The sequence below is a fragment of the Lonchura striata genome, chromosome 2 (assembly GCF_046129695.1).
Source record: "Lonchura striata isolate bLonStr1 chromosome 2, bLonStr1.mat, whole genome shotgun sequence".
Lineage (NCBI taxonomy): Eukaryota > Metazoa > Chordata > Aves > Passeriformes > Estrildidae > Lonchura > Lonchura striata.
Genome location: NC_134604.1, coordinates 9,032,591 through 9,104,679, shown reverse-complemented (window position 1 = coordinate 9,104,679; position 72,089 = coordinate 9,032,591). Strand labels below are relative to the sequence as shown.

The 72,089-nt window shown below is 39.2% G+C and overlaps 2 protein-coding genes across 2 annotated transcripts; both read right to left on the bottom strand.

Moving 5' to 3' along the window:
• Nucleotides 1-35,668: 35,668 nt before the first annotated feature.
• Nucleotides 35,669-50,669, bottom strand: LIPI (lipase I). Its single transcript, XM_021532459.2, has 10 exons — nt 50,470-50,669; nt 46,999-47,375; nt 45,341-45,449; nt 44,594-44,695; nt 43,507-43,596; nt 42,276-42,443; nt 40,878-40,970; nt 40,027-40,138; nt 39,484-39,657; nt 35,669-35,990 (listed from the first exon to the last, which is right to left on the bottom strand). Exons 1-10 carry the CDS (start codon nt 50,516-50,518, stop codon nt 35,903-35,905), a joined length of 1,362 nt encoding a protein of 453 aa, XP_021388134.2. The 5' UTR covers nt 50,519-50,669; the 3' UTR covers nt 35,669-35,902.
• A 10,751-nt stretch (nt 50,670-61,420) lies between these two features.
• Nucleotides 61,421-70,137, bottom strand: HSPA13 (heat shock protein family A (Hsp70) member 13). The gene is made up of 5 exons (XM_021532460.2): nt 70,096-70,137; nt 68,304-68,644; nt 66,469-66,682; nt 65,720-65,887; nt 61,421-64,805 (listed from the first exon to the last, which is right to left on the bottom strand). Exons 1-5 carry the CDS (start codon nt 70,118-70,120, stop codon nt 64,135-64,137), a joined length of 1,419 nt encoding a protein of 472 aa, XP_021388135.1. The 5' UTR covers nt 70,121-70,137; the 3' UTR covers nt 61,421-64,134.
• Nucleotides 70,138-72,089: the final 1,952 nt, after the last annotated feature.

Below are 72,089 nucleotides of genomic sequence, written 5' to 3'. Positions count from 1 at the left end.
GGATGCGCCAAGGGGGCGGATGCTCCGCCGCGCCCACCCCCGCCCCCGGGCGAGCCCGGCCCGGGTCGGGCTGTGCTGGGGACGAACCGCAGGATTCCACCCCCATCCCCTTTTCTAATCTCTCAGCTCCTGCCCTCTCCCCTCTTACCTGGGCGGCGGGAGCCCCGAAACGCGGTCCCGGGAGATGCGGGAGGCGCCCGAAGTTTGCCGGGGGAGGGTGGGGGCAGATCCCGCTGGAATTGAAGCGCCCGGGGTGCGCGGTCCGCAGCGAGCGCAGCCCAGGCGGAGCAAGCTCTCACTTGCTGTCTGCTACAGGGGGTGAAAAAAAAGAAGGGGAGCGGATGGAGAGCGAGAGGAAGGCCCCCGTTCCTACGGGCTCCGCAGCCGAAGGGAGGAGTTAGTTTAATTGGAGCCGCGCTCCCGGGAAACGTGCCCGCACGGCCGGGCGGGGCGAGAAAGTTGCGGCGCTCCGGAGCTCCAGCACCGCGGACAGCGGCACCGGCCGGCCCCGGTACCCGGCAGCCACGCCGAACCGGCGATGGAAAACCCGGCAAGCTGTGGCAATCATAAATTTTTATCACCCTTTGAAGATGGCACGCTATCCCTCCTGGGAACATGCCAAGTGGTTCTTGCCAGCGCTCTCTGAAAATAGGGATCGCGTCATGAGAGCCTGCAGCATCATTGATATTCCAAATACACAAAAATTATACTTTATTGCATGCATTCAGACAGGTTAGTGATCCACTACCAATGACTGGTAAATATTATTAACCTTATTCTGCAGCTGAGGACATTGGGACAGAGAGGTTAAGAAATGATTGATGTTTCATACATAGAGCCAGATCCCTGTATGAATCCAGATCTGCATGGATGACTTTCCTCTTTAGATCCTTTCTTTCCCTCCTCCTTGCTTCTTGTCTTTAATCATTGAATCAAGAGAATCCCAGAATAGTATGGGTTGAAAGGGAACTTAAAGGTCATCTCATTCCAACCCACTTGCCGTGAGCAGGGACACCTTCCACTAGACCAGGTTGCTCAGAGCCCCATCCAACCTGGCCTTGGACATTCCCAGGGATGGGGCATCCACAGCTCCTCTGGGCAGCTTTAAGTGTAGTGCCCCAATAACACTACAACATGGTTATCAATACTTGAAGTGTTTATAGCACTTCCCCAAGCACAAAAATATGACTTGAGGTCCTCCAGAAAATGGGTATTGTGAATGTAATAGCCCTAAATAAAGCAGCAAAATTTTGTGAGAAACGCCCAATAAGGACCACAAGAACAGAACCAGATCTCTTGTCTACACAGAGATGACCATGAAGCAAGTTAGGTAAGGATTCACACTTTAGGCACTCTCAAGCAGAAAAGGGAGTATTTGCCTTCTGTAAACCTCAGCAAACAAAATTTTCTGGAAATTAAATGCTTATTATCTCCAGTACATGAAATATTAAGTAAGCATTCCAGGACAACAAACAAGCTGTGTTCAACATTGTCAAAAAAGCTCTGCTAAATTAATTTTGAGAAAAAAAAATTTACGTTGAGAAAGAAAATTTTAATTACTAATAATTCACAAAAAGTGTAAACAAAAAGAACTCACCACTTGCTGTTTTGTCAGATAGAATTTAATGACTGAAAAAAAAAATAAAGGCAGACTTGTAGAAAGTTCATCAATGATCAAGAAAGAAAAGGAGTAGGTAAGGTTTTCTTAAAAACAATATGCATGACCCTTCAGTCCATCAACATTTATTTTATCTACTTATGTGCACGCCTTTTTTGCACACCTGTATGGCACGAAAATACAAACTGCAGCTGTGGAAATGGAAGAGAGCATGGAAGGCTGGACAGATGGAAGTAATTAAAGTAATTAAAAAATTATTTAGTATATATATATATATATATATATATATATATATATTCAATTTTAAATATACATGCAATTTCCTCACAGTCTTCCCAAGGTGTTTACTGTTTAATGTACATTCTAAAATGTCTTCTTTGTCTACTGAGCTTCCTTTTGTTAGCTAAGAAAAAAAATTTTACCTATATATATGTACATACACACACATGGAGAGACACTCATACACATATGACAAATCCCAGTGTCAGGCATTTACAACATTTTGCAAAATGGAGCAAAACTGAAGGAAAGACAGGCTTTGAAATCTCATGATCTGAGATGTAGACAGTAACATAAGTTTAGAAGAATGGTTTTAAAGTAGTGAAACACTTAAAATTGCCTGGTGCAAGTTTCCCCAACAACAGCCTGAAAGCAGGCTCCTCACAGATTGTGCAGCAAAGACACAGGACTCTTCAGTGGAAGTGTCTTGGAGCATATCCAGTACTGATCCATGACTATGGATATGACTGTGTCAAAACTCAGGCTGCTATGGTTTCACACTCAGAAGTCACCTTGCTGTACAGATGGCCTGAGAGATGGAGCATGGAAGGAGAGCTAAAATGCTGGTGGCAAGAGTCATGAACTGAATGGCACCAACTGCACAAAGCAATGAATGACATCCTGCTGTGGCAGAGAAGACTGCTTTGCTGCCCTGGGCTAGCCACTTATTCCTAGTCAGGAAGCTCATTTAGGGGAGTGTCCAGTTTGGTATGCTCATTTTACAGGGCAGTTAAAGCCATCTTCATGATTAACACCTGGCAGTGTGGGTGGCACTGCTCTGACATGGTGCAAGTCCTTGGCATCCATGGGCTCAGTGCAGTTTCCACCAGACAAAAATTTTTCTCGGACAGTGAAAAATCAATTAAACAAGAGCCAAGCAGTTATGATCAGAAATTATCAAGGACTGAATAGTGATCATCTTAGAATGGAATTAAAATTACAAGATGCATTAACATATCCTTAAGACAAAATATCTTTGGCCTCCTCCACTTTTTCTATAGAGCACACAGGGTCCTCTTATGTCAGACACAGACAAGTATGGGGCAGCAACAGCAAAAATCTGCCTTCATTGAAGAGCTTGTAGTCTATTAAGGTAAAAGTCTTGAGTAGAATAATGTACTTACTGTGTGGGCAGCATAATTTTTAAGTGTTCTTAATTATTCATTTCTTTGCTGCTAAGTGCTTTGATTTAAAAATGATGTGATGTGTACATGCAGTGTTGATACTCAGATAACTTAATTGTTTTGGTAATATAACAAGGCATATGATGTAATGTCAATAGACTGCACCTTGTGTGCATTACAAGCTTTTCCATGTGGATGCTTATCCTCTAGTGACAAAGCTAATGATTCCTAATACGTGCACAGGGTAAGAAAGAGACTGCTGTGATAGACACTTAATAAACAGTTAAACAGATTGGTGGGAGAGCCAAGAAAGAGCCTCAAAATCTTGGCTTGGAACTGGTTTTGGGATGATATAAGCTGATGCAACAGATTTGAATGTGAAGAGAAGGAAAAGCCCGAGGGAGAAAGATTCTGAAGTACTGCAGATATTTGTTCATAATTACAAACTATCATCTTCCCTCCCAAAAATATGCTCTAAGCAACACCAAATTTGCAGTGAATTCTGAGGAGTAATTCAGGCTCAAAATTATTATTTACTATAGGGAACAATGAGTTTTCTTCTCCAGGTGTTTCAATAAAGGAGTACAAAGTATCTAATCAAATGTAAACATCCAAGTAGGTGTTCAAGTCTTCCAACCAATGTCATCAGAATTACTACTACCTAGGAAAATCTCTCTGTTGTCTATACAGAAATTCTACATTTCTAATCATATCACCTAAACAGCAATAAGTAGATGGCTCTCTCTTTCTTCTTCTTTTTTTTTTTTTTGGTGGATTTTTTTTTTTTTGTTCACATTCATTTGTGTTGAAGCAAAATAGAACTGGTAATACAAAATAGAGATAAAGGGAAATAAAATCTAGGCAATTACTACCATTATGGCTCTGCCATTTGGGAGCAGTAGCATTTATTGCTCAAGTCTCCTTCAAGGAAAAGGGTTTAGATGAGATAGGTATCAACAGCTCACTGCTCAGAGAAAATAGGAAATGCTCACCATTATGTAACAATTGTGTGCTATGTAGTCTTTAAAACACATATAGTCCCTACTATTTACTGTGAAGGCAGTGAGGCCCTGGCACAGGTTGTCCAGAGAATTTGTGGATGCCCCAGCCCTGGAGGTGTTCAAGGCCAGCTTGGATGGAGCTCTGGGAAATGTGGTCTAGTGGAAAGTGTCCCCACCCTTGGCAGGAGGTTGAAACAAGATGATTTTTACGTTCCCACCCAATCTGCTCATCTATTCTATGATTCAATGCAAGAACATTTGCAAGAGTCACCTTAGTCTGTTGTAAAGTCTATCTTCCTGGACAGATTATGGGGTTTTTCTTGGTTTGGGTGTTATTATTGGTGGTGGTGGTTTAGTTTGGGATTTTGAATATATTAATATTACTGATAGGTAGCAAAAAAGAGCAGGAAATCACCTCCTGTAACTCAGGAAGACTAATTAGAGCAACCAACTTTCTTCTCTATCTCCATGAATATTTGTCCCATTGAAATTAGTATTTTGGAAGTGACTTCAGCAGAATCAGGATTTTATTGAACAATTTTAGTAGGTATATGAGGTATGAATGTGTCAACAAAATCAGAGGAGGATGGAGAACAGGCTGTAAATGTAACATCTCTAATCAAACCTATAAGCAAATCACTACCATCACTACTGTGATTCACATTTTCTTTTAGAAGCACATTTACTAACACCTTTATTTCCCCCAGTCAGCCTCAACTTAAAAGTCAGATTTGCATTCTACTTGCCCAAAGGGGTTGCCCCATTTGAAGGACTTCTGACACAGAAAACAGATGTGACAAATAAGAGCAAACCCATCATTGTGATATCAGACATGAGTACAAAATAAAGTATTGGATAATCAGGATGAACTAGGGGTCATTCACCTTTTCCCAATTGCTTATCTTTAAAATTAAGATTCGATCTGAGTTGTGTCAAAAGTAGTTATACTGCTGTAACAGTACTGCATAATTACAAGTATAATCATGCTTTTGAGTGAAAATTAGCCCCTGAACCCCTTGTAGTGTACAAGGTTAAGAACTTTGGTTACTTCCTACCTAGATCTGACCCAGAATCTAAGTTTCATAATGCCAGACCAATTTCTAATTGATTTTATATCACCATTGATTATTACAGCTATGTAAGACTTCATCCAATTGAGTTATAGAGGAGGGGAGGGGGCAAAAATCTATCACAAAGATACAGAAGCATCCATCAAAGATGCATTTAGAGCAAATGAACAATGCACTTTTTTTTTTTTTTTAAGTTGTAATTGTATTCAAGGGAATGGCATTTAGCAGCCATCCACTGTAGGTTATTGAAATATTTTGTGACCTTGGCTCCACTTCCAAATGGAAAGCAAAACCACAAATAAAACTGCAGGGAATACAGAAATCAAATTTTGGTCTCAATTACATAGTTTTGAAAATGTTCAATAGTATGCTAATGATCTTAATTAGTCTCAGAGATACCAATTTTGGAATCAGTGCTTAGCCAAAAACCACATGTTGAATAAGCCCACAATCTGTAAATGGACAGAGTTCAAATACATAAGTGAATCTGAACATATTTACTAGAGTATTTCAACTATTTTGTGAGAGCAGGGTTTTTTTCCCAAATAGTTGTACCAGTAGTCTTGTATAAGCCCCCCCTCCCCCACACACAGAGCACACTATAAGTTATTTTATTACTTTGTAAGATTAAACCACAGTGATACAGCTGCAGTCACACTGGATGGGCATTTTCCACCCTGCTATATCTTGGCAATTAAAGCAGTAAGCGTGTATTCAGCAGTAATGCTCTTTTTTATTCATGTCACTACTTCTTGGAATGCAAAATCAGAGTCAATTTTTTTTTTTTAATTTTATTTCAGAAGAGACAGGAAAGTGTAGGAGTTGAAGGCCATCCCCTTGGGTGCCAGTGTCTTTAAGTGTTATTTATTACAGCTTGAGTCTGTTCACTGAATACAGCTGCTAAGTAAAGGAGTAGGAAGGGAGGAGAGAGAGAGAAGCAGCTCTTTGCCTGACAGCAGTTGTTAGAGCAGCACTCCTGATTATTGTAATGGGTTCACTTGCCAAATGCCTTTCATACCAAAAGCAAGGCTGCTAAATGCAAAGTTGAGAGGGTGGATGTTTTTTTTCCCCAATGAAAAAGTATTCTGCACATCAACCCCCCACCAATGAGCATTAAAAGCATTTTGATGCTTAAGGGAGTCTTATTTCCAGGGGGACACCACAACATCTACCTGTCTTTTGTGGCTTCTGAACGTTTTGCTCATAACAATGAATCAGTACATAGGAGTCCTTTTAGACTTTACTAATAACTAAGGTTTAGTTTTATCTCTTTTGATCAGTAGCATTCATAAATAAGGTCTATTTCTCACTTCCCACTCACTGGAAAGAATTAGAGTGACTGAACTGAAAGCCTTTGCTTATCTTTCCAGCTCTTTAGCGGCAAAATTTGTTTTAGAAAAAAATCAAAGATCAGTGCTGGTATTTTATCAGCCAGTAACCTGCCCCCGAAACAACACAGTTACTACATGAATATTTGGATACTTTAAAATGAATAAAAAACAACCAAAACCCCCACACTTCAAACCCTTCCTCTACCATCTGAGAGGCAAAAAAAAAAAAAAAAACAAACAACTTTGAGCAGCAAAGAAGAAAGGGAGCCTTTATTTCCTTTGAAGGGAACACCTCTCCCATGCCTTCCCCAGGGCACAGCTGTCACCAGCAGGGTTGAGTGACAGAGCACAGGGCTGGAGCAAATGCAGTGGGAGGGAGACAACTCCAGGGCTTCCTCCAGCCTGGGAGGTCTGGGGCTGGGAAAACACTGCAAGGAACATAAGGATTGGTGGGGAAAATCATAGCTGAAAAGACTGATGGTTGCTCCCACGAAAAGTGCAGTTGAGGCAAATACTACATCCTTCCTGTCACAAAAGTAGAGTGATTTTAGACATCACAGTAGAACTGAAAACATGAAGATGTACAAAGAAAAAGGAAGGAATTCATGCTCTTGCTCATGCTTTCCAGTAAGCAGCACTCAATGGAGGCAATTACAACCTGGGTAAGTGGTAATTCAAGGGGAACAGAATTAGGAAGAAATAAATCACCTCAGTGACCTCTGGGATTCTTACACATAATTTTAATATAAAAACAACAATTTAAAAATCTGCTTTTCAACTATTTTGTAAAGGGCATTTTGAAAGCTCTGCAGTGTTACTAGGACCAACTTCACACACACAGGAGTGTAAGGACAACCAGAAGATTCAGTAAGGGGAGTCCAGATACACTTCCTTTTCTTTTTTTAAAATTTTGTTTCAGACTATTATTGTTATTATTATTACTGTTTACAATCCCAGATAAGTCAAACCATGTTTCAAGGAGAAGGAGTGTTCCTTCCGTTTTGTGTTAGGCTGGGAAGATTGACTTTATTCCTTTGGTGCAAAACAAGTCATATACCTATATGCTGGCTAGCTTCTTTCAGTCACAGAAAATAAAAAGTTTCATGTACCCCACTTATTTTTTTTAAATAATAATATTTTTCTTTGCTGCATATGAAGGGAACAATTCCAATTGCAATTTACAGCACTCATGGGTATACTGAGTATACAGATGAGTACCTCCACATTTCTTGAGCTTCATGGGAAAATAAAAATTGTAATTATTGCTCCCAGATTACCTAACTTATTAAAATACAGATTTATGAGGCATTTCTGCTGGCTTTTAAAACATCACAACACCTGCAATTCACTTGAGCCCTTACAGATCTGCAATTGTCTTTGCTGACACATTATGCACAGATTCTAAGTATGATATTCCATTACAGATGCCTCAAGCCACCAGCCTGCTTGCAGAATTTAAAAGAATTAGAAATAGGAATTTTAAAGGATAATTAAGAGGAGGAAAAGAACTCTGTGTGGAAATTGCTCTCAAAATTGAAATGAGATTTTTCAATTATTTTTCTAAAGCAAAAGAGCCTTTGCCTCTCTTTTAAGCAAAGCAACAAAGAGAATGAGCTAGTATAGTCAAAGAAACCTCAATTCCTTTTGCTACTACTCTGTAAAGGATGTACTAAAAATCATTAATTTATGTCTGAAAGATCTGGAGTTGGAAATACAGCATCAGAGTTATTGGTTGTCCTTCATTACCAAGTCAATGTATTGGTCTAGGTTTTCTTACCACACACATTGAAAAAAAAAAAAAAAAAGAAAAAAAAGAAAAGAAGAAAAGCTGCAAAAAGGACTAATTCTGAAAACAGCATACAAAAGTAGAAAAAGAAATCAATAGCAACAGGAATCTAGGGAATAGATTAAAAAAAATCACAAGTGCTGGAATGGTTACTTATAAATGACAGATGAAAAGCAAAAATCAATAGAAAACTCTAAAGAAGGTATCACAGGAATAAATTAATATATTCTCCAGAAAAATTAATGGTTTGTGTATGGCAGACAAAACCAATGGAACCAGTCATCATTAAATGGAAAAATGCCATCACATCCCATAGCACTTTGTAATGACCTTGATAGGAAGGAACTGGCTGCTGAGAAGTTACATCTCACTTAGTTTGGCAGGAATTTGTGCAGATTTTAAAGCCTTTACTTGATCCTTGTCATGGTTCATCACCAGTCGGTACCCAAGTACCACAGAGCTGCCAGCTACATTAACTGCACCTTATTACCTGCAAACTCTTTGGAAGTTGAAATCATGTCTTCCCCTGAATCAAGGCAAGACAGTGATAAATACTATAATTCTCATATTTGTTAACTACCTTTTTACTGCTTTAAGTGCAGCATTGAAAATAGCACGTTGAGACAAAAGTGGGCAGAAAGCTACTGAGTCACACTTTCTGATTTGGAAATGACAATTCAGCATTGCTCCTATTCTAAAACTCCCCAGAAAGTTTCATGAATATATGTTCTTCGAATTCCAAAGGGAATTTCTATAGCCAAGTGTGAATATACTGGTTAGGCAGCTTACCTGGTTTGAGGAGGAAGCCCGTTCATTTGCTCTGCTTAGATTTGACTAAGCAATGCACCTTTCCTTCTGCAGCTCAGGAGAAAGATCCCTGAGAACAAGTGATTACTAGAGTTTGAAGGGTTTTCCTATAATTTTGTTCCTGTTCCTGATTATGTTTGCGTTTTATAGGGCATACTGTTAATATGGGAGAGAAGATGCCCTGTGTTGGTAGTAAAGTTTGAATGGATTAATCTAATGGGATTTAATGCAATAGTTTTTGTTTCATTTCTTAAGCCCCCTTTTTATACCTGCTTGTTAGTTCATGTTAAAAGAAGACAAGCATATGTATAGCAATACATTTTCTGATAGTTTCCCTTTGCAGCACATTAAGAGATCTTAAAATATGTGTAAAATCATTTCAATAGCTTTTCTGTTGGTGCTGTGGTGTCTTGATTGTTGCCTTGATGTTAAGAAACTGAGGCAGAATGTTATTCTTGCCTTGAGCTAGCCTGGAGTCAGGACAAGAGTGATAGGACTGCCAGACAGGCCACCTAAAAAAGGATGTTCACATTTATAGTTTGTCCCATAGCACCTGTTCTTTGTCTCAGCATAAGGATATATAAACTAGACAGACAGAAATGTAAACAATTCACTGGGTATTCCCCAGGTACTGATGATGCATCTAGAAACTTTTACTCTGAAGCTACTCTTCAGCTGTCCTTACATGGGAGAAGCCTTTGAGGGAGTGTTAGAATGCACTGTGATATAAGAAATTGAAATTAGACTGGACAGGGAAGCCTCCAGAAGGATAAATGAGAACACAGACACCTTGAAAAGCACTTCAGGATCACATACTCAGTGATATCTGTAATTCCTGAAATCTTAAATGGTTTTTTGAAAATGCCAATGTGTCTGATGCACACTTAAATGCATGATCATTGTATTTTCTTCTTCCTGAATACTCCTTTGCTTTGCTGACCTCCTTTTTCTTGCATCTGGTTGTTTTATCCTTGGAAAGAGTAGAATTGGAAGTTCACATTTTGCTCTGGGAAAAGGGAAGAACTCAATATTGTGTGAAAATTTAGAAAATGAAGCAGAAAATTTTTGTTCATTCTCTGCTCTTTCTTGGTGCTCACATGCTAACTTTACCCTGCAGCCACTTAGGTTTAAGCCAGTTGGTACCTCACAATCCACTCTGTATATTTTTAAGAGGTTTGAGCTTATTCCATTCTGCCCACATTAAGAAATTACTCTGGACAAGCAAGGAGAGGAACCACAAGAACTTCAGACTTCACCCTTACCTCATGTGAGTGTATACTTATAAAAGATTAAAGTCAGATGAATCTTTATGGAAACCTTGTGAAGATAGGTACAGATTTCCAGCCTGACAAGGAAAAATGAAAATGTTATTTCCTCATTTCTTTAATCCATTCTTTATGCTGCTCTCCCAGGTTTGGCTTTTTTTTTTTTTTTTTTTCAACATATGTTCATACCTAAATAATCTATCTATGGCTAGTATTCAGCTATATTGTATAAACCTACAATATTTCCTCCCCTTGTTTCAAAACGAATTCTGTACTGCTGCCTCAGGCAATCTCTCTAACCTTCTCTTTCACATCACAGTGTTTGAGAAAGCATTTTTCTCTCCTTTTCCCAACAACTTCTCAGCTGTCCCCTTGACATATTTTAATCAGGGTTTCTCTCTGACCAAAGGACAGACACCTCTCTCTTCCAATTAGTTAATGGTTTCCTACTTTCTGCTGCTGCTGTTGTTGTTTCCATCTCACTCGCTGTCCTTCTTGACCTTACAGCAGCTGGAACTCTGAAATTAGATTAGACAGGTTCATGCAACTCTCTCAGCTGCACAGAGGCTGCTGGAGTAGTTTTGCTATCTGTGTCTAAAAAATGTGACTGAATTAGTATATTTTTATAAATTGCAGCAATGGCAGGTGTGTATTGATGGACATGGCTATTTCAAATGAATGTAGGAAAAAAGCAGAAGTAGGAGACAGGTGCACTTCTTTTTGTAGCACAAACAAATATAAGACAAATAAGCCTTCCCAAAGACTGTATGTAAAGCATAGTTCATTCAACAATGCCCTGGACACAACCTTACAAAAGGAAAACTACTAATGATATTATATTCCAGTGATAATGAATGGTTTATTATTAAAAATGCTTTACTGATATTATGACTGGTAAGGAACTAGTGTTTCAATTTTAAGTATGCTGTGGTTGTACTGCAAGGCTCAGGGTAATACTAGAACCAAAGTGTAAGGGAAAAGGATTTTACATAGACAGATGAACCTCTATTTTTCTAATTCCTGCCTCTTGTGAAGCAACATTAACTCAAGTCGACTCAAGTATGCTCTCTAATTCTCTGTGCTTATATTTTACAAAATAAAATTAAAGAGACAGGAACTTTAGTAGCAGCTACTCACAGAGTCCTTTTCTGCAGATCATTTGCCCAGTATTGAAAAAGTGGAGTGAAGACCATGAAAAGAAAATGTCATCTGAAAACTACAGATAGCAAGAGAAACAGAAGATAAATCTATTGGTTGAAAATGCATCTGATTGTGGTGGAACAAATTAATTGTTGATCAGCAGGAACCTGTCACTAGCTAGAACGGTATGGCAGTCCATACTGAACATCATAGAATTGTAGAATGCTTTGGGCTGGAGGGGACTTTAAAGAGTATTTAAGTCCAAATCCCCTGCCATGGGCAGGGACACCTTCCACTAAAACAGGTTGTTCAGAACCCCATCAAACCTGGCCTTGAACACTTCCAATGATGGGACATCCACAGCTTCTCTGGGCAGCTTGTTCCAGTGCCTCACCACCCTCATATGCACATTAATCATTCATCTATTAATTTAAAAAAGGAAAAAAAAATCAAGTAAGCAGAGGAAGAGGTAGCCATCATTTCTATTACTGCATCTATTTTTTTACTACATGCTGGGAAGAAGGAACCTGTTGCTTTTCTTTATGGAGGAAACATGATGGTGTGCTAAAGCTTCTGCTGCTTTTCTTAAGGAGAGGTGCAATTTAAGTTTTACATTGCTAGCAACAGTTCCTTTTTCACCTTGATGCCCTTTCTGCTGTTAAAGTAGGGCAGGGTCAAAGAGAGATGTTTGTTAAACAACTTCCCTAGCACCTTTATGCTCAGTTTCAGTTCCTCTGGCTGTGGCATTTGTTTCATATACAGAGAGGATCAAATACAGGCTGCCTGAGATCTTTCTAAACACTCAGAAAGCATCCCTCCATCCACACCTCCTCTCATTTCTGTTACATTTTGCCAAACAATGAGGAGCCCACACCTCATATCAGGCAACTGAGTTCTGCAGGGTGCATATGGTTGAATATAGGAAAAGTAGGTCAGATGTTTCAGTTCAAAAAGATTAACTGGTATGCTAATTAATCTTTCTGAATCCTAATGAATAATTAGAGACTTTATTTCTATTATGTCATTGTTTTCATTATTACACTAGTGTAAAATAATTCCTGTTATTTTACCAATGCAATGTGATGCTCTGTAGATGTTAAGGGTTTCACCAGTAAAGCACTCCTGACAGATATATGTTACTATGCAAGAAAGTGAATTTCAAAGTTGTTGAGTTACAATGAAAGTTAAGGAGAAAAAAACCAAAAAGCCCAAACCAGACAAATGGAAAAAAAAACAAAACAACCCAAGCAATAATAGCAGAAGCTGTCACAGAACGTAGAATTCCTGATAGATAATCTGTCCTTCAAGAAACAGCAACTGGTCTGGATAAAAATGGAGAAAACAAAAGAAGGACTCTCTTCCATTTTCAGTCAGAGCATGAGAGACATGCAAGATATTCATCAAAAAGGCAAAATTCCAGAAGTTTTTATCTGCATAAGCAAAGAGGTACAGAATTGATCCTGCTAATTGTTTTAATCATCCATTGCAAGGAAGCTAAGAGAAATCTATCCACTCTCTGGGCTGCAGGACCAAACCAGTAGTGTCAGGTCAAGGTTACTGTGCATATCAAATGTTACTTGATAGAGTCCATAAACATCAATGCTATTTCATCACAAAAATGAATAATTGAATACATAAAGAGACCTCAACTCTACACCAAGATTCAACCTCATTAAAAATAACTACAAGGACTTTGAGAGTACATGTATATAACCCTCTCTTACTCAGAAGTACCTATGGATAGTAAATGTAACATCATTTGGCTTTATATTGCTCCCCTGAAGTATATGATTTCTGCACCAGGAACTCAGTATTCCATTTGCTCCAAATGTATTACTGCTTGTTTAGGACCTTCCCTCCACTGCCACCTTACTGGTAATATGATGTATTTCACAGAAATTTGCTGAGTTCAGTGCATTTCAATACTTCCTTTAAGTGTTTTGCACTTTCTTTTCAATTCTCTCTTTGCAGTGCATCAAACTTTGTTTATTATATTTCAAATACCGGGGCAGATAAATAGTGTCTGCCATGATATACTTTCGATTGAGAATTGAAAGTGCCTGCTTAAAATTCCCTTTGAATAAATTGTAGTTTATAAAAAAGAAAGCTTTTTGGCAAGCCATTAATTATCACACAATTATTTGTGCTAGGCAGTCATAAGAAGTGGATGTAGCACACACATTTTGTAATTGAATAGCAAAAAAGATACTGACCATCTTTCCCAGTGAATTTCTTGCACAATCCTAAAGAAATAACCTATATGTCTTATAGAAAGGACTTTAGGCACATTTTTCTGGATATACACACTACTGTAAGTTTGGCAGTTTCCTTTAAAATAAAGAACCTCTACCTTTAGAGGCAGGATAAGCCATACTTTTTAACAGTTTGTACCCATTTGAATAATTCCCAGGAGATATTGTATAGGATCTGCTGCTCCGTTTGGATCCCTACAAATCTATGGGGTCTGATGGGGTTCATCCAAGAATCCTCAAAGAGCTGCCTAAGTAGAATTTCTGGCAATGATTTTTAGTGGTCTTGAAAAATCAGAGGTCCCAGCTGACTGGAAGCTGATGAACATGATCCTGATTTTCAAAAAAGGGGACTTTGGAAACTACAGGCTGTCAGTCTCTCGCTGGCCTGGTACAGTTATGGAGGAGATTATTCTAGGGGGCATTCAAAAACACCTGGAAGACAAACACAGCCATTGATCACAGCTGATACAGCTTCATGAGGGGAAAATCCTGCTTATCAAACTCAGTTTCCTTTTGTGGCAAGGTAACCCACCCAGCTGACCAAGGGAAGACAGCTGATGTGTTCTTTCTGGATTTCAGTAAAGTTCTGGTCCTGTCTCTCCCAGGATCCTTCTGGGTAAAATGGCCATCCCAGAGCTGGATAAACACAGCATGGGATGGGTGAGTGATGCCTCACAGGTTGGGCACACAGGGTTACAGTGACTGGGGGACATCAGACTGGTGACCTGCCACTGGTAGGGCTCCATCCTCAGCCCTGTGCTCTTCAACACTTTCATAAAAAATCTCTGTAGATAAATCTAAAAATACTCAGGGAACTATAGAAACTCTGTCCAGAAGCATCTTCAAAATTATTTCAATAAATCTTCTTTACTTCAATATTTGGCAATTAAAATTCTGTCTGATTCATACACTTGAGGTAGAAAACATCAGGAACTGGGATTTGAACTTCTCTTATTCATACAGGACTCAGGGATAAATACTGCTGACTTTCTCCTACACAAAGGACATCAAAAATTCACCAAAGATACTAATTTTTGCTTTTTGCCCTGATTGTAGTGTTTTTTTCCTGTACTTGGTTTGGCTGAAATGGAGATAACTTTCTTCAGACCAGCCTGCATGTGGTGCTGTGTTTTGGCTTTGTGACTCAAAGAGTGTTAATATCACATCAGTATTTGGACTATTGCTGAGCAGTGCTTCCACAGAGTCAAGCCTTTCCTTTTTTTGTTTTGTTTTGGTTTGGTTTTTGTTTGTTTGTTTGTTTGTTTTCCCTGCAGAAATGAAGATGGGTAAGAAGAAGAGTGAGGGGGACACAGTTGGGACAGCTGATCCAAACTGGCTGAAGGGAGATTCTATGAACCATAATATTATGGGATAGATGTTACAGTGAGCTCATGGGCACTCTATTTTCCCTGTCCCCGGGACCCTGTGACACTGATCAAGATAACCCTGGACCCCTCCTTCCTGCCCCAACGGTGTTGGTGGAGAGCCAGGGAAGCCCACCCTGTCCAAAGTCTGTGTAGACCCCTGACATTTCCTGTTCATTCTCTTTTGCCCCGCTCTCCACAGGGACACCACAGAATAAAGAGAGCTGAACCAACATATATCAGGGTAAGAGCCTCTTTTGGAAATCTTTGCCATCTCCTGATATTCCTCCCCTCACAATCTTGGACCTCTGAGCTAGCCTGATATTCAGGTTGCTGTGTGAGCGGGGGAACGTCAATAGAGAATGAAAGGGCTGGGTGGTCTGAGGGGATGGGGAGGGCAGAGAGAGTTAGCTTTCGAGATGGCTGGTGCTCAGAGATTTCTGGGCATCACTTTGCTGCCAGCAGGCAGCTCATGACTACTTTTCCTCAGGTTTGGTTTGTTTGTTCCCCCTGCCTCTTTCCCTCACCTACCAAACTGTCTCCATGCTGACACGTGAGCATTCTCATCACAAGGAGAGTGAATGAGCAGCAGTGTGGCTGCTTGGAGGCCAGCTGGGGTCAACCCGCAGCACCTGCATGTTGCCCTGATTCTTAAGACTTTCTAAAGCCTTCTGAGTTTACATTCTGTTAGAAAACTTTTCCACGCATTTTCTATAAACAACATATTGTTTTGCATTCCTTCGTGGGGGTGGAGGAAGTTGATGTACTGGTGGTTTGTCTAATGTCTTTGGAGAGGTGGCTCATTCATTCTCCAATCCACTGTCACCTTTGGAAAAGTATAAAAGTTGGAGTCAGGAAATAAACCTTCTTCTTATTTACCTTGCCATTGCAGTGGCTCGTGTTGTGCTTTCTCGTGTCCTATAGCAACACCTGCAAAGTTATCCCATGTGTTTTGTCTTTTCCTGTATCCTTGCTTGCCTGCCCAACAACCTGTTACCCAGTCTTGATCCAGGTCCTTGCTTAGGGACAGAACTGAAGGAATTGAAGGACACCATATGGAGAGCAATTCCCTCCTCTCTTAAGCTGTCTCATACTATGCAATTCAAATAAGTGAAATGTGCTACACACAACACCGAGCTTTTAATGAAGCTGAACATTTTGCAGCTGGCAGTTTATGATGTAAACTGATCCTAGTGTCACCTTTTTAGGAAGGACTTTTAAAACCAACACAACTGTTTCCCTGAGAAAAGCAGTCACACACTGCTCAATTCACATAATTAATTCCTCTTAAATATACTGATATTTTTAGTGCAGAAACCCATACCTGAATCCTTCTTCCTGTGTCCTCCTGAAACACAATCCAAACAGTAATTGTACTGTAACTCTGATCTTGTTAATTTGGATATTTGAAACAGCCTAACCATAGGAGAGCAGATTTAAGTTTTTATATTAACTTACCTGGAACCTCAGGGGAGGTGCTTAGCCAAGCAAACCTGTATCTGTGCTCAGCTTTACCAGACAAAGCCACTACAAAGTGGCTGGGAAATTAAGGGAAATTTCACTTTTAAAATCTCAGTACAGTCATGACCTATATTAGATGTGATGACACTGTATATGGACTTTCATAACACTAAATTATACCATTTATTTTACTTATTTGTTATGTTTGCAAAAAGCATTTTTTTCCAGATCAGAAGGCAAGAGAGACTGTATGCCCTATGCACTTGCCTGTGAAGTTTCATTAAATTCCTGGAGGAATTATTTAGATATTTGGAGAAAGAATAGGAGCGTGGAAGATATTTCAGAAAAGACAGTCTGTAACCACTTATTGGCACAACATATTCTAAAAGGTCATTGATTATTTCCAACCATGTCTATTAAAATCCAATTTTATGTGACATTTTAAGAAGTGTGTTGGGCAATAAAATGCTGGATTGAAAGTGTTTTTCCAAAGAAGAGAAGGTAGCCACAAGGGCAGATATACATTTCAGACCAGTAATATTGCAATAAACTAAAGTACACTATCAATCTGCTGAATTAAAGCAGGGGGGCTGCTCCATAGTATTTGCTGAAATAGAGATTGCTGTCACAGAAAAAGTACAATATTCTGAGGCTTGATAATTATAACCATGCTGAATGCTAAAGGACAAGGCAGTTCTTGAGATGCCCATGACAAAGTTGATATCCAACTTATTTCAGATGGGCCTGAAAAATATTTTTACCTTGCCCTTTTTTCTTACAATGAGCTCTGTCATTAATGGCCATTTCCATAAACATAGACCCCAAAAAAAAAGGCTGAAGTTTCTCAGGATTCTTCCCCCACCATCCATCCTGCAGCAGAGCCTCAAATCTGGTGCTGCTGGCAGCTGGGCAATCTACTGTTCACATATATTAGAATAGGGAGCATTTTACAGGAATGGATTATTCAAACAGTCCTCCTGCAATTTTCAGAGACCCAAAACGTCTCTGGTATGCTTTTGTTTTCCTCCAGCTCCACAAGGGAAATAATATTAACTCAGAGAAGCTCCTATTTACAAATCCTGCTGGTTTTCAGGGGCAAGAAAGCTCATTAAACCAGGTGTTGTATTATGTTGAACTCACTGATGTGGAACAACTACATCTGAATTCTGGGAAAAGTCTTCCTGTGAGTGAGGCACTGATAAAATCTTTCTCCCTCATGGTTTCACTGCTACTTAGTAGGGACTGAATTCACCCGACAGCCTTTATTTCCCTCAGAGGGAGTTAGTAGTGTCAGGCTGTTCTCAGCACCTACTGTCAGAAAATGCAAAAGTTACTGCCTCAAAGACCACCATATCTGCATTAACAGATGACTTTGATTTCTCAAAGGAATGGCTGCATGGAAAAGCAGCCTGATATCATAACCTATGTCCTAGGAAACCCAGGTTCCCTACTACCTTCAGGAAAAAAATATTTTTGTTACATTGTTGTTTATTCCTGATTTGGGAAAGTTTTATCTCTTTGAAATGTAACTGTTAGAAGGTTACAAAGACTAAATAATAGCTATCCCACATTTTACTACTATAGAAACTGTAGGAATGAGAGAGTGAAAAAGCAAACAATTCCAGCAAATCACGCCTCACTAATGGCAACATAAATCTGCAGCTACCCAGTGGACCTCAATGAATCTACTTTACATTTATGCTGCTGTAGCCAAGCATGAAATTCATCCCAGTGATTTATTCCATAGATAGGAGAGATCTAGGTTGGATTCAGTTGTGCACTTAGAAAATGGTCCTTAGTTGAGAAAATCCTGGTAATTAGAGATAGAATTCATGTTTCAGGAGTTTTTCCAGGGAAAAAAATTAAATTTGTCAGAGATGGAACTACTATAAAGGGCCAAATGTATGCAGCCACCTCTGGCTTAAAGTGTACATGTTTCAGAAATTAAAAAGTTATTGGTACTCACATTTAGAGAATAGATCTGTAAAGGTGATTACTTCTCACATTTTAACAAAGGCTTCAACTTCATGTTGGAGTATTCCTGGGTCTGTAATAAATTTCATACACCAACACAAAAGTTATATCTAAGGAAGGAAAGGAAGGAAGGAAATGGAATAAATCCAAACAAAAAATATATTGGTCACCTTACTCTCTATTTTGGAGCTGCTAACACAAACCAGTTTTATCTTAATTACACAGGCATTAGGGTCAATAAGAAGATGTAGCCAGACTCTTCTCAGGAGTACCCAATGACACAATAAGAAGCAATAAACGGCACAAATTACAATACAGAATATTCCAGTCAAATGTAAAGGGAATGTTCTAACTATGAATATTTAAGATTCTTATTAAGTCATTGCAAGTTACTCAGCTAGTCTTGGTATAAAGATTTTAAGTTCAACAAAAGACCTTAAATTTTTCTTTACCTCACAGTTCTACACCTTGGGGGTTTTTGCTAGAATAGATCTGTCTTCAGGAAAAGAAATCTTGCTCTACAGCTGTTATTCCGCTTCTGCAGAAAAACTGGAGGAACACTCATTGTCTGCCATTGGTGGATCACAGGATCAAGGTCATCTATAGTGAATCCTCCACTTCTTCCCCAAGAAACATATTTTAACTTATTGAATGTGATTTATTATCTGAAAAAACAAAACAAAACAAAACAAAAATACCACCACTGAATTACTGAGAGTGTTGGACATTGTCTACACTAACAAAAATTGAAAGAAATTTCCTGCCTCTTCCAAAACTGGTCTGATAAAAAACTTATTTTAAAATAAAAAAAAATTATGTATTTTCACTGATTTCAATCACAGCATTTGAGAAAGATACCATGTCAGAATTGATAAAAGAAGGTAAATTAGATGTTTTTCCCCCTCAATTGACTACACTCTCTACCCTTTCCAGTAGTTGAACAATAGATGCTCTGTAACAAAGTTCAGAAGGAATTTACATACCCATCTGGATAAAATACAAAATTCATTAACACCTTATATTATAGATGAAAATTGCAAATTTAAAACCTTTCTTCTTGTGACAAACTGAAGTCTTTTTTTGTCAGTTGTGTGAATTGATGTTTCCCATCTTTTACTTCAAGTGTTTGGTGGGAAATGTACAATTTGCACTTCAAAGACTCACTCCAGATTAGTCCTGTGCTTTGTGGCTGTAGGAAAGTCTTGCAATTGTATCATTAAAGTCAAGACATTTCCATATATTTAAGGTGACAGGCTTATATTTATTTATTTCCATAGAAAGCATTAGACTGCATATTGTTCTGAGAAGCGTTTCCGTGTATTTGGATCTCTGAACTATTAATTTAATTATATAAATTATATTCTGGGTATCCATTGCAGTACAAAGCCTTATGAGTGTGTGAAATAATTTACCAAATAAACCTAAAATATGAGGCAAAATTACAGCCAGCTCCATGGCCCAAAGCAATCCTCTCAAAACTATTCCTCCTGCCTTAGGCCATTATTTGATTGTACAATTAGCTTTTAAATCCACGTGCTACCAGGCTGAACCCTGACAACTTTGCTCATTAAGTATTCCTGACGGGGAATGTCCATCACAAAGATTTTGTGTGAGAGGTCATCAGCGCGCCCATCATGTTCTTCAAGCACCAGAAATTAGTGCTGCTGTGCATGTTTAGAAAATCAGCTCTGTAATAGTGTAGAGGCTCTGAAATGTCTGTTCTTCCCACTTATATCCTGCATGGAGAATATTTCTTCACAAAAGGATTTGGGAGATGCGTGTCCCATAAAGTGCTATCCCAGCAAGTGGCCGAGATGACCCTACTCTCAGTGCTGCATCCCTGCAGAGGCAGCAGCCAGGTGTCCCACAGCCTGTGACATCCTGCTCCTGGCACTAGAGCCCCTGTGCCTCATGGCAGGACACACACATGGCTCCTACCAGCCACGGGCACATGGAGCTGCTCATCCCCTGCTCACTGCTGTGTCCCCCTGCATGGGAATATATCAAAACCATAGAGCTGAAGACACTGCTGCCTCTGGGAATAGATCCTCTGGAAATTATCAAACCCTTGGGGGCACTATTTGTGATGAGTCTGTGCCATGACAATTCAAGGGAACTCTATCAAATCCAGTGGCTAAAACTGTGCCAGGCACCTTGGTGCCAGTGGCCGTGGTGACTCCCTAACCAGCCACCTCCTCAGCAAGGTCTAGGAGGCCAAGGGAGCTGGCTGAGGCCAGGGGAGGTGGCTGGGGTCAGCCACAGCCTGGCCATCCCCAGGGAGAGCCATCCTGGATGGGATGGTGTTGGCTGCTGCTGGCAGCCCCCAAGACACTCAAGGCCTGGATATTGTAAATGCAGGTGAACCCAATGGGACAAAATGACAATGTCTGACTCAATTCAGAAGGCTGAATTATTTCTTTATTATAACTATGCTAAAATACATTAATATACTACATAAAAGGAGGATATTAAAACTATATATTACTGATTTTGACTCTAACTTTCCACAACTTGTGACCCTCTCTCGAGAGCTCAGCCCCAGGTGGATTGAATTGGCCATCACGCTCAAACAATCCTCACCAGAATTTAATTAAGCACTCACTCCAGGTAAACAATTTTCTAAACACATTCCACATAGGAAAAACAAGGAGCAGAAATAGAAATTGTTTTCTCTTTCATTTTTCTTTGTGTACCTCTATAAAGAATCTTGAGAAGGAGAGAAATGGGCTTTCCACACCTGGACACCGATATTTCCTCCAAGAGAAACCAGATGGTGTGCAGGGTTTTATTAGGCTTTCAAAGCTTTGATTCTGTGCTGTCCATGACAGCCTAACACCATCATCCTCCTCAAAACAGCACCCAAGTAGCAGAGAAAGGGATGAACTGCAGAGCACTTCCATCAGCTCAGCAGGGCTGGTTTGAGTCCAGCCACTCTTCCAGGGTGGGAACAGCCACAGGCTCCATCTTCCCATTGCCAGTGCTGATTAACTTCCTCCTTCTAAAAAACTGCAGCTACACCAGCAGCCAACAGTGCTAGCCCCAAGCTACTATTTCCATTAGTTCCTCAGTACAATGTAAAAAGAAGTTAAATCCACACTCTAGTGATGGTCAAGCATTTCTGGGTTTGTTTCAAGCAATTTGTCTGGGTAAACACTATGTCCATTCACAATAAAAGGCTGATCACAAAAACAGAGGAATCCTGTAAGGTGAAGGTCTTAATTTGCCATCAAGTCTAGCACAGCTCAGTCTAACCTGGAAATACAGCACTTGTAATTAAAAAGAGAAAAGCAAACAAACTAATGAAAAAAACAGCAACAAAAAAAAAAAAACATAAAAACGCCCCCAAAAAACAAACCCCAAAAAACCCAGACCTGTCTAAAATCTCTAGTGTTAAAACTCTGTCAGCTGAAACTTATTTTTAAATTAAAATAAATGCTATGGAGAATTCCTCAATAGCAAAAAAGCTTTTTTTTCACAAGGCATTCCATACTCTATACTTTTGAATCACTAAATAGCAAGTTCTTCACAACCCTTAATGCATTTATAACATTTATGGAAGGTAGAGGAATACCATTATTTTTCATTTTACAGAGGGAGACCTGAAACAGAGGCATCATTTTTTGGCTGCCAAGACGTGGAACAGGAAGGAACAGATTCTATACAGATTTCTTCAGTAGGATTTGCCACAGAACTGCTCTGGGGAGCAGACAGAAGAAAAGGCTAAAAACTCTTAGTTACTTACAGTTGCTGTGGCCAAACTGTCCTAAGCCATCAATATCAATGAAAACTTGGCACCAGCAGGAAGGAGAATCAGAATATGTCCATTGCTGCTTTTTTCCTGGACTTTCTTAAAGGAGCCTGAATTCTTTCATTCTACCAGATACATATTACTTCACTCCAGAATACATGAGAATTTTTTCCTATACAGAAGAAAATAATACAAAAAGATTGCCTAAACAAAATATTGCTGATTTTTCCCACTGCCTTTTCCTGCTGCACTTTCTATGGAATTGTGTTCTCCACAGACTTATAGAGTCACATTTATAGTGTATCTGTATAGATAATATTTCTCCCATGCTCCCAGATTCTAAACTCTTCTTTGGTTCTTCTGTATTCTGTCATCGTCTCCTTTTCTGTAGGTTAAAGTATTTTACTTTTCAGAAGTCTATCTTTCTACTAGAGAAAGAAAAAATTGCATCGATTTAATGAATTAACTGCATAACTTCTGATACAGACTTATTTAATTAAACTGTTCATGTTCATAAAACTGCATTGCCTATGAATCCTTGATGCAAGTGGATGTAATCAGAGCTAGTCATCACTGATAATTTTAGCACTTCAGCTTCAAAATACCTGATTATAATGATCAGTCTCTTGGAGTTTGTTTTATAATTTCTGATCCTTTTGTTTTAACACTCTGTAAATCTCTAATAAGATAAAAGGAATTTCCACTTTAAATAGAAAACCATCTTTTCTGCTTTCTTCCTCTTTCAGAAACTGAAACTCCTCCAATGTATGACAGATAATTGAATAATGAAAATGATGTACTCATTTTTAACTGAAAAATCCCAAACCCTCTTGCAGAGCAATTCAATCTGGGAAGTCTGAAAGATAAGAGGAGCTGTTATGCAGCATTCAGATAAGGTCCTTCCCAGTGCTTTGCAATCAGACAAGATTCCTACTTATTTTAATAGAAATGTAAAGGAGACTAAAGTACTTTGATACTGAAAGCTTTTACATAGGAAAAGCGTGGACATGAGAATGAAGGCTACATATTTAACAAGGAAAGCACCTCATAAGGAACCCAACTGGAAAGGATAAAATTTAGGGACAAGTAGATCCACTGTGACCTCTATGATCTGTAATGCCCTGGCTTTGAGACCATAATGTACGTAGATCACTTTAGTAGATAACCTAACTGATCACTGCACAATGAACAATACTGAACAGAAAAATTCTAATATTGTATCTGAATTATGGTATATCCTTATACATATTGTGACAGTTTACCAGCTGAAAAAATGTTTATAACAAATAAATATTTATCTACATATAGTGGCTTCAATAAGAACTGCTGTAGATTTGGGGTTTTTAAATTGGAATTTACTGATGGCATTTTTTAAAATTTTATCCAGAAAATACTAAAATGTTATAATAAACTGAAAAAAAATCATATTTTGTTTCCCTTCTGGGTTCATGTTCTTTTTATATTCTTTCCTATCATTACATGACATCTGAGCAGCAACAACTCCTACTAACATGTCACAATAATTGAAATGTTCTGTTAGTCATGCTCTCTTTCCAAAACCAACACAAACATTTGAATATTATCTTCAGATCTGAAGACAAGAAGATTTATTACATTATTTGGAAATAAGCCTCCTGTCTCTGCTGTAATGAAACCACTGCCAGTGGCACATACTCGGCTCTGTTGTACTGATTCACCAAAGTCCTGCAATTTGCCATCTTGCTTTGGTGATTTCAAAGCAAACCTAAAATGCAGATTAAAGGAGTGCTTTAAAACATGTTTCTTTCATACATTAAAAGCAGACCATTCTCATACTCACTTTTTATCTTCCCTGAGTTATCTCACACAATTGGCTGAAGTCAGTGCAGTGAGATGCATTTCTGTAACTCACTGGGTTACAAATGTCTCAGAGGTGCCTTTGAGCTTATTTTACCACACAGTTTTTTCCATTGCTGAGTTCACCCTTTTGACACTGTGCTGGCAGAAATTAGAAAGCAATAGATCATGAGGATAGGGGGAGAACAAAACAAAATGGAAAAGGGATGTTTCAGAACAGCTTCTCAATTTAAGACAAGTAGCCAGACCAGAAAGCTCAAGTGCTGCAGAGACTGATGTGCAGAAAGCCTGACCTGAAAGGTAAGATGGAAAACTGCTCCAACCACAGCAAGAATTTCCCAAATCCCAGAAGGTTTGCAGACCATTCAGCAGCTGTGGTACACTCAGAACTAGCTGGCTTTGGCAGAAGTAACAGGAGCTATAGCAGCCAGGGACTCCACTGAGCTGGAATGACTGTGTGTGAGAGGATTCTACAAACTATATCTGGAAATTGGGCTCTGCCAAAATTCTTTCCTGCTTTTGTTGCTATTATTTTCAAGCTTGTCTGTTCCTGTGAATTCAGCCATGTAGTTAAACCATAGTCTGAATAGCACTTAGGAGTTTCAGCTTCTTTAATTTTTAATTACTCAAAAAAATTAGGTGAGACAAGATCCAAATTAAGCAGATTGATGCAGGCTCAAGACCATTTCTTGAGAAAAAGATTTTGTAACCCTACATGCTTCTGAATAAGCACACATCCATAAATCTTCAAAACACTTAAGATGGAATACTTTACAATGTAAGCATACAAAGTATGTAATTACTGGCTTTCTCACTCTTTGTGCCATTCTGCAATTTTCATTTCACTTTACCAAAATGCCTGGCAGGAATATATAGAATAAGAATGAGAATGATAAAGAAAACAAACTTGAAGTGCCACGCTCAAGAAGTTAGTAAGATGTTAAGAGTAGTTTCAATGTTATTTTCTGGAATGACTGCAGTGTCAAAGCATATTGAAAGAAATTTATGAAGACCTGTGGAATAGCATAATAGACACTCAATAGATATAATAGACACATAATAAACACATAGACACATAATAAACACACAATAGACACTCAATTCTCTAAACTTTGGAGTGTGCAAGTATATAACTACAAAAATGCTACATCATAAACACCAAGTAAGCCAGAATAATTACAAGGTAAATAACAAAATGAATACTAAATCAGGGAACCCAAAGCTATCTGCACACTGAAAAATACTATGAATTCAAAACAGTCTGTGTATGACTACATACCTGAAAATATATTTATTACCAAACTGGGCAGAGAGGGAGAAAGGATGTCAAAAAACCAAATTCTCCAACTGGGATGAAATTAACATATATGTACTATGTGATAAATTGTTTCACAAAAGACACTAAAAAATAAAAATAAAATTGAAAATAAAAGAAAATTGAGAAGGATCACCTATAATAATTTGTTTAAAATAAGTTTAGGTCTGCTCACAGCCAAGACTGAACCTAAATACTTTAATATCAACTTAATGCAATAACAGGAAAAGGTTTATTTTGCCTATGGGGATTCACTGAAGGTTTTCTTCCTGTGACTCACCTGATCACAGGCATCCAGATCATGGACAGCAACAGCCTGTATCAATAAGAGTTACAACACCCTTTCTCTAACCAGCATCAATCCACCTGCTTCACATTCCTCTCTACTAACATCTTAAGTTCTTCTTTATTGTACCTAAAACAATTACAGCTATAGTAGTGTCTTATTTTCCCAAACATGGAGAGCTGTTATTCCTTTTGCCTTGTAAATAAAGGAAAGTAAATAATTTCACAAGGAATTTATTCATTAGTAGTCAAATTCACATCAGCTGGGATTTGTGCTGTAGAAGTATCCAGGTAGCTATATTTAGTGCTGCAATTGTGAAGGGAAAAAAACTTTAACCATGTGTGTGTTTAAAACTTTAAACATGTAAGTTTGCCTGGTGACTTTCCACAGGGGAATTATTTATAGAACAGAAATCCTTCCATTTCATCCAAAATCACTGGTGCAACCTGACATCCAACCTCTGGGTGCCTGTGACTGCAAATTCCCCTCTCTACAAGCTGATGGGATCAGCAATGCCACCAAGAAGGAAGAAAATAAAGTAAAAGAGAAGGAAAGGATGGAAAGGCTATAGTTTAATTAGGCTACAGCTTCATTAAATATGGGATAATTTCTCAGCAGTAAACTGTTTCACCCATGATTGTCCCAACACATTTGGAAGGGTCTCATCATCCTGCTGGTGATGGTAGCAATCTTTCAGTTCCTCCTTGGCTAAAAATCAAAGGAGAGCTGATCACTGTTATTTGTTACCCTGTGACCTCACAGAAAATAGGTATTTTAATGCCTTTCACCTTCTTCCTCACAGCCCATTTCCCTCCTGGTTTATCAGACAACAAGACCTTCTGGCTCTTCTTCTACCGTGGATACAGTTGAAGAAAAATCAAAGCAGAACAAACCAAAGAAACTTGACCAGCCCAGTCTCCTAACAAGATAAATTTTCCCCCTTGTTCACTTGCAATCTCCTGCAGAATGCAGCAGTCCTCAACGTGAATTTTTAAACACACAAACAGCAAGGTGGGTGCTGGTCACTTTTCCCATGTCTCAGGTGAGAGGATATGAGGAAACTGCCTCATGTTGCACCAGGGCAGGTTTATATTAGATACATTAAAAAAAAAAAAAAATTAATGGAAAGATTGGTTTAGCATTGGAATAATTGCCCAGGAAGATGGTGGAGTCACTGTCTCTGGAAGTGTTCAAGAGCCATCTGGATGTGGCACTTGGGGATACCACTTAGGGAATTTATTGTAGTGATGGGATGATGGTCAGACCAGATGATCTTGAAGGTCTCTGGATCTTCCTAAATATTTACTTGTCTATCATTTAAAGCTAGATGGAAAATTAAATGTTTGAACTCTATATTTTTGACAATACATTATTTCTATAAAATGGAAAGTCAGAACAGAAAATAAAACACTAAACAATATTGATCAGTATAAATTATGCATGACTCATTTTGAATTACTTCTATAACCCAACATTCTCATCTTGCTAGTGGAAATAAATTAATTATAACACGAGGAGCCATTGTACAAAGGTTAAAAACAGGCATACATGCATTCATCTGCAGAAAACTAAAAAGTTTAGGTTAATGAAATGTCTGACGAAAGGAGTCTTATTAATTAGCAAGTTCACAGCATTCTTCACAGCTGTATTTCAGAGATGCCAAACTGTAATATATTAATGCTGTAGGCAAAATCTGCATCTCCATCTTGAAAATAATTTCAAGCTCCTTTTATTCAGTGCTGGATCTTCTACTGATTTGTATGCCTGAAAGCACTATCTCTTCTTCAAAGTCTTGCATGAGACAGAGTGCAATGTTTATGTCCTGTAGATAATGGGATAAAACTCCTGCACGATCTCTAGTTATATTTATTTAACATTATACCTCATTTACCCTTCATTCGCTTTAGATTTGATGTTGATATTATCACCCCTTATTTTTTTTTTATTGGTTGGGAGGGGGCTCATCCATGATCATTGCCATCAGGAGGAATTTTTCCACTGACTCTGTTGAATACTTCAAGGCCCAGTAAACAAAAAAGAAGTACAGTACCTTGCAACTTAATAAATATGGAGCAGAGAAGGCATGGAGTGAGGAGTATTGGCACTAGCTATGACCCTGCTTCAGTCCTTTAATTGCAACCCAGAAAACATTTTGGGGTAGATATCACAGTGTATAATTTTTTCTCTTCAGCCTTTGTGCTTTGAATAGTGTCAATAATGTTTATTGGGATTGTTTTTGTGAGATAGGTGTTTCTATTTTTTAAACATCAAGGTTACTCCATCACTGAGCACCACCTTTAAGAACCAAGCAGTAAAGTATGGTCCTGTAAGGTTTTTTGTTGGGAGAAAAGTTGCTGCTGGAGGGAGGTGAAGGAATGGGTGAGCTGCCAGACTCAGTTCCAGTGACAGGGACTTTGTGTTCTGTGCTTGAGTGGGCAGGGGAAGGAGGAGCTCACTGCTGAGCCAAATTTGGATGGCATGGCTCCCAGAAAAACGTGTACCAGCGTGGAGAGCTGCACTTTTTCAGCTGACAGACAGCTCAGGATCCAGCTCTGACTTTAATACCCACTCATCTGAACTAGAATGAACCCCAGCTGGCTCAGCCTGGGATGGAATTATGTCTATGAACAGCCTCCTCACTTTTTAGCAATTCAAAGTTCTTTTCCCAGGTAAAACTGCATCCAGAAATCTCCCTCTTTTACCCTGGATTCATTCCAGATTTTGGGGGTTTTTTTGTCATTATTTTGACTGTTTCCTTCTGAAAGATTTCCTTGGTTATTCTTTATTTCTCTCACTTTACACAGCTGATCAGGTTGACAATTTGTGCTATTTTTCAGCTCTGTTCTTTAGGACTTGTCACCCCTGTCCTTCTGGTAGTTGCAATGTCCTCAAAGCTGCAAGCTTCCTATCTATCCAGATAAAGGTGACTGACACAGCTGAGCTGAAGCAATTGAAACACAAGGTCTTTGACACCAACCAGAGTACACTGAGGTAGATGGAGCAGTAACAACTTTTGCAGGAAAGGCAGATGGATTTACCTGGATATAAATCCACATAAGCCCTACCCTTGATAGAGCTAAACACTTCACCATTATTTATTATATTATATCTTTACTCTATTTATTTTAAAAATTATTCTAGTTGAAGATTAAGGACACATTATTTCAAAGTAGGCAATTTTGCTGACCAGGACTGACTTTCTCCTCTCTTTGTCCAGAAAGAAAGGAATGGAAAGAAAACAAAATGAAATTAAATCCAGCTATTGACAATTAAAGGATGGCTTAGGAATCATAATGACAAGCCAACAATAATGTCTATGAAGGGAGAAATTTTCATTGTGTTGTCCTGGGTTTGTGAGACCAGGCGTGACCTCACAGGAAGCCCACACTGGAGCAGGCTCCTGACAGGAGCAGAGGAGAGGGGAGCCCACGCTGGAGCAGGACTTGTGGCCCTGTGGAGGACCCAGTCTGGAGCTGCTTTGTGGAGAATTGCAGCCTGAGGAGGACTTCAGTTGATGTAGGACTGCCTCCAGTCGGACTCAGATTCAGTCAAAGGAAGAAACTGAGAGTTTCTACCCAGGCAAAAAGCCTGGGAAAGAGCTGGGAAATAATGTAAATAATTCTTTATCTCTCTTGTTTTTCACATTGTTGATAGTTAAGTTCTATCACTGTGCATCAAGCACTCTGCAACAATGGTGTGAGTTGTTTTCACTTCAGAACCAATGGATTTGGTCCTTGTGGAGCTCTGTATAAAAGAGCAGTGTATTTTGAATAAACAGGAGTTTTACTCTCACAGCCTTCTGAATCAGAGTCCTCTTCATTCCCGTCCTGCCTTGACAGCGACAGCCTCCCATGGGACAGACCCCACCCGGGATCAGGGGAAGAGTGTGAGGAGGGAGCAGAGGAGACATCCCATGATGAGCTGACAGAGCCCCTGCTCCCCTTCCCCCTGAGCCACTGCAGAGGCAGAGCACCCAGGAGTGAAACTAAGCCTGGGAAGAAAGGAGAGATGGGGAGTAGAGTTTTAAGATTTTGTTTCTTCTCTCGTTACCCTGCTCTGATTTGACTGGTAATAAATTCATCTGATCTCCCCAGGATGAATTTATTTTTTTTTTTTTTCTTACCTGTGACAGTGACTGCTGAGTGATGTCTCCCCACAAGACTTTTGAGGAATTTTCTCTCCTGTGCAGGGACCAAGCAGCTTTGGGGGGCACCTGGAACCCAGCTGGGGTCAGCCCACCACACAGACAGAGACAAGGACACGAGGCTGCTGCCTCCAGCCAGACTCAGAAGGAAACACCATAACAAACAGATAGAGTCATACTGTTCCTGGAGAATTTCCAATTTATATGTGTCTCTTCAATAACGTGGACCTACCAGGAACCCATGTGTTTTGCTAGTCAAAACATTGGGAAATATCCAAAATTCAGCTATCTTGAAGTACAGTAATATGCTTTATGCTTGTTTCTTAACTGCAACAATGGCATAATATGCATATCATACACAAAGTAAATATTTTATGATGTTTTTAAGTACTAAAAGAACCTTCAATCTCTGAGTAAAAAGCACTTAAGCACTGGAAACTACAATTAGGTAGGCTTCTGTTAAAGTGCTTAATTTTTATCTTAATCAATCACTTAAATCACTGGAATTTAACTTCTTTGCTGAATCAAGATCTAAAAACTTCATTAACTGAAGTTGAGTCCTCACTCAGCCAGTGTCTAGACCCAAATTCCCAGTCTAGATATTATACCTGACCTGGTCTGGCTTTCCATTCAGAGCTCCTGCTCCATAGTCCAACCCTACCCGGAGCCAATTTACTCACAGAGACACAGCCAAAATATTACTCCTTCCACTCAGGAACAAGAAATTAAAAGAATTTAAAAAAAAAAAAACAAAACAAAAAAACAAAACAAACAATCAAAAAAAAAAAAAACACTCAAAAAATGAAAAAAACATCTTCATAATCTCTTTATCAGTTCACAAATGATGTTCATTCAGATTCTGGCACTTTTTCCACTGCAGTGACAAATTCACTGGAATTGTTACAGACTAGTTGTAGCTGGAGCCTACTGACAGCAATGAGTCCTGTAGGAAACCAGTGTAGTCTGCCAATTGTTTATGACATAAATTACACTATTTCAAACAGTCTTCATGAACTACATATTGTATTTGAATAAATACTGGGACAGATTGATATGATTAAGAATACATTAATAAAGCCTCATTCATTTAATTTTCTAGTTCTTTGTTCACTCTTAATCTAAAGATTGGCTTACTTCTCTGCAATATTTAAGAAAGCATCTTTTGTCCCTAATGCCCAAAGTACTCAAAGTTCATTTCTCTTTAACTAGAAATAAAACCAAAGAGGAGGATGATTTCATTTCCCTTTGTTGACTCATCTTACAATCATCTCTAACTCTATTGTCTGAACATGAGAGGAAAAAAATATGTCTACAAAGCCAGGCCTATGTCCTTTGTAGATAGCACAAAAGAGAAGCATTCTTGTTGTGATCAAGTTTTGTGCATGTTCCAGTTTCCTTAACAAGGTTAACCCCACAGTGGCATGCATAACTCTAGTGAAAGGAGCAATTTCAGATGTTTTCCCTATGTTGTTGGTTTATAGTTTATGGGAAAAGGCTGCCCTCTTCTGACAACTTTTCTATTTGTACAGAAGTCTTCACACATTTTTGCATCCTTCATTTAAAATTTCTCCTTTGTTTCTCTGTACATTGTATCAATAGAGCCATTATCCCTACGCCTTATGCTCATATTCAGAATGATGTAACATGGAAATGAGAAGATTAAATACACCAAACAATTAATGTGTAAACTGCACACATTTGATAAACATGATAAAAATCACCATACCTCATACTCAGTCAAGCAGGAAGCAAGTCTGGTCTGGTATTTTGAGTTGTGGTATAAATATTAACTGCCACACTCCCACTTTTTAAACAGGTGTCATCTTGCCATTTTTCAGACACACCCATTGTATGGATCTCTTCATCCACAGCACCTTGGGAGTATCTGTGTAAGCCTTTTAGTCTGAATCCTGACTTACCACATCCAGCTTCACTTTGCAGACTGGTCTCAGAACAGGCAGAGTGGTTTGCTTTCAAATGAAATTAAATAGAAAGAAGTTTTCCAGGAACATACCTAATGCACTCTGACCAATGCTGGGGAGTCAGCTCTTACATTCCTACAGTACACTGAAGGATTCAAGGGCTGAAATAAAACTGGATTTTGATGTGACACTGCAGAGCCTCCTTGGCAGCTGCAGCAAATCCAGAGCTCTGCAGCACCAGCCATACAGGCTGCTTCTTACCTTGTAAGAAAGGACAGACAGTTCACTTGGAATTGAAAGCTGAACACAGAATTTTAGGAGTTACACATTAACCATTCAGTATTAAAATTATATTAACAGCCCCTGAAGTAAGACCTGTCATCCAGGAGTCCCTCTCCCACTGAGAAATCCAATTTCTGGGCTATCCTGTGCTTTCTCTGTCCCAATAGCTCAAAAGAGACCTTGGAAACTTCAAAGTGGAAAAAGCTGAGGTACCAGCTGAGTGCTGCCAGTGGCAGCTGCCAAGTGCCTAAGGTGACTGTGGACTTACTCTGTTTTAGTACCTGTTTAGGACCCCATGTCTGAATCCTTCATTCCTGACTCATACCAGCTGTGCTGTATTGACCCATTAGTCTCCATCCAGACATTAATGCCTCATGTGATTATTAATTACACTACAATACTCCTTCAGATGTAACCTATAACTCTATTTACAAAACTTGCATGAGAAGGGTAGATGTTTTTACAGTGCTTTCTTCTTCTTCAAAAGATACCAGACATCCTTTCAGCATCTCCTTATTAAATTGCTTTCCACTTAGCTGTGTATAAACCCAGCCCTTAATTCCACCATCATGTATCTGCACTTCACCTTATACAAATAAGTAATTCCAATGTGTAATCAATCCTTATCTGAGGCAGAGATCATAAACCACAGCCTTAACTCTATACAGCATCACTGAAATCAATACAGCCATCCCAAATTAAACTAGCAAATGGTCTTGTCCTGCATTATCTTTGATCTAGAGCATTTCAGCCTATCATGAATTAAGATGATGATGCAGCAAACATCTCCTGTCTTATACCCATTGCCTTTCATCCAAGTAAGATCCTGCTTGCTCCAGTGACTCCTAGCACTTAATGAGTTTCTTGACATATCCTTCCTGTCTTGCCATTCCAAACAGTATAGTTAAAAGAAAAAATGAATTTATCAAATACTAAACAGGTCCTATACACACACAGGAAAAACAAGTTAGTACGAGTTTATTAAACCGGCCAGTTAACAATTTAATCTCTCTGTGACTACACACTAAATATAAATACTGCATTAAATTTCCCAAGCTTGCTGCATCTGATGAAACCAACTTAGAGCTCATTACTGCAAGTACACACTAATGAGATCCCTTTGGTATCACTACAATACAGTGGTTAATTACAGAGCCTACATTTACTCATGGGATATGTCTTTCTTCCCATGTATAGAGATTCTCCCGTACTGTTTAACAAATAGATCCAAGCACATTTTTTAAAAAAGTTAACAAATTTATCATCATAAATTGGTAAGTGTTTCCATTTTACAGGTGGGAAAAATCAAAGTGCAACGGCATTACCAGGCTACTCAACAGACTTATTGACAAATACTGAACCAGGATAAAACTGGAGCATTTAGGGCAGTTACATAAGGCAAACATTTAATTCCAAATCAAACTGGTGTGAAATTACCTAATTCACCAGTTAAGATTTTCTCAATTTTCTCAAAGGGGGCTGATTTGGTGTTTTCAGCCCTTTCTGAATTTCCCCCATGACACCCAGCGTTAGTGGGTACTGTGCACTCTGAACACAAATGCACAAATGCGCCGCCACTTGCTTCAGAACAGGGAACTCCCTGGAAGATTTTCATTTTCTGCATCATCTGCTGAGTCTGAGAGCTGACACAATTAGTACAAAGTAGCATGTGGCAGCGAGCCACAGAAAGCACTGCATTTCCAAACAATTACAGCCCATTTTGTTTGTGCTGGGAGACACAAGTGCTCAGCCACTTGAGAAATGCAATTCTGTGCTGGAAATGCACTGCCTGGAACAGTCCCTCTACAAAATGGAATCTACCAGCCAAAATTGGAAATTGGGAAAAGAAAGTTTCTTTGTCTCATGCTGTTTATTGGAACCTCCAGAGTTATCAGCCCCGCTGCTTCTTTCCTTTTTACCCAAAGCTTATGAAAATCAAGGCAAAAAATCACTCTTCCTGTCCCACATATTTTATAGGGATATGTGAAAATATCATTCCCTCTATAAAATATTATCATTCCTTTATCACAGCACTGAGCAACACTTAGTCATGTCTGTCTGTATGCCTTCCTGTGTAAACAGGGAAAACAGAAAAATTTTAAGAAGGTATCTCAGTCTGATATATTTGTATGCCTGAATATCTATATCAGACATTGAAAGATTCTAGTTCCAGACATTTGAAATCTAGTCTCGAATCCCTGTGCTTGTTTAAAGGGATATAAGTAACAGGTATTTGGAGACAAGATGAGGAAATAGGAAACTCAGAGACCTGTTATGGTCACACTAGGGTAGATGAGACAAAGGCTGGACAAAACCCTGCAGAAAGAAATAAGAAGAGTTACAGCCGTTTCAAAAAACAAAAAATAAGAGAAATTTTAAAAATCCACCCCTTCATACACAAGCATATAAGCAGACAAAATTGTCTTCTCCTGTGTATCTCCTAATGACTGCCTCAAAGGAAAGGAACAAAGAATTACATAGTAAAATGCTAAAGCTGAGAACTTGACTATAGCTATGGCAATTTCCTATGGTAATGTAATTACTATTTCTCTAGAATTATTTTTTTTTTAAAGACTCAGTCCATAAGCATGGCTGTCCACAAGTCTGTGTATTTTTGGCTTGTCTGGACAAGTAAAAGCATGAGCAATGGCTGGTTCAGAGCTTTGCATGGACTGACCAGCATGCTGGAGCTGTTTCCTGCAGTGAAAACATATCTGCCTGCCTTTGATCATTATATTCCATCTTCCTTACAACCCAGCTTTGGACTCTTAACAAAACAAAAAATCCACACATTTTGGACATCCCATTCCACTGACATTCAGATGAAATTGGTTAATGGGTATAACCAAGCATTGCTATCAAGTGTAGGTACAGAGAGGGCATAGGAAAGAAAGGAAATGGATAATGTGCATAGGATGTGTTTGCATGAGGAAACAAGCATGAAACACATAATACAGCCCTACAGAAGAAAAATACACCCATCTCTCCTCCAACCAGTTCCATCAAGAAAGGCAGTCTGGGACAAGAAAACATGTTTTTCTGAGTTGGAGGAGGTCATCTTTTTGTACAATTTATTCCTGCTCACATCCCAGTAGGTAGAAAGCTGTCATCAGTCTCAACCCGAGTAGCAGCTCTAATTTCAAGAGGCCCGAACAGAAACAAAATGAAAACACATTTATTTCACTTCTAAGTTATTCTCCTCAGAATAGATATTAGATCTGAAACAACACTACTCTGTTCATAGCATTTGTAAAAAAATATGAATGACTGCAATAGCATTCATAATATGAATGACTGCAATAGCATTCATCTATGATGAGCATAAAGACAACAGATTTAAAGTAGAAAGTTTACAAATGTGCTCACAAATATTATTGTTCCACTCCTCATACTGAGATGTTACATAAAGAGAAAATATGAATTCATTTATCCAATGAACATAGCACAGCAAAACTCTTGTGTATTAGATCCGTAGATCACATATACAGCATATTAAATTCATTTAGTAGACAGATCATTATGTTTCCATGTAAAAGACATTACAAATAATAAATATTTAAGTATATGTATGACAAATAATGTGCCAGGATTATGCAGATAATTCATATTTAATTCAGTAGTTGCTTCATTGCTAACAAAGAGTAATGAACAGACCACTGCATGTTCTCCACCATGATACATTTACTTTCTTCAAATAATTTTCCAAGCACATACATGTCTGAACTTTTCAATTAATTTCAGCCTAAGGCACTCAGAGAAAGTAATGCACATTATCAGGTAGACTCTTGAAAGATAAATCTACCTTATCTCATTTCCTTTCTCATTGCAGTCTTTATCCTGAGGAAGTATCAAAATGTCACTGCCCTGAGAGAAATTAGGTTAGGAGTAGCTCTCTTTTCATGTACCCCTCTCAGAGCAAGGGATAGGTTTGAAGGTCACTTCAGTGTTCTCCATCAGTACAAAATCGTATCTGCACAGCTGTAGCCTATAAAAGCAGAAGGAAAAAAAAAATCACAATAGAAAAAGTTAACTTTAACAGAAAAATATTCCAGTATTTGAGTTATTAAACCTCCTGCATTTACCAGCTCTCAGAGACAGTACTGAGAACAAGAAGTGTCTCCTTGCCTAAGTTCATATCTTATTTAATGCATTCCTAGAGTAGCTTTGATGGACTGAAAAACAACCAAATATCTGGTTGTAGCTGGATGGTGCAAAGCCTATCACACTGGTCTGGCATACAAAGATGGCTGCAGCATTTCATCCATTACAATATTAATCTGCATTCAAATTAACTCTTTAGCAGCATGACCCAAAATCTGCACAATTCCTGTTAACACAGGGCCTGAACAATTTATATTTTGAGTTCCCTAGGTAGGAAAATTTCTCTGCTTTTTCTTTATATAGGAAAGTAAAGAACCACATCATAATATTTTCTCTTCTGCTTGCTATGATTGCATGTGTAAGAAATTTTAATGCAGGAGAGTAATTTGTCTTTTGAACACTCAGAAAACTCACAGCTGACTAATACTACATGAACACATAAAGAGGTCACAAAGGGAGCCACATATACATGAAAAGCATGTTTTTTGAGGTCAATATGTGCTCTGCTTTCCAGGGCAGAGGCAGGTCAGAGTCCTGCTCTTCATGCACTATTGTAATGTATGGGGAGAGCTGGTTTGAACAGGAAAATGATGGACACATCCTCGGATGGCACCTCCATAGCATACAAGCCATGACTTATTTTATTTAAAATTATCTTCTATATTGCTCTGAACTCACAGATGGAGCTATACCACACAATTCACCTCGGCCTGGAAGTAGAATACAGTGAAAGAACAAAAGGAGAGAACAGCACACCAGGCATTTCCATTGTTGCCCATTCTTTTAAGATTTCCTACCAGTTAAGGCTCCACCTGTCTGTATGTGAAAGGACTGTCAGACTTCTACTTAAGAAAATATGACAACTTTTAAGGTCTCCACAAAGTTATGGCAGTAATTTTATGACTAAATAAGATCAAGATGAATTCTGGTATTCTGTACAATGCAAAGCAGAGAATTTCATCCAGTCCTTCATCAACAATTTGTTTTGATTTGAATTCAATGTTTCATTATTATAGTATTTTTGTAGTATGATTTATATCAAAACAAAATACCTAGCCAAACCATAATGCTGAATTCTAGAAATAAAAGCTTATGTTTTCCAACATATTTTATCTCATTTGAAGTGCAATCCATCTCAGCTTGTGATTGCTGAGTAACAGGAATGCCTCACAGGAGAGTTGCCCTGAGCAGGGAGCAGGTTCAACAAGGAGTGAAACACAAAAAAATGGTTTTGTTAGGTGAGGCTTCCTTAACCCCTCAACCTAAATGGCTTCTCTGCTGTCTACTAAAAATCATGGTCATGACACACTTGTTCAGAAGAGGTATTTTCAAGGTCTTCTTTACATTATCTCTGTTCTTGTTTTGGTCAAAAAATCCCAGCAGTGTCTGGTTTAAGTATCTTTGAGACATTCACCTTCCTCTTTAACTGCATCTGAATTCACTGGCAGGTTCATCAGATTTTAGGGATAACTGACACCTAGTCATGCACAAGTTAGCAAAGCTTTCTTGTTTTATGTGTGAGCAGAAATGATATATCTCAGGGATCAGAAGAAGAGTATAAAAATGATGAGTACCTTCCAGCATTTCCATATTCACACACCATCTGTGTGAATAGTAGGCCAGCCCAGCAGAAAATTGTCTGTGATATTCCCCAAACTCCCACAGTTTGCCATTAACCCAGGCTTGGGAATGTCTGAGACTCCTATTGTCTTTTATCCCTGCATCTGTCCCCTGGTTATTATCTACTACTTTGTTGTGAATAATTTAAATAGCTTTAATGTAGTTTTTAGCTGATCATCCTATATTCAAGTAATTGTTGCAATTATATGTAAATAAGGTAAATATAGGTTGGTATAATTACAATGAGCAATTAGGCAATTATACCAATGGTGCTGTAACATCTGTATTTAAATTATCTTCACAATTACCTGATTCAATGCAGTATTTTTCACTGTTCTCTAAAAGTATCTAACATGCCTTTATAGCTGCAATATGATGAGGCTCCACATGAAGGACTTTAATGGATCTTATATAAAAGCATCTCAAGTGCATCTTACTTTTAAACTCACAAGACTCAGATTAACAGGACTGAAAACTCAAACCCTATAAGGGCTGTTCACTGAAAATCTTGCTTGTTTGCTTATTTGCTAGATCATTATCTGAGAAAGTCCAAGTGCTGACAGGCTTACACGAAATGTATCTCCTGATTTATCACCACTGGGCTGAAAAAAAATTGGAATATGATTTAGAACTTTCCACCCACTCTCATCACCAAATGCTTTGAAATACAATCATGCCATTTTCACCTGAGAGCTTGAGACTTATGGCTTTCAATAAGTTAATAAAGTAAAATGTGTGTACATTCTGGGGTACTATTTTGATTACTGAGTGTTTTGTTTCTTCCTAAGTTTGTCCCATCCATCTCCTCCTCTTCCTCAATAAATCTAAAGTAGTAGATTAATTTAAGAAGGTTTCATAATTTTTGCAAAGTATCATATGCAATTCCTACTAGGCTATTATCATACACCATATAAGAAATCCTCAAATGTTACATCTCAAGTTAATAAAATATACTGACTTTAGACTTACTAAGTATTGTAATATTATTCTCATTCATTACTCATTTGCTATAACTTATTTGATATGCATTTTTAGGTTTTTATTTTAAATTCTGACTTTCTTGAATCTGCCATTAATAAGAAACAAATTAACAACTCTCAAATAAAGTACTCTTGCTACTTCTGGATGTTTATTACCTATTCCAGGTAATATGTTCTTTTCACAAGATGCAAATGCAAAATTTAACTGTTAGAGTTACTGTACAAGTAAATTTGGAGATTTAAAAAATGAACATAAGGTAATACTGCTGAATTATTTTAGACCAGAATTAATAAAAGTTTAGTAATTACATTCAACTACAAAAAAAAAAAAAAAAAAAAAAAGCAGATTATTACTTTTTACCATCATCAGTAAGACCAAAAAAACTATTCCAGTCACACACATGTTGCTGAAGTGTTCCATTTCACACCTGAGTGTGGAAAGCTGTGCACAGACACATGAGAAAATCAGAAAAGTGCTTGATAATATTTATCTTATGGAGGAGAAGCTGGCCATGCAAGTCAGGCTGGTCCTTGTGAGCACAGCTGTGACACACAGCACATGTGACACCTCCATGTACAAGCTGCTGTGCACTAAATGTCAATGTACACAGCAGCTCTTCCACATGACAAATTTGATCATTAGGATGATGAGAAGAATATTCATACACTTAGGAATATGCAATTAAAAAAAAATTAATGCAGGGAAATACAGGTTACTGAGAAAACATCCTGAGCACCCTAGTTGATACCCAGCTGTGATCCATGACAAACACTCACCTTTTTGGATTATTGAGAGATTTCAGCTTCATCTGAAGAATCCTAAGCTTTTTTGGGGGACCTATTAAAGTCTTCGTAGAAAACGTCAATGAAATTTTTCCAATTTTTTCAATGTCTTGGTGAAATCCAGTCAGTATTTTGACTCTTTTATATTGTTGGAATGTTGAAGCTTCACTAAAGAAAAATATTTAGTCAGGCTTTTGTTAGCTGAGTAGCATTCATTATTGACAAGTATTATTATTTAACTGGGAAATCTTGTGGGATGTATCAACTCTGAGCACTCAGAACAAGGCCAGCTAGAACAGGATTTAAACCAGATTTAAAACTGAACAAGGACCTGGGAAAGGATTGTTTCAGTGTGAGGGCATTGCCCCTGATACTGGGCCATATCCAGGAACTGGGGCCATGGCCAAGTCTAAACAAACTCAAGATATTTTTTCAACTTGAAAGCTAACAAGTGAAAAGGTTTAGAAAACTCAGAAAATTATTCCTATAAAGTAATTAAAAAAAAAAAAAAACATTTAAAGACAAAGAACAACATACCTATTCATCTGCGACTCTACTGTGTTTCCAGCATTGTCTATTATTTTAACTTTAATGAAACCTCTCCTAATGCTTTTATTCCAGGTAGTAATGTCCAGTAAGTAGTTATACACTGCAGGAAGAAATAGGAAATCATGAGAGTCAAAGAATGACCTCAACAGGAAACAGTTGGTATTCCCACCCTGTTAAATGTATTCACTGGTAGGTGAATTCCAAATATCTAATAATTAAGGCTTTAATTAATAAATATACTCTTTTTCAGACCGATTTGTTTTGCTTCCTGAATTTGCATATTCTTTTTTCTTCTTGATCTTGTATATTTTCCTTTAAATTTATACTGTCATTGCAATATTTCTTATTCTGCTCCACATGCCTCCTCCTACCTTTGATAATGTTTCTCTTCCTCTTTTCTCCCTTTTACCACCACCAGTGAGGGGCAGGGGAGAAGAGTATGAACAGGTTTGGGTCGAGCTCAAATACACAGGGAAGAGGAGTTATTTTATATAAATTTTATGAAAAAAAATTATGTAAAATTCTTTGATCACATCTAAGCAGGTTGCATCAATCCAGCTTTTTCCCTCCCACTTGATTCTCATTTTCTGGCTTCCTTCTTCCTCCTGGCAGTCCATCCCATTACTATTAAAGGTCTATTTCTTTCCCAGTTCACACAGTATTACTTTTTCTTCTTCCTCCAGTCTATGAAGTGACCCTTATTTCAAGGTTTTTTTACATCATTTTACACATTGGCTAGCAATAACTTCTACTTTTAACATGTTTTTACTCCAGATCAGCTAAAAAATAAGAGTCAAAATTTTTATAAGTAGGTTTTACATAGGAATTTAGTCACTCACTGCAGAATGGGTCTTGGTCTGAGGTATCAAAGTAAGCTTTTGTTGGTGAACTGTATGTTATCAACAGCCTTTTCCATCTATCAGCATGATAACCTGAAATACAAAGTTTAAATACTTTATTTCAGAAATTCAGCAAAATCACTATACACATATGTTTACACAAAAGAATCTCAGTGTGACAAATTTGGCTTTAATTTTCTTAAATATCCTCTGAGAAAGAAAACTGACTAGAAAAAGGAAGGAATCCTCTGAGTATAACAGACTGTAGAATGCAAGTATTTAATTCCTCTAATATATTAGTATCACTAAAATTGCCATAATGTAATAAGAACGTCTTTAATCTAGATACTAACTCCAAAAAGTAGTGCTTACAAAATCCTGCAGATGTAATCCCTAAAAATGTAGCCCATATATTTGCAGAGAGGACTTACAGGATAACTTTCTTTCATTTGAATCATTAAATATCTTTAAATTCTTTAGCCTATTTGCAAACCACCTAAACTCATGGATTTAAGTTAAAAAGAAATGTATACAATTCCATGATTGTTTTCTTTGGGTCTTGATGACAGTCATTGTTTCTAGAGCAGATGATGCTGTTCTCTCCCTGTTAATCTCTCTACTTTGAGTGGCCAAGGAGGGCTAATTCCAAAGCAAGAAGCAGAAGAGATTGCAGCAGAAGGATGCTGCTCCTCCACTCAGTTCCCAGACTCAGCAGCTGACTGGGGAAATATTTTGGGAATTCTGTCCAAGTGCATCATGCTTGGCTAATAACCATGCTGGGAAAGTCCTGGGGTCTTTATGTCCTACTATAAAGGCTCATAATGGTTGGGTTCTTAGAAAATAGCACGCAGATCTATCTGCTTTCTTCTAACTTGATCCAACTAATATAACATGCACATCCCAGAACAAGGATGCAAAAAAAAAAAAAAAAAAATTGAAAGTTAACTTCTAATTATGCATTTTTAAAATTTCATTCTTAAGAAAACTCTGCCTACTAGGAAATGCTCACACTTTTCAAACTGCACCCAAATCCTCTCTAAAAGCAACAAAATACCAAAAACAATTAAAATCCCCTCCAAATAAAAGCTTGATTCCAAAGGAAGAGAAAAACCCCATGAAGTTGCTTTAAACATTATTACTCTTAAATAAAAACCACAGGTCCTCTAGGGATCATAAGATACTCTTAAAACCTGAAGTGATGAATTAAGCATAAGTTTCTCCAGAAAGGGGAAACATTGAATCCATTCCAGACTGGAAAGCATAAAGACCAAAGAGTAGGAACATTCATCACCTGTGCTTACCAGAGATGAATATAAAGCAGACAAATCCATGAACTTTAAACTACTATAACTTCCCAGGAAATCCCACCCAGCCCAGAACAGATATGGTAACACTTACCCAATACTGGACAGGACATTGGCTTGAAAGCATCACAATTAACACATTTTCCTCTCTTGTAATCCAAATAAGAGTCACAAGGATATGTTATTAAGTCACACTTGCTTTTCAAAGATGATAAGAAGAGGAAGACAGATCTCTGATGGTCACATTTAAAATACTGAAATCCTTCAGGGAAGAAAAAAAAGAAATATAAAAAGAATAGTTAATAATTTTTATTAATTAAAAAAAAAAGGTGTTATATAAGTAAAATCACAGAATAGTTTGGGTTGGAAGGGACCTTAAATATCATCTTGTTCCAACCCCTCTGCCATGGGCAGGGACACCTTCCACTACACCAGGTTGCTCAGAGCCTCATCCAACCTGGCCTTGAACACTTCCAGGGTTCATCCTGTAGTATATCCACAACTTCTCCATGAAACCTGTGCCAGTGCTTTACCACTCTCTGAGCGACAATTTTGGCCAAAAAAATATTTCCATGAGGAACTCTTCAGAGATTCTTCATTCTGGTTTTCTGGGGAAATAAATTCCTTCCTTTCCTGACAAAGCAAACTTTGGGCATTATAGAGATGATGGTTGAGCTGGCTTAAGGGATTCTCCCATACTCACAGACACACAAGTGGAAGCCTTATGCCTTTGCACAGCTCTAACTGGTAGCAGCACTGTGCAAATTAGTGATGGGAAACACTGACAGAAACAAACATATCCAAAAGAGTAAATAAAAATAATTGCTAGCAGCCTTGTCTAACACTCATGGAAGTTGAAATAAGCAAAATTCTGCATCAAAAGATCATTTCATAAAACTGTTTTCACCCTAGAGCCTAAAAGATATGTCCAACACCAAAACCTAGTTCATCATTGCCAGCCAGGAGGAGCCTATAACACAGTGGGGACGTGGAAGCTTTGCCTTCCATGTCAGAGCAAGGGACACAAACACCTTCCCCATATAACCAAAGAAAAATAATGACCAATATATTCAGGTTGTATATATAATACAACAACATAATTCCATCATGCCAGTATTAATGATATGATGGGATGTGTATGTTATAGCAAGATTATTTTCAAATATTTTTATTATTTTTCTTTTGCTGCATAGGGATGGAAAAGAAAGAATACAGTCTTAGATCCCATATTACTGACTAAGTGCAGTACACATTCAATTCAATTTAACCTTTTTTGATTTGATCTCAAATTTTTCTTCTCATTAAATAAACAGATTTTTATTTACCACTGAAAAATGTTTTTGGACAACCCGGCTGATCCATTCCTCCATTTGGATAGAAATCAATGGTTCCTAATGGCTTCTTGAAACCTAGTACTAAAGTAAAAACATCATGAATAATAAAAAAAAACAAACATAAACAGAATTATGAAAGCAATTATTTATCATCACATTCACTTCAAAAATCATGGAGGTCTTAAAGAAAGTTTTTGCAATTCTATCATTCTTTTTGTACTGTAAATCAAAGTCATACTATGAGGTAAAAATCAAAGTTTTTTCTCTTTAAGAAAATTATATATATGTAAAATGCAGTGCACAAATGTATAGAAAATTGTGTAAGATGCTGCAAAAGGGAAAGAACAAAAACAGCTGTAATTGATATGTTATTTACATAAATAAATTTATGAAATTCATGTTCTCTCCAACCAAAATTCTTTCCCAGTGCAATTTTCATTAGAGTCAAATTTTCCATTTTTTGCAAGACATTAGATTCTGAACTACACTAATATTGGCAGTAAATCAAAGCAGAAAAATCTGTATCTGTCCTATAAAAGTAAGCAAAATTCCATGAGTAACAGTTATTTCAGTCTGACCTACCTTCCTTTTTACTATGCATTATCATTATTCACATAATGAGAACATTACAAAAATTGGTATTTTACAGCCTCACACTTAAAATTGTATAGGAAAATACTTAAATTTTAATATTATTAAAGAAACTGATATGAAACTACACAAATAATGGAACAGTTGTGGCATTAAAGGTTTTTATCTATGGTTAGATAAATCAGACTTTACAATGCTCTTCTTTTTAACCTTACAGTAGCACGATTTAGTATTTTAAGCAGTGGCTCTGTGATGTACTAAGGTGATGCAGCAGAGCCTGACTGTCTCAGAAGGCATTAATTCAGTGATAACCATGTGTTTACAACCTCTGTGTTCATATGCACTTGCACAGCAAAAGAATGTTCATGTCAACACAAAATATTCTCCTGCAGCTCTATTTGGCTGTTACAGAAACAGCTCGTCCCTTCCTTTTTGCTTTCCTGCCTTTCCTCAGGCTGAAAGAGGCAAGTCAAGGCTCTGTTATTACCATCAATATCTGAATGGATTACATCCACAAATTGTGCATCAGTAGGATCCAGTCTGTGCTCTGGTGGTTCTCCAGTGAAGGAAGGGCCTGCTGGATCCAGACCTGAACAAAAACAACATTTGCATCAAAAACCCTGGGCTCCTTCTCGAGATACATGAAAGACCAACATCTGAGCATTATTCAGCAGTGATTCTTCATTTTCTTGGTATAAAAATTTTTAAAAAGCATAATTTTTCTCTTCAACTTGCTAAGAAAAGCAAAGATTCCTACCACAAAACTGATCAACCCATATATATGAATTTCTCTATTTCCATAAGTAGATGTGCTCATCTCCCATTTATTCAGATAAATATAAGCCAACAGTATTGGGGATCAAATCAGGACATTTTTTGTCCTTTTCCCCAGAAAATACCATACCTATTACACACTTTATAAAACCAAAATGCCCAATATAACTGCTCTCACCTCCAGAACACAACTAGTCAGACACTCAGGTAGCATATCATTTAATTTAAGTGGCATCTAGATTAAGCACTCAATTTTCATTTGAGAGGTAACGAGGTTGGAAAATTTAATCTCTAATTTCTGTTCTGAAGGAAGATTTGCCCAATTTCCTGAACTGCTATCAGGGCTGTATTTTTCCTCTTGTATGTCATTAAATATTCAGTTCTCGTTTGTCGATGTCTCAGTGCTCTAACAACAATACAAGGTACAATAGAATATGTGCACTGGGATTAAAAGCCTTACCTGTAATTCTGCCAAGTTTGCCATTATACTTCTGGCCAACAAAACCAGCTACATGAGCACCAAGACTAACTCCAATCATATACAGAGAGTCAAGAGAGGCTCCACCCACCTATCGGGGAAAAAAGCACCAAAGCCAGTCATGCACAGAATTAACAGAACATAAATCAGCAGGCTGATTTAATTTTCACTTTTGTACAGTACTTTAAATTATATTTCTAATTCTCTATTTCTTAAAAAAAAAAGATATTACAAAGTTCCTTTCAGTTTGCAATACTATTTTAGTTAAAGTGTAGAAATTATGAAATTCTTTAACTAAAAAAAATGTAACTAGGAAGCTTGAGTCATGTTTCTCCTGAAATGCCACATTAATAAGAAGGGGAGCAGGGGAGGGAAGAGGAAGACATTCATCAGATATAAGAAAGTTGAACCAAAACTATGAATGAGGAAAAAAACTATTGCCCTGCTTCATCCTTCCAATAAAATAAATTAAAAATATAATACCACTAACAAATACTTACGTCACACAACTGCTGAATAATGATTCCAAATGCACACCTAAAAATACCTATTCTACAAAGGAGGCAGTATTCAAAAAACCCAAAAGAAAATCTACTGAAGAACTCTAAAACAGTGTCAGCTGACCTAGTTGGGATCCCTGCAAAATGATGGGGGGACACACAGGATCTGAAATATTAGCATGTCTCAAATTGAATTAGACAGGTCTCACAACAGCTTGTAAGTGTGAAAGCAATAGCTGTGGGACCCTACAGACCCTCCTCCCCACCACTTTCAGGACTCACACACACACTGTCACTGTTTGCCAGGCAGATCTGTAAACAGCAATTAACTTAATTAATCTTCTCATAGTCCTATTTAATTTTTTTTTTATTCCATAACAATAAATCTACTGGCACAATTGCAAATTGCTATCACTATATCTAGTCCCAGAGGACAGATTCTGATAGGCTCTCTCTTCTTTCACCTCAGTCTTTCTCAAAATGTTGGATGTTTTTTCTCAAATTCCACATGAATATTTTTTTACTGCACAGCATTCAAAATTTCTAGAATGGCTGAGAAATAAGTGGTGAGAAAAGATGAAAATTCAAGTGACAAATCAGACAATGGCATAAATAACATCATGACATGTTTTGCTCATTTGATCAAGCAATAAATCTAATGTCCAGTTAAGACCACTGGCATCAACTATGCTTTCAGCAACTGCCTCTAGAGACAAGAAGTCTATACCATTTTGGAATTAATATTTATATCTTTGCCAGTGGCTTATTTCTCATTTAAAACCTTTATTTATAGTAAATTAATAGTAAAAAGAGTAGTGCAATGCCTTTGTAAAATGTTTATGCTACACACTATTTGAACATCTGCTGAATTAATTCTTTCCAGAAGATCTAAAACTTCCAGCTGGTTCAATAAATCAGATGTACTTTCAGGCACATTTCAGTGAAAGGGAAGGAAATAAGAACTCAGGTGAAGTTAAATATATGCAATAATAACTGCAAGTAAAGTTAGTAATATCTCTATAAAGAAATGTGATTTGATATTGTTCACTGGACTTCTCTATAGATATATTTTAGATATCCATTCCCACTCAAACTATGCTCTTCACACTTATTCAGAACAGATGCAATGCTCTGCCTTACCAGCATCTGGTCAACATAATTCTTCAGTATTTCTGCAACTTTTCTGCAGTTTTCCACAGCAGTTTTGTAATTCACAGTGGTAGCACCACGATTCCAATCGACTATAATGAGATTAATATCCTCTGAAGACAGTAAGAGCTTCTTCATGTCACCCAGCCATGCCGGAGGAGATCCTGTTGGCCTGAAGCCATGAATAACAAAGACAATTCTCTTGGTTGTATTCAGGTACTCAGATGCAGTCACATTGTATTCAATGAGCCTCTCAGCACAATCCTGATTTTCCCTTGTGTATAGGAGCAGCTGAACATGGAGTTCTGTTCCAGACAAAGCATTGCCTATGTTAAGGTCTGTAAACTCGGGACATTTTTCTTCCTCATCTGAAAAAAATGAAAATGGCAAGACAGTCATTTGATGAGTTGGGCTACCTGAAATACCACCTCTTCCCTTTTCTTTCCATATCTTTTTCTGCTCAAAGTGGAGATCTTCCATTTTTTTTATTCTTGACCTTTGGAAAGAGGTGTCAAAACATGCACTGCACAGTTTAACAAATGACTCTGCAGATGCCACCATGCTCCTCTGAGCCCTTCAAATGTAAAATTATCCCAATTTTTCCTGAAAAGTGTATTTTTTCCTTATAAGTACTAATTAGTAGCCAGTGTTGATAAGATCCTTTACTTCACCATCAAAGGCAGGTTCTCAGAATTTTTTCACAAGAAGTGTGTGCTGTATAAACAGGAAGGCTGTTGTGGTTGTGTCTTCCTCTTTGGGCCAGGGTGGTTGTGCTGCCATTCCTTAGACCTTTTTTGTTTGATATAGCAATAAGAAACAGCTGTCTGACAAAACAGGAATGATCCAGAACCCTTTCCTATCTTTGGATCACCATAATGGCACCATTACCAAAATATAAAGGCAGAAACAAAAAATCTTGCTCTGAGTTTAAAAAAAAAACAACTTAAGGTCAGTGTACATAATGGCACATGACAAACAGTAGGCTTTAGCATTTCTGTCTCTACTTAAACAGAGTGTACCAAGTTAAGCTGGTCAACAAGATGATGAAGATTTTCAAAAGTCTAAAAAAACCCTAAATTTCTCCTCTGTCTGATTATCAACATCCAAAGTTCACACTATAAAGATATCTTTTGGCTGCTGAGGTCACATTGTATAGATAAAACACTTGATTCTGGGCAGAACACCAACACCTGTCACAGTTCTTCTGCAATGACCTCTTCACCTTTGCTATGGTGTTACCTGGTTTTTGGACAGTGTTTTTGGCCCATGTCTTGACTTCTGGTGGGTTACATTACTTTACACAAGACTTTTGTCTCTCTGGTGCTTAATGGCACCTTTTCAACTCTTCCATCATTAAAATCTTTGCAAAACAAGTCACTTTCAAGAAAGCAAAAGTGAGAAAAGAAATAGTCTTCTTAGTTCCTTAAAAATAATATGAAAAATAACCTGAATGTCTCAGATTTTTTGAGCCATAAGAGAAGCAGTTCCAGCCCTTCTCCTCTTCCCAGAGAACAGCTCACAGGCAGAACAAAATCCACCATATCTGAGATGGACAGCAAGCCTGCAGCCTGTCTTAAAGCTGCAAAAGGCAAGCATGGGTGACTTACAAGATATCTTAAATATGTGTTCAATACTACAGGTCAGGTCTAAGCAAAGCTGAACAATGTGAATTATGGCATTGAAGGTGCAGTAAAGATTCAGTAAAGGCACTAAAGACATTAATTTACTAATTTAGGGAAATAGACCAATCACCTCTAATGCCAAACAATGTATTTACAAGGACTAGATTGGTCACCTCTGGGCTGGAGATCACAAAAAAATTAATGGATATAGTCCAAACAAGAGCAGGCTTGAAGATATACAGTGTTAAAAATAACCTGAAAGTCCCTGCTGTAAACCAACCAGACAAAAGTTTCATGCCTATCATCATGTTAGGACAGTAACTACAATTATTACATGGAGAAAAAGACAGAATTATATTGAAAAATAAATATAATTGTTTTCCCCATTTAAATACAGAATAATATAAGTAACTTTAGCTGAGATTACTAGAGAGGCTATTAACCAACAAGTGATACAGGAAGGCAACTAATTGAATCACTTGGACTTATCCAAGAACTTCTGAAACTGAGAACTGTCCAGTTGAAGTGGACTTATATTTAATAAAAAAAATAATCAAGAACCTGGTAAAATGCCATGTATGTGACATGATCCTGAGATGTTAACAATATGTGTCACATTTGATTTCTGGTTTTCATATATTTGTATATTATAATTAAACTAGAATATAAATTACATTACCCTAACTTCATCTACAAAGTGAAATATAAACCAGTCACTTGATTATAGTTTCAAAGGTACAACATGAAATTCTCATTTTGCCTGATGTAGTCTTTAAATCCAAGTTTAATCACTGATCCTTAAAACTCACTCATTCATATCTAAAATATAAAAGATTCATGCTAAGATATTGCTCTGTATCCCTTTAAATATTTTGATTTTTTTTATCATTTGATTGGTAGAAATAAAAATTACTTCTTCTAAAACGAGTGGAATGACAGTGAGATAAACCAGACATAGCCTGTTCCATGGGAATGAGAAATCTATCACAAGGAAATTATTTTAACCACCAAACCTATTTACTATAGCTGGTAAATATCAAAGAGAAGCAACTCATTTACTCTTGGGTGTGAAATAACAGAAGCTATTCTTTCAAAAGTAAATAGCGAATAAAACCGAAATGATGTTTTTACTGTGGAATTAGGTAAGTGACACAAATAGGTTTATAGATTTCATACTTTGAATTGTTTAGCGAGGAGTCATAGGGGGAAGTTTTTCAAACTCCTGTTTCTCATTGAACACTGGAAGCAATACCCAGCTGCCCTTTGCACTCTCTTGTTGGAATACTCACTCTTTTCTGTGCAATCAAAACATACACATAGGCGTTGGGCTGTTATACATGCATTTTAAGCAAGTTAATGAGTAATTGTAACTTTCTTGTGCACGTTTGTAAGCATTTCAATTATCTTGTGTGATTGAAAAGGGGAAAATCTTAAGTGCACAGTCTTTTTTTGTTACTAAAGTTTACTATTTAAAAATGTAACACATAACTCGAAAATCCAAGCACCTATGACATCAGCACCAACCAATAAAATCACATGAGTATATTAAGACTATTTCATGATTACGTCTACTTTGTACAAAGTGCACATACCTAAGCAGGTCTCTGGGCAAAGTACAGACAGAGATAAAGTATCAGGCTGGTTCTATTTACTTTAAAACACAAACTTATGTCTCAGTTTCAAAGTTAGTGAATTCTTTTTACTAATCATCTGCTCCAATAAGCATAATTCATAAGATTTTATCTTAATCTTGTGGCCAATTTAAATGAAGGAATATTCATTATTTTAATATTTGATTAAAGCAAAGATTCCACATCACAAGTAAGCTAATGGCTCTTACCTGATTTCACCCAGTATATCAAACAGAGGAAGAAACACAATTTCAGCATGTGGAAGTGGAGAAAAAGTGATGTGTAATATCCACAGACAAGTGGCAAATTGAGTGTTTCCTTATGCTAGATGTCCAACACAACTGAATGACACCAATGAAGTGAGTGAGTAGGAAGCAGAAAATAAAGCTGTAGTTAAGCTTCTGCAATTTATGACTCCTCCTATTCAGTAGATAGGGTGGTTGCTGGGCTTTGAGGGCTGGGACTGAATTTTAATCTATTTCCATCTCTGTCTATCAGCAGATTTACACGTAAGCAAGTGATGTCACATATGACTGGCAGCTCCTGCATGTGTGGAGTTTAGGAAATGGGGCAACTAGTGGTGCATGCCATTAAAGACCCACAGTGTGGGGGTTTTAAGTGTTTCACTGAACCTAAATTAGGGGCACTGAGATGGGCAAAAGGAGCTTAGAACATTCTGCTGACAGAAGGATCTTTCTGTAAGAACCAGAAAATAGTTCTGAGAATTGTGTATCCAGAGATCATTTTCCCATAAAATAATCATCTGAGCTTTTTCAAGGATTCATTCTCTAATCTAAATTCTGAGAGGGTCTGCAAAAGCCGCTCTGAAAGAGAGATGGAGCTTAGAGTCCCACATACCTCACCCACACATACCTCACCTGGATATTGGTTTGCTGTGTGTTTTTTAAACTTATTCCCTCTGCATCCCAACTGCAAAACAAATTAATGAATATTTATTTTTATGAAGCTCATTTATTTACAAATCACTTCACTGGGTAAATACAGGAATGCAGACTTCAGGTTTTTAAAGTTTGTGGTGAGGCAAAGAGGCAGATAAGCCCTGCATTATTCATGTGTGAAGTGAGGATGCTGAGTTTGCCTACATCTGTGTCCCAATTATTTCCAGTTCAGGAGAAAGAAAATCATACCATAACCATTCAAATATAATGCAAATGCACCTTAGGAATGTTTCTTGCATAGAAACATTTACAGTTCTTCTAAACATAGGTCTAGGTTTTCTTTGTTTCTTTCCACTACAGTAAAGGGTGTGTGTGTGTGTGTTAATGTGTTTCATTACTTAATTTTTAGTGATCGCTTTCTTCAGCTTTATGAATCTGAGCACTCATCAAAGCTGTGCTGCACAAGTTTTTGCAGTAGACAGCCTTTAGGAAGTGTCATCAAAGGTGTCTTTTTCACTTTGAATGCAGTCACAAGGAGCAAAAGATGCAGTATGTCTGCTGGTATGAAAGTCAGCTCAATAAATGATCTTTAATTAATTTTTTGCTTCCATTTCTCAAATATGTCACTTTGGAGTAAAGTTCACTATGGCAGCTCTTGAATTCCTTTGCACTTCCCTGTCATCTCAAATCTTTGACACTTTGCCCAACCACTACTATAAAAGTACAGCTTTACTGACATCACATATTGCTTAGAATAAGCAATGGCAGAGTGCCAGTCTGGCTCTTTCCTCTCCCTAGTTTTTAATCTAGATTATTGTTACAACAAAAGCTTAGTGCACCCAAGAAACCTCCAGTCAGGGAGCCTCAGCATGCACTCTGTACACAGTACCCATTCATATACAAGTCAATGAATGGGGAGATCAACACCACTAAAACCAAACTGCTAACAGCCCCAGTAAAACATTTACTGGGCTTTTACAAGAGCAAATCTCCTGATCTTAGAAGGAAATTTTACATATGTACCTTTACATGTACCTAATGCCACTAGCTGTGAATAAATTTCTAAAATTTGTTCTTAATCACAGAAACAGGGAAAAGAGAAGACATTTTAAGTTTCTCATGAACTGAAGACTGAAATAAGCCCAGTTTACAGTAATGTTGATATAACCCCCCATGAAATAGTTTCAAAGTCCCCTGAAACCAGTGCTGGGAAAGGACTACCTTACCTTACCAAATCAATGCCCAGAAAGTTTTGTGGTATTAATCAAGATGTTGAACTGGGGTGAACTCACATCTCTGCCATGTGACAAGGGAACTGTGCTCTCCAACAGTGGCACTTGTGCTCCTGAGAAATTCAGAACTCTCAACTCCTGTTACTGGTTATCCTGTAGGTTCTGCTGACAGCTCTCTGTCAGGTAAATCCTTCATGGTGACTCTGAGTTTCAGGTGCACTCTCACAAACTCCAAAGTTCAGGTGTTTCCCACCCCAATTTGCTGCATCGTTGTTATGCCCACTAATTATGCCTCGTGCTTTTCCCACAAGGATGCACTCCTCACACTGAAATTCAGAGTTATCTGCTTTAAAAGTGCCTCATGCAAATTAGTGGAAGATGCTGGCACTGCCTCTTCAGGACTTTGACCCCCAAAGTGCTCAGGACTGTCAGTCACTACCTGCTGAATAAACCCTGATAATTTTAGGGCACCCCACAGACTGCTGGCTAAGTATTCAAGCTGAAGAAAAGACATAAAAATTTAATTTTACTACAGTACAAGATTGCTATGGTTTATCAATAAAATAATGGCACTATTACAATTGAATTTATCCCCAGAAGTTTGGATAAAATAGCATCAAAAAAACATTTCAGTGTGTTTTCTCAAGATTAAGATCGAATTCTTACACAAGCCTTGATATGCTGATCTGTGGTCACATGCAAATGCCATTTCCCCTTCTAATCTCCTCTCTGCCCCCAGGGATTCCGAAGTGTTGGGAAATCCCATTCTCAGAACAACTCTCATTTCTCTTACCTCTCAAGCCACTTCTGCAGAAAAATTCTTTTCTAACCGCTATGCTTAAAAGTGCTGCTCCCTTCCAGGCAGGAGGAAATCCTACCAGGCTTTTGCAATGCAGTATGTTTAACTATGAAAACAAGTTGTCTAAAGATTGCAAACAAAAAACTGACTTGCTGGAAGAAATTTAAGACTTACTGTCTTCTACACTGATGCTTGCAATTCCTGTAAATTGATAATCCCTTCTTAAATAGGCTTGACAAGTTAGCAACTAATCCTCTATGAGAAAATATGGGCACTGAGGCAATGCACACCATTTATGCTCTCAAAAATAAATTCTTTAATGATTATTTTTCACATTGCTGTCATCAGGATGACTTGTGAAAATGCTCTCCTTTGTAAAATAACACTTAAAAATGATACTTGGAATGCTGAATATGTGTACACGATTGAAACGTGTTTGTAGCAAGCAGGCAGCTGTGGGTTAAAAGGCAGGTGTAAGTTGAGTGCTAAAGATAGCAACCATATTCCAATAATCTTTATTGAGAAGTGAACAACATCCAATATTTTATACGTGTGTTTTGTCAGTAACTATTACGATACTTTACCATGCTGATGAGGGCAGCATTTGGAGAGTGGAGTTTCTTAGCCCGATTTTCACATAATTACGTGGTTTCCCAGTACTTATTCGCTGTTCACTTGCAGTTTCACTCAGAGAAGGAAATACCCTGCTCTACACACTGTTCTTCCCAGGGCCTTGTTCCTATTCCGTGCATGCTTCCACTGGGAGGCTTGCCAACAAACTTTTTTTCCTGTCAGCAGGGGAAACCCACAAAAGAAAAACTGAGTTAAGTGTCTTAAAACATCGAAGTGTCATGCGACCACCTCAACACAGCCCCCAGCTGGACCTGTGCCCACTGTACCACTCTTTGCTCTGTCCCCCTCCCTGTCTCCTCCAGCACAGCCAGAGAGTGTGCACCCCTCTTACACATCACTCCTTTCTGACTTATTTCTTTCTCCAGCTATACTAGATGTAGGAATAAAGTAGATCAGTTTTATTTTCAAACATTCTGTGCTATTTTAGAGTTTCTCAATCTCTTATTTTTTAAAGCCATAATGCATGCAAAATTAAACTCCTCAGAACTTTCACAGTGTTAACAGCTAGAGTTTCTATTTCTCTAGAAGTACAATTTTTTTAGAATGACAGCACACGGTAAAGAGTCCATCAGGTCAACAATTTCCTTACCAGCAGATGCCTCTGCCAGTGCCTTCAAATGTATAATTTTGTCCTTACCAGAATCAAGGTGCAAATGTTAAGATTGCACAGAGGTCTCCTGAACTGGCCCTGCCACATTCAAATGAATGTGAAGGGCAGCAGGTGGAGAAAAACCCTCTGAAAGAACGAGAAAATGGCAGAGTTGTGACAGTGACACACAGAGTACCAAAAATAGCAAAAGGAGACAAAGAGAGCGTGGCCAGAGCCACAGGAAGTCAAGCAAAAGGCACACTAATACTAGATAACTGGATTAATCTTTTTTTTTTTGGTTGCTTGGTTTGGGGTTTTTTGTTTGTTTGTTTTGGTTTTCTTTTTGTGTGTGGTGTGTGGGTTTCAGTGGTTTTTTGGGTTGTTTGTTTTTTTCTATTTTCATGTGAGAGAAATGTTCAGATCTCTGACCTTTATCCAAAAGAAGAATGCTCAAGATTCATACTATTTTGAAATGTGTTATGCATACAATAGCTGCAGAACCACAGAATACGCTGAGTTGAAAGGGACCCATCAGGACCATGGTGCCCTACCAGAGCTCACCCAAGGTCAGGGGTGGCTCCATGTGGTGCAAAAATCTCTCCTCCAACCTGTGCTTCCAAAGAAAGGCTCAGTAGAGTTCTGTTGTTCAGTCTCAAGGCAGTTTATTGCAAGTTATCTAAAAGATTTTCTTCTGGGGCTGCTGTGGTTTGCTCACAGCTCAGGCAGAGGCACACAGACACCCTGACATCCTCTCTGACTCCCGACTGCTTCTTCTCTCTCCGTCCAGGGCTGCTGTTATCTTTTATATGGTACATTACGTGTTACATGTTTATAGTTTTTCCCCAATGCCTATTACCTATATTAAATGATGCTTTTCTACTCTAAACCAACCTGTGAGTGCCAACATCACCAAGAACATGGAGGTAAGGAAGAAGAAAGAGGAAGGACAGGGCAGGCCCAAATCCCTCCATCTTAAACTTCTGACCCCCATGCACAAAACCAAAAACTCCCCTGTACAGGACTCAAATGTTCTTCTCTTTACTTTGTGACTACTTCTACTATAATATCTAAACTTTTGTGACTTCTTGTTCTTCCTGCAAGGTTGGTAAATCATTCCATGGTTCAAACCCAAAATCACAGCTGTTTCCAGCTGCCTGCCAGGGTCTCAAATGCTTCTGACCTGGACCCGGAACATCCAAAAATGTCTGAGGGACATTTTGAGTTCCAACAGCGCCCAACTCCTTGTCTTGCACAGGACTGTCCCTAAGAGCCACACCCTGTGCCTTAGAGCATCATCCAGATGCTTTTTGAAGCTGGTCAGCCCTAGTGCAGTGCCCACTTCCCTGTGAGGTGCTGCAGAGCTCAGCCAGCCTCTGTGTGAATCCCCTTTTGCTGACATCCAGCCCAAAGCTCCTCAGGCCACTCCCCAGCTCATCCCCCTGGCTCCCTGACAAGGTGTGCAGGTACAGGAGCGGGTGTGTTTGCCAGGGAAGGGGCACATTCATCTTTATTGACTGTTTCCAGTCATTTGTCTCATTATCAGGTAATCATTTGGCATTTTACTGAAAGCACAACAAAAATTATTGTGGGAAACGACAGAGGAGCTCCAGTTCTGTCGGTGGGTGTTTCATGGCACCTGCTGGAAAAGGCTGCAACTGCGTCCTGGGCTGGGATGATTATAGGGAGGTATATATATATTATACCATGGCATACATATTGATATGTCCCAGTGAGGGAGGGACACAGTTCACTGCTCAGGTGCATCCTGGGCGTGGATACACACAATCCTCAGGCACTATGGGAGAGGTCCTGTTTGTTTGCCTGTCTTACTCTTATCTCCAATGCCTTATGGAATTGGCAGCAGTGCACAAGCCTCATACTCTACTCATTTATGTTCATGACACATGTTAGTAGTGCTTTATTTCTTAGAGTGTCCTGAAAGGACCCTGCTGTTCTTTAAGTATTAGTTGTTGCTGATTTCCAATAGCTATATTATCAAATGGGGGTGGGGGTTGGGGGGGAAACCTTGCAAGATTTTATCTGTCAAAGATGTAAGAAGCCAGTTAAGTTGTCCTATTCATTCATGAGGTTGTAGACTTCTCTCATTCTTCATAGCTTGTGTTAGGGTGTATTAGTGGGAGAAGGTAACAGGCAAAAAAAAATTAGTTTTTATAGGTATTATTTGCCTTTTGATAGCTTTAAATATCTTCTAAAACAACATGTTTAGTAAAGAAAACAAAAACACCATTCTTTCAAGTATCATTGATACGTTTTCCTTTGTTCACTTTTAAACAGAAGTGTAACACTGAAAAGAATGCTTCTTTCTTCAGTTAATTAACATGTTGCGGTTTAGCAGGTGAGAATTTATTAAACTGGTTTTTGCTGCTCATTGATGCTCACAGAACTGTAGACTGTGCACTTAGATTCCACAACATCATTCTGGCTTGAGCCTGATCTTGAGAGTGCTGTTATCTTTTTGCACAAAAATCAAAGTTTGCAACATTTAGAGATCTCATTAAAATATTCGGTGGGCTATTGTTTATACATAGTAACAGTCATTTTATACATTATCTAATGGCATTATTTGATGCTGTTGAGGCAGGACAGGAACGAAAAGACTCTGACTCCAAAGGCTGCTGAGAGTAAAACTCTGGTTTATTCAAAATACACCGCTCTTCTATACAGAGCTTCGTGAGGACCAATTCCATTGGTCCTGAAGTGAAAACAGCCTACACCACTGGTGCAGAGTGCTTGATGCACAGTGATAGAGCTTAACTATAAACAATGTGAACAAATAAGAGATAAACCTCTTATTTACATTATTTTCCAACAGATTCCCAGGCTCCTGCCTGGTTAGAAATTTCCCATTTCTCTCTTTGACTGAATCTGAGACTGACAATTATTTAACAGTGGCAATAAAGCCACTTTCTAGATCTCCAGGAACAAATATTCTGTAGTACATGTAAGGTATTTTCCAGGTAGCCAATTTCATGCTTATTTTCCTGCCCTTTTATGGCAGGCCACAAAGGTGTTATTGTCACTCACCTGCTCACATACACCAGAACTTCCTCTGTTCCTTGGAAAATTTTCCACCAAAATAGGAACTGAAAGTTCAACTCTATCAAGTCTTGCAACTTCCTATCACTTAATATGCTCAATTTCCACTTCAACTGTCCTGTTTGGTCACCGAGCTCCTGCAAAATTGTCACTGTTCTCTTTGCATGTGACTTGCTAGTGACTGCTGTTGGCCTCTTATGCCTGTTGGGTCACAGCCATTGTGACTGCACTTGGTCCAGGTGTCTGTTCACCATCTCTAGGAGCATTTCTGGTTAAGGTAATTTAAGAGATAAATCACATCTCTATAGTTCAGTCTATAAATCTCTGCAGGTATTCTTGTTGCTGAATATGTAATCTTTCCTATAGGAAATTAAGGATATTTAATTTAAGAGTCATAGCCTTCTAATTTTTCTTAGTGCTCATGAATGTAGTCTCCAGTACTTCACAAACCTAGTAATAATTCACATGTTGTGGCAGTTGCCAGGTGCTGGGCAGGTCTTTAGCCAGCACCAAAACTGACACAGAGTTTCAGTGCACAGAGCACGCACAAGAAATCTCTTGCCTTTTATGTTTCACTTTACTGAAGAACTGAGCTCACAGAGACCACATGCAATTTTTGTCCTCCTGTTCACCAGCTTCAAACTGCTACAATTTCCCTTGCAAAGATCCATTCCCAAGATAATTTGTCTCAGTTCCTTCTGTTAAGGAAAGGATTTATGACAGCCTGTTTTAGGATCCTGTTTTAGGATCATGTTGGAATTGTGTATTCACATTCTGTTGCTGTTTGGGATCCCACCTTGTTTTCTGGGACATTGCAGTCCAATCTGGATACACTTGGAAAACACTCTGGTCTTGAACTGTAGGAGGTGCTGGAGCTGTATGACTTAAAGGATTTTGTCCAGTCACTGCCAAAGAAACTCCTCCATGAGATTTCAGAAGGTGGTGAAAATCTCAGGTACATAATTGAGTGCTAATGCTGTTATTTTCCAGTGCTGTAAAACTATGTGATCCTTCCAGAGAATTTACTTCAGAAGGTATCAGGATGGAAATGACACGTCTCCTGTCATTCTCAGTAGAACTATTCTGGTAGTGCAAGTTTCTCTGAGGTGACCAACTGGTCACAGTGGTATAAATTCTGATGGCCTGTGCTGTATGGGAAGCCAAGGGAGTAGACTATTTTCAGCTCAAGTATGTAAGTAAGTGTAAAGAAGGGGGGTGTGGTGTTGCAACTCATGTAGCACCTCATTAGATTTGTGTAGAAAAGTGCTCATTTATTTAAATTAAGAAAAATAAATCAAACAAGAAAACAATAAAAAACAATGAACCAAAAAAAAACCCAAAAAAACAACAAATTAGAAACCCACCAAAGTGCAGAGAGCTTATTCTTTTGTTCTATTTGCTCAGGCAAAACAACTCAGTTTTAACTTTGAAACATTAACCCAGAATTATGCAAGGAGGGTGACGCTTGAAATAAAAGAACTCTAAACTGAGGAGACAAATACTGAAGCTTTCAGCAGCAAAGGGATAGGTCTTAAATAGTGTACTGAATACCAGCTGGAATTTTTCTGACAGATCATTTTCAGGAGGACATTTCTGGAAGGTGCATACTATAGCTAACATAAAGAAGTATCCAAACTTTTACATTATTAAAAAGTGGTTTAGCATTCAATCTGGCTCATTCCTAGTGCCCACTATAATGTGAATATAAAACTGAAGACTGGGTTTAAGATTCAAAGTTCAGCCATGGGTGTTGAAGAGTCTTACCTTAACTACTACTGATATGCTGAGCAAGAAGAAATAAAATTCCAAAGCAGGATGAACATATTTCAGTAGTCTTTTCAGAAACATAAAGTATTGCTAGAAAAGAAGCACAGGGTCTCTGGTATTCCATATATATAGGTGGAATATTTTTTATTCCATATAAAATAACTGACTGATCCAAGAGCTCCTTGCAGCATTGCTGTTTACTACAGCCATGATCTGTATATATTGATCAGGTTTCTTAAAATTCAGATTTTATACAAATCACTTTTTTTTATCACAGTGGCACTGGGACAACAGAATGAAGCAGGGAATTTCATGGAGTATATTAAAACTATTGCATTAGTAAAGACTGATTGAAAAATAAATCTTACTGTTGACATGCTGGTCTTCCCTTGAACTAAGTTGCTCTGACATTATGCTCATTTAGCTACTAATTCTTATTATGATTACACATTCAGGAAAAAAAAGCTGGTTTTTGTGTGGACACAGAGACAGATGTCACTTGGGGCTAATTTTTAGGATATGAACATCCCCCCCATGTATACCTAGGTAGTTCTTGAGGCAATAAATGTGCCCCATTAAGTCAGTTTTCCTTTTGTGATTTCTGAAAAACTGAAAACCATATCTTACATATCTAATTGAGCATTACAAAACACCATTGTGAAAAAATCCCAAAAAATGCAGTCAGGTGGAGCTGCCACTTTGCAGGTAAATATTAATGTAAACCTCCATACTAATTACAGAAGCAGGACAGGTTATGTACACTTACTTGAAGTGTCAGCTAAACGTATCTGCTTCTGTAGGCCACATAAATAGTAATTTCCATTTTATTGCAGTTCCTGAAGTTCTTGAATTTTAATACTATGTAATCAATCTTCTCTTAAGAGAAGATCCCCATCAACTGCTTTTTAAAAAACCCAACAAACTGAATAAAGTTCCTGGGTACAGCCCTGTTATATTAGTTTAATACTGACACCTGATGTATCAAGTACAATCTTAATTACTTGCCCAAGAGAAAGTTTTGGGCACGTAGGCTAGGGGAGGAAGCCATCAGTACCTCAAATACCAATCCCTTTTGTAAGAGAAAACAGTCTGAATAAGGCATCAGTGCATGGCAATTTTTACTTTATTTACTTTTATTTGTGGGGAGAGCTTTCTGTGCTTACTGCCAGGCTGACAAAATCTTTCACTTCCAGCTACATTCAGAATGCAGCTGGGAGAGCTACAGACTGAACAATGGCAAAGCCTGAGAGAAAAGAAAATGCTGGACTAGTGTCAGCAAAGCCATTCCTTTTTTTTCAGCAAGCTGTACTACTCATATGTGACTATAACTTCTGAAAAGGGGATGCAGTGGAGGCAGAAGCAGCAGGAAATGCTCCTGCTGTGCTTCCATGCAGCAATAGCTTACCAAGGCAAACCCCCTAACAGGCTTAGGGTGGGCAGGGAAAGGCTTTTTGCCTTAAGCACATCAGCCAGGGTCTGCAGCCTCTCCTTACACACCTGATGTTGGAGACTCACTCCAGGAAACCACTGGAGGGCCACTTGGCTGAGTTCAGAACTCATCCCACCAAACTCCAGGGCACCAGCCAGCACAAACAAAGCCATGTGCTAGCTCTACAGCTTGGCACACACCCCTGGCCTTCCTCCTCCAAACAGGAATCCCCTGAGCTTCCTTGGTATTTGGGAATTGGGTTCCAGTCTTGTCCTGGGGGACTGCTCATAGGAAGAGTGGGACAGGTAGGGGACCAGAGCAGACCTGAAGAATGAGGCTCTTAAGGGGCCATTCCCTTTCACAGGAAGGAGCATGGAGCAGAACCTGCTTTTGTCCTGCTCCCACTTCATTCCTCTCAGCGTTCAAAAATCCTATGTGCACCACCCTCTCGGGAGCTGCTTCCCTCAGCCCTGCTTGTTGCCCTTGCTCCACACTTTCCTGGCAGTATCACAGGAGGAACTAGAAAGAAGTGAGGAGGAACTCTCACTTTCCCTCACAGGAAGAGACACATTTCTGCTTTTTGCCAGCTTTGAAACACATTTATGAACCACTGTAATTGTTCAGGCTCTGCAGACTTGACAGCTCCCCAAGACAAGAAAATGTACAAACTCTCTCACAGCTGACACAACCTCATCTTCTACACTTTGAAGGAATTTAAGGAAGACAGAATTTCCTTGAGATAAAGAAGACAGATCCAAGGGGTAGAAATTGCTTTTATTAAAAAAATCTAAAATGTTATTTATAAAATGCATTTCATCATCTGCACTGGGAAACAATTAGGGAACACACAATTGTTGAGGCCTCTTGATGCTTTCAGAATTTCAACTCACCAAACAAGCCTTAGCTAGAGAAATTGGTTACACATCTACCACCACAGGCAATCATAAGGATTATAGAAAGATTTCAGCCTTCAAGTATCAGCTTTTTTACAGAGAGACTTTTGGTAAGCAGCCCATGTGCATACCTGGAAATATCCACCTACTGCAATGGACTTGTCTTTAAAATTCAATTGTTTATGCCAAAATGCAGTATTAAAAGATACAAAATAAATAATTCAGAAAATTTAATAAATAAGAATGCATTGTGATATCCAGTGTATAGTAACTTATCTTCTAAAAAATCCAACTTGTATAGATCTCTGAATAAATATCCTTTTGTGAATTTCATTTTTACAAGTAAACAATCTGCTCTTCCCTTCCAGTTCCCAGATTAACACTAAAGGAGATTTAACTCCTCCAGGGTGAAGGAGGATGTGAAAGAAAAAAGTACTTCATTTATTTGCTTTGAGAGTTTTAACAGCTCCTACCTAACTTGTCCCAAAACTGCAAAAGCTTTTAATAGTTTAACTTCTCTGTGATGTGGTTCTGTTTTAAATAGGTCTGCTTGTTTTACACGGTGCATTAAAGACATGAAGACCAAAGTCCTACAGTAACTCCAGTGGATTTTGAGATGAACTTACAGCAGGGCAGAAGGAAAGGCCACAATGACTCTAAAGAATTGGTACAGATGTTGAACACACTCATTTATGTCTGCAAAGCAAAGGCCCCCAGCAGCAACTGAGGACTGTACTGCATTCATCCATGGTGTCATTGAAGAGGCACTTCTTTCACTGCAGGCATTTTACTTACTGGAAGCTCCATACAGACTTAGTTGGGGTCACTTTCAAAAAGGCACAAAGGAAAAAAAGAATCCTCAAATTAAAAAAAAAAAAAATCCTGGTTTTCAACTCAGGAAAATTAAGCAGATGTCAGCAGTACTTTGGGAATCCTCTGTCAAGTTAAACAATGCTGATGGAATGGCTGTGTGCAACTGATTCAATTTAAGAGGTTTTTAATTGGATTACTTCAAAGATGCATTTAGACAATAGCTATGCAAACAGCTGAATCAGCACAACTGATTTATGGCAGTGCCATAAATCAGGCCTACTGCCAGGAGAGTAATAAGCCTATTTTAATATAGTCATAGGTTAAAACAATAAATCTAAGCCCCACACTTTATCTTAGCAAGGTTAATACAAAATTATTCTGGAGAAGACAAGAACATCCTTAAAACCACCTGTTACTAGAGCTTACCTGATGAAGACTGGGATGATGGATGTTGAAACCAGTCTTAGCTGAGTGACATGTATTTTTGGCAGGAAGTTCCAAGCAGATAATAGAATTCAGCTGGTGGTTGATTATTGCTTAATCCCTCCAAAGAGAGAACTGTCACCAATTTGGTTTTTTTTCAGATCAGTAACTTTGTTCTCTTCACAACACATTTTCAAGATACCTAGATAGTGATTTATTTGCCTAAAAGAGATTCCTAAGAAGTGTCACCTCCAACCCCAAATTACATACAACACTGTTTCTTTCCCAATAGGACAGCTAAAAACTCTGTTAAGTTTAGAATAGTGATACGAAAAAACTTAAACCACATAAGAGCTAAAAAGCACAAAGTAGTTGGGTCAATTTTCATTTACTAGGGCTAGAGGAACTACATTTCATCCAGGCCATCCCTTCTGTCCCACACTTTCTCCATGAGGACAGTATGGCTTGGGGTACTTCAGGAAGAAGATATCACACACTTGTAAACACAGAATGATGAAATTTGTGTTGGTCAAAATCAAGGGAAGACAGGCAGGTGTGGCTTCAAGATAATAAAATCACTGTAGTTTTAAAATAAGGCAGGGGCAGGTATGAATATTTGGCAAGATACCCTAGTTCTCTGTGGAGAACATCAGTGGTAAAACAGCAGCACCTGTGTTTAACCATCACAGTCAGGTCAGGAATGAAGCCCTTGGAGACCAAGAAACTGCATGGGCAAGAGCTACATTTTCAATAAAGTTTCCTAATCATGGGACAATTTGCCACAGAGCCTACCATGGGACAATTTGCCACAGAGCATACCATTATGCTGTTATGAACAGCAGAAGAATCAAGTGAATGCCTCAGTCTCTCATTTAAGCTGCAAGATGCCTTTAGGAAAGAAGCTTAAATGCTCAAATGGCTCAGTCTAGTAAGTAAGTGTAAGCACTGCCAGTGCTCTGTGCATTAACGCTGCTTCACAGTCCTTCCAAATAAATACATGGATGCAGGAATACCTCAGTACCACATAATCTCAAACCTTTGGTCACACTCCCTTTATACTTTAAATACACACCACTCCAGGATTTGCTAATAAAATTTAGCAAGAAAATGTGGGTGTGTCATCACTGGCATTTTCATCCAATATCCTCTCTCCAAGTAAACACAGCACACTTCAGAACTAGTTTGTACCTTTAAAGTAACATGAAGCTTTAGCACAGGTAGGTGTCCAGTAACGGGAACAGGAGAAAATTGAATAGAATGAAGCTAAGATTAGGTTCCATTACCAGTCAGATAAGTATGGATCCTTTTGGAGAGCTGGAATGCAATTGAGAAGTTTCTTTTCAGTTAAAATTAGTCTTCTGTAAATGTTTGTTAGGGATTTCTATAGCACTGACTTGGAGAGGCCAGGACCCAGCAAGAATTCCTGCTTGGATGGCTACACCCGTCACGACAGCCAGGTCGGGATCTACAGAGGTGTTGGGTTCCTTTCCAAAGAAGTCCCGAATAACTTCACGTATTTTGGGAATCCGTGTGGAGCCTCCGACCAACACAATTACATCCACGTCTGCTTTGTGCAGGTGCCCTTCCTGCAACACTTTTTCAATGGGCACAAGAATTTTCTCAAAAAGGTCCTCATTTAACATCTCAAACAGCTTGCGAGAGATTTCTGTTTCAAACACAACTTCCACAAAATTGTCCTCTACTTTGGAAGTGTCTCCAAGATTTTTCAGGCCTTTTGTGTTTTGTGAGGCCTCACCCTTTAGCACGCTGTTTGTTTTTACCTGGCTTTTTGCAAGTTCTCTTGTAAGCTTGTTTGCTGGCAGAGTCAACAGTACCCTCAGTGTAGCTGCTTCATGGACAGTCAGGTTTAATTTAACAGCTTCCACGGCCTGTCTGAGGCGGTGAATCTCCTCTTTTTGTGTTGGCAGAGAACCGTACGTTTGATGGAGCTGATCATATAAATACACCATCAACCTCTGATTGAAATCCTGTCCTCCAAGTTTGTTGTTACCTGGAAGATCAGAATAGAAGGCATCAGACAGAGCAACTTCAAAGCCTCAGAAAGCAGCACACTGCTTCTTCACTTTCACTGGGAGATGGTGCTCAAGGGCAAGAACAAACACAGAAGGACCACAAGCACATGAGCTCACAGAGCTGTGACAACAGACAAAATGGTTGCCCACTGCCCACATAATGGATAATAATTTCCACTGGTTTGTTTTTGACTGAAAACAGTACTCCCTTAGTGATCTCTAACTAAAATCAGGGTGAAGCTGCTGAATCGTTCTTGCTGTTCCACTCTAACTGGACTGAGCAGCAGCAGCTCACATCAGAACTTGCTTGCTGAAGGCAACACAGGCACCTGGCACTGGACCTCAGAGCTGCGTGCATGCAGGCCAGCTGAAGCACGGCTGTCGCTTCACTACAGTCTGACCAACACTACTGCCAGAGCTCAGTGCTCAGGGATGAATCATTCATACACCAAACACAAAACTTCTGGGTTAACAGCCCACATATTCCCAAACCCTGCTCAACTCAGCTGGCACCAAATACAAGGACACACCGAAGCATTGGTCAGTGATTTGCCAATATTCCCAGTTTGGGCAAAGGTGACAGAAAGATTTTAAGCAATCCCAACCCCCCAGAAGTTTGGTCACAGTAAGTGTAACATGCCCCAGCACTTTATTAGTGGGCACAAAAGTTAACAGACACGAATAAAATGAAACTACAATTTACCCCTCTGGGTCAGCCAAAAACTGACTCTGTGGTGTTAATTGTTGAAACCAGCCACAGACCTAATTTTGCATGAAAATCAGCTGAGAAGGCATTGGGAAAACACTCTGTGACATGGCTGGTATTTTTTAAAAGCCCCTCCAACAGCGACCTTGCCTCCCACTCCTTGAGAAACAAAAGCATTTCTCTCACCTGCCATAGCTCGTGTGATGAACATCCCTCCCATCTTGTTCAACAGAGACACGTCCAAAGTTCCTCCACCCAAATCCACCACCAGAACATTAAACACATCAGCTTTGTGGAGCCCATAAGCCATAGCAGCAGCTGTGGGCTCATTGATTACTCGCAAAACGCTGAGCCCTGTGATGAGCAGAGACAACAAGCAACACTCAGGTACACCTCAGAAAAAACTGCAGTTCTTACATCAGAATGGCATTTGCCATTACTTGTTGGGGCTTTTTTAACCACACTCAAGATAAGTGTCAGATCTAAAGGAAGTAGTTTCCTAAGCAGTAATATCCAATGAACACTTTTCCTTACTTAAATACCTATCTAAAATAGTACTGCTTCAGCATCAGGGTGAAATCATAAATCATAATGTGCCCAAATGCACTGCTTCCAGAGAAGCCTTGCTAAGGAGATTTATGTCATGTGTTCTATTTCTTTTTAAATGATTATTCAAGGGTGCCCTATATAGTCTCCCTATTTGGAGATTATAAAAAGACTATTTTCCCTGAAGTAAAACTTACTTCCAGCTATCTATGTCTGCAGTAGCCAGCTGTATCTGTTGGTACTCAGAAGTTCTCAGCTGTTCCTCACAATAAATCCATTCTAAGCTTCTCTGTCACTGATTCACTGTTTCTATATCCTCCACAAAGACCTTACTGTTAGTGAAATAGACCTCAAGCTCTCCAAGAAAAACTCTGGAATAGAGACATCACCTGCAAGGTTAGCTGCCTTAATGGTAGAATTCCGCTGCCTTTCATCAAACTCTGCTGGCACAGAGATGACTGCCTTGGAAATGGACATGCCAAGGTTGGCTTCTGCCATTTTCTTCAGTTTCAGCAGCAGCTTAGAGCCAATGTGCTCTGGAGTGATGTGAAAGGTTTCATTAGTTGTCACAGAAAATTCAGCTAATCCATTGTTGTTGACAATCTAGAAGGATAAAATGACACAGCCCCCAAGTGAGAAATCTTCTTATGCTCCCCCACCCTACTCCCACCAAATATTTTATTTGCATGCAGTCTCTTTATTCAGGAAAAGTTTAATTGTGCTTTTGCCATTTCTGGGTCAATTTTGCTCCTTGATTAGGAGGATTATGCAAAACATGCCACTTAAGGGGTCAAAGAATATTCAAACAAATAACATCCACTATGCCCTAGTAAAACATATTTTAAAAAGTTAAGATTTAGAAACTGTGGAGTCAACTTCCAACATCACATTCAAAGACAGAAGGGATGTTTTTCAACCATTAGGTTACCTTTCAGGTTTCTGACAGGAAACAAACAGCTTGGTAGTGAAACGACTTCTCTTAAGAATATTAAAAAATTAAGAAGACCTCAAGACCACTTGCAATACACAATTTTTTTTTATTTTTTCAACCAATTCTTCACCAACTTTCAAGTTATGCTGCTGGTCAAGTAAGGTAGTAATGTGCTGAAGGAAAAAACACACTGGTACATGGGAGAAGATGTGGCTTTAAAACTTTTCTGGGTTTTAGTTTTTTGGAAGGAGAGTTTTGTTGATTTTTGTTTGTTTGTGCTTTTATTTTATAAATTCTGGGAGAAGTAAAGTTTCAGCAAAGCACAGTTAGCATTTCAAGTTTAAATTTATTCTTTGAGGGATGGGACTGGAAGGCTAGCCAGAAACACATTTCTCAGTAGGGAAACAGATTCCTCTGGAAAATCATTATCAGATCTCATGCAGTGGTACACAACTTCCACAACCATTTCACTCTGCTCTCTGGACATCTCTTACGGTTTTCAGGCACATTTTCAGACTGTGCCAAATATCTCCAGGTCTGACAAGATGATCAACCACATTTCAAGTGTCATAGAACTGGGTTGGAGGGACATTATAGCTCATCTCCTTCCAACCCCCTGCCAGTGGCAGAGACACCTTGCACTAGACCAGGTTGCTCAGAGCCCCATCCAACCTGGCTTTGAACACTTCCGAGGATGGGGCATCCCCAGCTTCTCTAGGAAGCCTGTGCCAGGGCCTCACGACCCTCAAAGGGAAGTTGTTCCTAATCTCTAATCTAAAACTCCTCTTTATCAGCTTGAAGCCATTTCCCTTTGTCCTGTCACTCCAGACCCTTGTAAGCAGTCTCTCTCCATCTTTTTTACAAGCTTCCTTGAGGTATTGGAATGCCACAATTAGTTCATCCCAAAGCCTTCTCCAATCCCAGTTCTCCCAGCCTCTCCTCCCAGCAGAGCTGCTCCATCCCTCTGCTCCCCTCGGTGCTCCTCTGTCCTGGCTGCAGCAGGTCCCTGTCCTTGCTGTGCTGGAGCCCAGAGCTGATGCAGCCCTGCAGGTGGGGTCTCAGCAGAGCGGGGCAGAGGGGCAGAATCCCCTCCCTGCCCTGCTGCCCACGGGGCTTGGCATGAGCCCAGCACACGGCGGGTTCTGGGCTGCCAATGGCCAGGGCATGGCCAGCCTCTCCCCACCAGGGCTGGCACCCCCAGGGCTGCTCTGGGTCTGTTCATGCCCAGCCTGCATTGTGTCCTGCAGGACATCCCTTACTGCCTGGAGGGAAGCAAAGGTGGCAGCTGCTTACCTTAAAGGGATACCTGCTGCTTTCACTCTGCAGTTCCTCCAAAGTGAAGACTTTCCCAATGAATCTCTTGGCATCATAGATGGTGTTGTGAGGATTGGCATCAGCCAGCTCCAGGCCCTCGTAGCCCACGTGCACGCCGGTGCCGGTGAAGGAGACGACGCTGGGGATGCTGCTGTGCCCGTTCTCGTCCGCGATGACCCTCACGTCCCCGCTGCCGGCCAGGAACACGCCGACGGAGCAGTAGGTGGTGCCGAGGTCGATCCCGATCACCCTGGGGGTGGGCATGGGCAGATACTGCTGTGCCAGGTAGCTGGCTAAGAGCAGGGCCAGCACAGCAGAGCCTGAAACACGGAGTTGGGAACAGCAGGGTTAGGGGAGCAAACCTCCGAGTCGATGCAAATGACACGCTGTGACACGCTGCACCTCCCGCAGCTTTGTTTCACACTCCGGAGCCTGGTTAGCTACCTAATTATTTTTTAATTTCCTTCTCAACAGAGAGTGGCTAGAAGTCAAGAATTTAAGGCATTCAATGTTAAACTGATTAAGGAAAAAAAGCCCAAGAGACAGCCAAGCCAAAAATACCGTCACACTGTATAATTCTATTTCTCTCTGCACGTTACTGCAGTAACACAGGCTCATTAGTACTTCTGCAGGAGTTGCCTATGAATAACACTAAAAAGACATCGAGTTGATGGGGCCACACAAAATCATAGTGAAACTACACTCCCAATCCTAACACCTCCAGCTTCACCAAAAGTCTAAAAATAAGGAGAGAAAAACCCATAGTACCTCGTTCTGTTTCAGCCATAGCTCTCAAAAAAGCATCTTCCCATACCTCTGAATCTTTCCTGCACCTTGAAACCCAAGGGAAGACCAGTTTATGTGCAGGAGAGTTTGTTGTTTAGTTGAGACACAGGAAAGCCAAAAGTCTAGCATCAAGTAATACCCCAGATGATTACCCAAAAAAAAGAACCAACAAACAAAATCTCAGCAAGAAATGTAAATAACCTAAATTTCAAAGAGTGGGTGACCTCTTTTTTCCCAGCAGGGAAGGATAGCCATTGCGGTGCTTCAAACAGACTGGTTGGAAAGCTCTGGTTTGCTCTGGGCTACAAATCTTGCCAGACATTTCTGAGCAATGTGCCACTGAGCACTCTGGCTTTCACAGAATCCCACAATGGGTCAGGCTGGAAGGGAGGACAGAGGGTCATCTGGTCCAAACTCCCTGCTCAAGCAGGGTCATCCCAGAGCCCATGGCACAGGATTGTGTCCTGACACTTCTGGATATCTCCAGTGAGGGACACTCCACAGCCTCTCTGGGTGATCTGTTCCCGTGTTTGGTCACTGCACAGTGAAGAAATTCTTCCCCATGTTCAGGTGAAACTTCCTGTGCATCAATTCCTGCCCATTGCCTCTTGTCCCATTGCTGGGCACCACTGAGCAGAGCCTGGTCGCTGCTCTGACCCCTCCCTGCAGACACTGGGAAGAATAAATTGATGAGGTCCCCTCTCACTCGTCTCTTCTCGAGGCAGAACAGCCCAGCCCCCTTAGTCTTTGCTTCTAAAAGGTCCAGCCCCCTCATCATCTTTGCTGCCCTCCGCTGGACCCGCTCGAGGAGCCCCATGTCTCTCCTGTACAGAGGAGCCCAGAACTGGACACAGCACAACACACCGAGCACGGGAAGCTCGTGCCACCCTAGAGAGCCAGTCCGGGGCAACACCGCTGGAAGAAAGACGCGAGAGCGGAAGCAAAACTCCCCAAACCCCGCAGCCCAGCCGCGCCACCGCCTCACCCAGCACAGCCATCTGCCCCGCCATGTCTGCCCGTGGCTCCGGCCCTGACGGCTCTTTCCGGGCCGCGCGGGGGATGCAGGGAACGGTAGTACGCGTATCCCGCCCGCCCCGCTCCCGTCAGCTGCTGCTGCGGGAGAGAAAACCACAACTCCCAGCGGGCATCGCGGCGCGGCCGGTTCCGGCGGGTAACAGCCCATGGGCGGGGAGGCGCGGTACCGTTATCAGGGGAGGCTGTGTGCGCCCGTTCACAGGCGCATGCGCGGGCAGGAGGGATTCGCGGTGGCTGCTGGGAGCTGTAGTTCTGGTCCCCCGCGCCATGGTGCCCTGCGGCCTCCCGCCGGCGTGGGGCGGCAGAGACCGCGGCTGTGGCGGTGCCGGGGCAGGACATCTTCCTTTATCCCCCTCGGCTTTCAGCTGGAAAGAACGGACTTCCCTCCGCTGCAAGGGTTTGAGAGAGCTGGCCGCCGTGTCTTTCACACGGCCAATAGCCAGGTTCGGAAAGGAGACATTGTTTAATCTGCGCAGGGCGCAAGGTCGAAGCTTTCCTCGAATCAAGCACACCGATTCTCAAAACTTTACAATAAATATGCATTTCAGCAAACAAATCACACTTCACTGGCTACAAGTTAGCTGGTTCTCTTTTTTAATGGTGAGGGGAGATTTCTTTCTTACCCACCTTTTAGAGAAGCAAGGAGAATACAGGTGAAACCTGCCCCTCAGATGTGTCCTGGAGGGACAGGATTGGGAACCGCTCTAATTAATGAGTGTGAAGTATTCTGTGGGTTTGCTTCTCATCCTGGAGAGGCAGAATTGGTAACTAGTCTAATTAATGAGTGTGAGGTATTCTGTGGGTTTACCCCTCATCCTGGAGGGCAGAATTGGTAACTGCTCTAATTAATGAGTGTGAGGTATTCTGTGGGTTTGCTTCTCATCACTTCGCCCTCTCCGCTGCTCCACTCTCATAATGGATGTCAAGATTCTCGCAGACTGGGTTTCTGTTTCAGGCAGAAGTTTAAGTTAGAAGCTTTTTAAATAGAAAATATTCTTAAGTGAGTAGCTGGTAGCAAATAGCATAGTGGAAGAAAATTTAGATTAAGTCCTATTGCAGTTATCATCTCCAGCATGTCTGTTTCTCCTAAGTGATGGAAAGACACATAACCCAGAAGTAATTCCCAGGAGCTCACTTCTTAGAAGCTTCTTCTATATGCAAAGAAAGTGGCACTGCTTTAACTTAATAGTAAAAAATGCATTCATCCTCCACTTATTTGTAAACATATACTGCTGTGCTTCATTCTCAGCATGAGAAGGTGGAAACTCTTTGGAAAGGGAAGAAAAAGTTAAACCATTCAGCCTCCTTAATGACTCATGATCTTCCTGCTTTCTAGTTACTTAGGTAACTTAATTTCTTTTCTTAATTTCTATTGGATACTTTAATCATTTTTCTTGAAGTGGGACCATTGTAATTGTGCTCATTCTTAAGTGGGGGGAAACCCATAATAGTTGTTTACATTATTTCTTCATCCATATACTCATGAGCGGGCACTTTGTGTTTCTTGCCACTGTCAGTGGATGGTGAGCAGAAAAAAAGGTTCAGCACAAAAAGCTTGTACAATCAAATTGGATTTTGCTGGTGATTTTGATATTTAATAGCAGCTTTTCTTAATACATAGGGACCATCTGAAATATGACACTGCAGAGTGCAGATATGTAGGGATGTGTTTTTAAAAAATACTGATACAAGCCCCACATTTCAGAGATTTTTTTTTTTCCTTTTCTGGATTACAGGCCAGCCTTTGGTTTTTGTCCTTGAGGTTAAACCTCTAAGAGACTTTGGGATCACTTGTTACCATACCTGCCCAAGGACAGAGCTCAAATATCCTTTTTCTGTATAATTTCCCAGTTCTATTTCAATTTAGCAAAGCAGCTTAATGAATTCAGTGTGTCAGTCAAGGCCTCCTCACCTGACTGACTCCCTGGAGGCCTGGCTGTTCCC

Coding starts and splice junctions, on each gene's coding strand:
- LIPI (XM_021532459.2), bottom strand. CDS start 50,518: ATGCTGAAATTGTGTTTCTTCCTCTGTTTGATATACTGGGTGAAATCA. Junction 47,376..50,469: donor GATATACTGGGTGAAATCAG/GTAAGAGCCATT, acceptor CATTTTTTTCAG/ATGAGGAAGAAAAATGTCCC. Junction 42,444..43,506: donor TCCAAAAACATTTTTCAGTG/GTAAATAAAAAT, acceptor TCTTCCCTGAAG/GATTTCAGTATTTTAAATGT.
- HSPA13 (XM_021532460.2), bottom strand. CDS start 70,120: ATGGCGGGGCAGATGGCTGTGCTGG. Junction 68,645..70,095: donor GGGGCAGATGGCTGTGCTGG/GTGAGGCGGTGG, acceptor TCCGTGTTTCAG/GCTCTGCTGTGCTGGCCCTG. Junction 64,806..65,719: donor CATCACACGAGCTATGGCAG/GTGAGAGAAATG, acceptor CTGATCTTCCAG/GTAACAACAAACTTGGAGGA.